The sequence below is a fragment of the Pinus tabuliformis genome, chromosome 9, assembly GCF_031772625.1.
Source record: "Pinus tabuliformis cultivar Carrire ecotype Pingquan chromosome 9, CPIR1, whole genome shotgun sequence".
NCBI lineage: Eukaryota > Viridiplantae > Streptophyta > Pinopsida > Pinales > Pinaceae > Pinus > Pinus tabuliformis.
Window position 1 is genome coordinate 1,711,883,962 of NC_142307.1, and position 72,089 is coordinate 1,711,956,050.

Below are 72,089 nucleotides of genomic sequence, written 5' to 3' on the forward strand. Positions count from 1 at the left end.
CTAACTAATCAAACTAACCTAAACTAAATAGAAATGAGACCATACATATTACAAAAATGAAATCGAACAAATAACTAACACTAACACTTTGATTATCGAATGAGGTGAAATCGAATGAGGTTTGCTATCTATGTGCATGTCTTTGACGGTGGTAGCAAGGAGAAGCTATGCAGGTCGACGGAAGACGGAGGAGGGAGCTGCAACGATGGGCGAGGAGCTGGACGAGAGGAATGGCAGCGCGGATCTGCTGAGAATGGACTGTCAGAAATGGCTGCAGGCAAGTTTAGGAGCGAAGGAGAGCTTGGAGATGTAGGAAGAAACGATTTAATGAGGGTTTAGCAGGTTTGGACAGGAGGCAGATTCGAAGGGATAAGGAGAATGGAGGATGCAGACTGGGCTACGGAGGGATCTGAGGAATAACGCAGATGGATGGAAGGTATGCGGCAAGTGTGAAGGAGCAATACGCAGGAGGGTGAGCTGGAAAGAAAAGAAGGGTTTTTGCAGGTAGGAACTGCGGCCAGAACGCGTGAGAAGGCAAGTTGAATAGCAGCAATCTGGCAGCAGATGAAGAAATCGCAGGAATGGCAACTATGGGCGGCGTATGAAACCCATATTTTTCCAAAAAAACCTCAAAACACAAAGAAAAATTTGAGACTTTGTAGGAAACCCCAAAAAAGGGGCAGCAGAACAAAAATTTCGAAGATTTTTCAGAGAAAAAGAAATTCTGGATCAGCAGATAATAGCTCAAAGAACCCTTAAAAACTTTCCGAGAAACTTCTGATTAGTTGATATATTCTGCTTCAAATTTATTAATAAAACCCTTATGAGATGTTTTCCAGTAAACAAACCAAAAAAAAAAAAAACCTTGAACTGGAAAAACAGTGCTCCTACAAAAATGGTTTTTGAGGAACCCTCTTACCCTCCAGGGCCTAGATCTGGATTCTATACAGTCTTTTTCTTCAGATCTGTAGTTGCAAGACAACAAGAAACACCCAAACGATACATACAATGATAAACTAAAACCCAGAAAAACCCAAGTCAAAAAACCAAAAATAATTTACAGATCTATGTACAATAATAGTAGATCTATTAAATTTGAGGAGTGTGAGTCCAACTCCGCTCCCAGATCTGATGATATAAGGCTCTCAACAGTGAGATTCATCAATTTCACATGTAAAAAAAATAAATAAATTTTTAAAGTTTAAAGGAGGTGTTGAGTTCAAAACCCTTCATGCATCACAAGTAAAAAATATCTTATGATAAACCTGGGATCAACTTAAGTTGGGCTCTCCAAAAAACACGAATCGGGAGTTGGTTGGTCCAACTGAAAACTTTCCCGAATGTCCGATGATCTAAAAATCAATACTTTCCTGCAAAAATCAATTCATCCATCTACATAGAGCAAGAAAACAATAATAACACTCAGACAAATAGAGATATCTACTATTACGTTCAGAATTTAGATTATTATTCAAGCCCCAACAGCTGAGCAAGATACCTGTACTAAAATCGCTCTTCAAAAGCTATTATCAATGGTCAAAAAAAAAATTACACATGAAAAACGACACATCTTACAGTATTTCCACGAAGAGTAACATCGGCAAAAATTAACCCCAAAGTCTTTCTTTATTATCCAAAAAAAAAGTTACATGAGAGCTTTTCACTTAGCACACGATCAAAATATCGGATGAATTGACTGACAAATGACTTCCTATTTAAAGATAAATCCTCCAACGGCTAGTTCGAGTGATCCTCGTCAAAGCAATCTCGACCATTAATGAGGATAAAAAAAAATTAATCTCATCCGTCGAAATTTTAAATTCTTGAAGAAATTCGAATTTTTCAATTAAATTCATTTTAATTAATTCAAAAATTAAATTTTTTAATTAATTTCCTCAAAATTTTAACTTTGACTTAACTCCAAGGATCAAAATCTTAAAATTTAACAAAACAATCAATTTACCTTAGTCCCGAGACCTCTTAAAATTTAATTTTTAGGGACCGACGAATTTTGCCTTCGGAGATCTTAAATTTACTTAGGACCTAAAATTCATTAAATTTCTAGCTTAGGACTTTAATTAATTTTTGGCCAGAAAAATTAATTAATTAATCTATGAGGGGATAAATTATTTTTCCAACCCTCAAAACACTTTACATCATGATTTTCATATTTTTTACATCTCAAAAGAGATAACTCATTTGTGATGGGCCCTCATCGACTACCCATTTTTGCGACACAAAATAATCCAACAGACCGAACAATTTGTTATAAAATAACCTAACCAAATAGTTAGGATTATTCCCAAATCATTTTTACATATACTCGATCTAGAACACTAGGACTCGCCTAAGATCCCAGTGGCAAAATCCATTCCAACTTTGGGGTAAGGCTGCAGGAAAACTCTGCCGACCATCCGAGAATGGATCGGGGAGACAAAAAACCTCCCAGAATGTAGATCGGTACCAGAAAAGTAGGTTTACGTCGGTATTTACATAAACGACACAAATCTGCTGAGACTATTTACATCATATACATGTAGAATGGGTTTACAATATAACATGATGATCAGGCTCATGATGATAGTTGAATGGCACAGACACGTCGATCATGCGCTATCCCTTTTGCGAAAAAATGGGGTGTATTGCTATGGGTCGTCGACATGTGGTCAACAAGGATTTTACCGGGGGCGCGCATCAAGGCAAATTCCTTGATCCCCGACACCATTAGTCTCACTATAGCAAGCAACATAAGAGATGATAATGATCTCTATCATTGCACATATACTTTCCCTCGTAGCCACTGAATGCTTGAAGGGCAAGTGGCGTGACACCCTTGGAACTTCAAGGGAATTTTTTGAAGGGCACGGCCAACTTGGCACCCTTGGCATCACAAATAAACTGTTAGGCGTGACACCCTTGTAACTTCAAGGGAAGTTCTTGAAGGGCACGACTAAACTTGGCACCCTTTGAATCATTACAAATAAATAAATTAATAAATATATTCAAGATATGAAAAACCAGGTAAATTCACATCAAGAGTAAATGATGTTAGAAACCGAGGTAATTAAATCAAGAATAAAACTTGGGTTAAGAGGATCATAGGAAGAAATAAAATATTTTACCTTAAAAACTCTACCCTTTCCATCTTGAAAAATATTAAGTAGATAATGTAATTTAATTAGGTAAAAGGGAAAAAAGGGACATAAATGTAAGGATAAATATCAATCCTAAAATAGCTAAACCTAATTAAGAGAATAGAATGGTGAATTAAAATAAGATTTATAAATTAAATTTTAGAGAAATTTAGAGAACCTCCTTGTGGCAACAACCAACATAAGAATATCCCTCTAAGAGATAACTTGAGTTAAATTAGGGAGTAGATAGGGGATCAAATCTTGACTTATCAATTGACTTTGGTAATGAACATAAATTAAGGAGTAAAAGAGAAGATCAAGAGACAACTAGGAGAAGAAATAGGAATCTTGTTGAGGTGAGGAAAAATATTATTTTTAAATTAAAAATTTAAGTAAATAATTTTGGAGATCCTTGATGAGAGAGTGACACATGGGTGGGTGAATAATGAAAATATTGGATTAACAAAAATAATTAATTATGCATAAAATGCCAAGTGTCACTATGAGGACTCCTATAAAAGAAGGGGCAGGCCATGGGAAAAGGGACTTTTTTTACCCTACTGTTGGATGGATGAGACTATGTCAGAGTAGTGATTATGATCTATAGTGAGTTTGGTGAGATAGAAGACTTTAGAGAGGGGACTCTTGAGCCAAAGAGTGCTCTCTTCTACTAGCTAATACATTCCTCCGTTGTACAACCCCATTGCAGCTCGGGGGTCCGCGAGGAAGGAGAGTACCCAAGAAGTACGCTGGGAGGTCAACCGATGGGTCATCGCATTCAAACTAAGCACGTCGACATTCACACTTGGAGGCGACCAACAACAAAGGAGAGCAAATAGTGGCAAGTCAAGTTTGAATCTTGTCTCTTGGTGAACGGTACCTATGTTGTTATAATATTCTTTTGTATGACTTCATTATGGTTTTAGTTAATAACATGTAAATTAGATTATATGTTCAATAAAGTGAGATTCAAGAAGGTTTTATACAATGCTTAATAATTTTTGAATTCCCAATGCTATTTTCTTATGGTTGTATTTTTACTACTAATATATATATATATATATAGGGTTGGTCCTTACACTTGGTATCAAAGCTATGTTGAACCCTTGAGACCTATGGGCCCATGCATGCATGACTAGTTTTGTTAATATCTACTACATTTTTGAAAAACTCCTTTCACTCTACCTATATGAAGCCCCCAGCACATGATAACTGCTTTCTTCGAAGCAGAAGTTAAAATCACTCACCAATGCCAACAATTCACATGAATTTATTGCCACTAAATGCCAAGAATCCCACCTATGGTCGGTAAGAAACAATCGTAATGCACTTGTTCAGGCTGTAATAGATATAAACCTGATCCCTCAAAATGCAGTTTCCTTACTAAATTCCGAACCCTCGATACAAACAAGGTAAAATATGTTTTTCTAATAGGCTCCATGTTAGCAGTTGGAGGTTGCGTTCCATTCCGTAGCAACCATCCTAGGAGATACATGATGAATGACCAGCCGAAACACTTTCCTTACCCCTGAAGAAACAGCGCATCTCAATAGACTCGGGATTTATCACCTGCAGATAGCTTGGAAGAAACCCTAACTCTCGTGGATCATCAAACACGCAGCTTCAAAGGTCGCCTAGACAGTTGAGCACTACAGAAGCATTATCAAAGGGTTAAAATCAGGGGAGGTAGCCAAAATACTCAATGAGATCGCTATCCAAGAGCACGACATAATGTTCTATGGAAACGAGAAGAGGAGACCAGGGGCTACGTCGGTCTTGGCTTGCAGGGCCATATTAAACATGTAGGCATTAATTGCCATTTTTTTCAGAACACAAATCAAACTGAAACCCTCATTGTTCATTGCAAGAGTCAAGCTGTAGAATTCCATTAAGGCAGCCTTCTAACTCAACTGAAATCGCGCAGAATCATATGTAATTGTGCTTGTACTAACTTTTTCTTTTCAAGCTTATGATGTACAAGAATCACAGTCCCAAAGGCCCCTTTGCCAATCTGCTCCATCGCCTCATAGTGATCCATTTTGGACTCCACAAGCAGTGAATTCTAGAGTCAGTCGAATAATATTCTAGATAGGTATTTCCTTTCAAATCTTCATGATGCAGTGATATTTTTTCAATTTCAGACAGATTTCGTATTTGGGGATTCAATAGCACAGTTGTTACAGAAAAAGTGCCTGACTTGAGTCTTCATTAACGAGACAATGCAACGCCCGCTCTACTTCGTCGGAAGGAACCCAAAACAATTAATAGCCTGTAATGACAAACAGATAATATTGTCGAGTCATACACATGGCTCAGAAATTAGCTAGAGTCCTGTCAAAAGAAGTCAAAACGCAATCCCCTGAAATTTGTATTTAAGCCCAGAAGAATGTCAAAGTCCTTTAAAACACACAATTAAGTCTGATGAAAAACTATGGTTTTGATACATAACCAGATTGCATATTCGAAACAACAAGCACAAATAAATGGTGGGCATGGCAAGGTAACAACGGAGCCAAATCTGACTTTACGAAGAACAATCTCGTTAAAGACTCGGCCAAAATTGAGTTCTGTCAAATTAATCAGGCTAAGTCAGTCCATTGCTGAAAAGGAAAAATGTAAATTTACAAGTAGGACGAAATGCGAAAAAAACGAAGGTTGAGGGATTCAAGCAAGTCTCCGCTAGTGAAAATACAAAATACGCCCCAGTTGAATAGCTTCAAAAAGAATACGATTTCCTTTCACTGTTTGCATACAATGGAAAGCTTCTCGTAATGATTTTACATTAGCAAAACTGCAATCTGAAGGTTGAAAATCCTAAAAGAAAGGGTACTCTTGAGCGACCTCATACCATTAAGCGACCTCTCAACACCACCATCGACTTTCAAAATAGGATGCGAGAGGGCTATTCAGAGTACTTTCTTCACTGAAGAAATTTGAGCAGGATAGTTTTCTTTGGAAATTTGGAAGGAACACTTAGAACTAACTAAATACCACAGATATTGAGAAATAGGGCTACTCTAGAAGAAGATTTGAAGCAAAGAGCTTTCATTTTCAAAAGCCGAAATGCTTCAAAGACGGGACCATGACAAGTAACACTTTAAAGTATTCCGACCAACCAACCTTCATTTTCATCCAGAATAAATGCTTAGAGTATTGCGTCTTTGCGAAGCAAATTTTCTTTTTCATAATTTCAATCAAGAAATCTTTGTTCCTTGGGGAATGCAGCTTTATTTTTGAAAGTTCGAAAAAAATAAATAAATTCCATTCTGAAGACTCTAAATACTATATTGAGGCCAAGCCGAAGACTCCAGTCCCCATAGACTAGATTAAGGTCATTCGTGCGACTCCAAATACTACATTGAGGACATTTGTGTTTAGGTATTTACCTAGATACACTCATTTTTAAACATTTTAGCAAATAAATCTCCGCTACAAAACATCAGATGCTTCACCCATAATTCTCTGTAGAAAATATGCCTTCGTTTTCAGAATTACGACATAAGCATTCTATGACAAAATTTGAACAAGTAATATTTCACTTTCGCGTTTGCGACATCAAAACCTTAGTTTGAAATATTCCATGTTGAAAATGCAACAAGATGATGGATCTTAGTGAAAAGAAGTCGCCTTCACTAAGTGGGCCCGCAGGCTATTTTTGGCGCAAAGTCTATTTTTAGACATATGGATCATGGTCTATGAGTTGCAGGATGTTGTTTATGGATGATTGGTCATGTTGGGAAAAATAGACGGACTTCTATTTTTTGGTTCACAGCGGAGTGATCAGAGTCTATTTTTAGACTGTCGGGCTAAAAATAGAAACAGTGAAATATTATTAACCCTTAGTAATATTTGGACTCTAAACATTATCTTATTCTCTTGGAGCACTTCAGTTTGAGCTACGGATGTGGCACATGCAGCTGACAGAAGGAATCACGTGGTTTCTTATGTGTTAGTTGAGCTATTGCATGGAGGACTTCAGTTAGAACTCATGCATGTGAGTTCTATGGAGTTGGATGTGGAGTTGATGGAGTTGTGTTCAGTTTGACTTAGTTGAACTAGTTGTATTTAGTCTAACTAAAGAATACACTAGTGATGAGTTGTATGAATTAATTATTAATTAATTCACTAATTATTAACTCATAAAGCAACTAAAGAATACATCAGTTAACTCAATGCATGGACAGTTCAACAGAGACAGGTTTTAGAGGTAAGTGAAAGGGTGAGTTGTGACTATCAGTTGTGCATGAGATTTTCACATGCATGGGATTGAGTTATGCCAATGAGGACTGCGCAGTGTGGGCCAATACCAAGGCAATTATAGCTTGTGCTCACGTGATTTTGGATCAGCCAAGGTAAATAGGAGTTTGGATCAGCCATTCATCATTCATTCTCTTGCAGGATTGCGCAGTGGAGGCAGGCAAGCAAGTGGAGGAGATTTGAACCTGTGATTGATTTAGATCTGAGCTAGTTTGTGTGTAACAGGTGGAGATAGTACTAAGTACTTGTGAGGAGTATTGTACTATGTATTGTTACATGTTCTCAATCATTATAATATACAGATAGTGTGGGGTTTTCAGCTGTATGCTTTCCCCGGGTTACATACTGTGTTAATGTGCGCATGCAATTGATGTTTCATTGTTTTTAATGTTGCTAAATTGATGATCAACGTAGAGGAGGTTATGTATTATGCATGTATTCCGCAATAGTGTATAATCGGGTTAATCTCTGTTGAATAAGTGTTTATTATTCAAAATTTCTACATTCCCACCACAAAAGCTCCATGATTTCAAACAGGAAAGAACTCAATGTTAAGGTTTCAAACAAAGCTTCTGAATTCCAATGCTGCATTCACAAAATTCTAAAAGTAGACAGTATCATCGTCAGGTCTTCCGTGAAAAAGACTGTCGTTTCCGACCACAAATACAATATCAAGATGTTCAAATGATTCATCAAACTTTACCTCTATTTCATAATTTTAAGCCAAAAATCACAATCCAAACTTCAATGAGAAGCTAGAAACTCACTGCTACATTCATTAAAGAAGACATCCCTTTCTCGTGTTGCGGTCAATTTCCACCTCAAAAATAGCATATCCGTTAAATTTTACATTCTCCATGAGATATTATATTAGTGAATATTTATGAGTTGGAGAGATAATTAGTGGGAAATGCAAGTAGGAGAGATAATTAGTGAGGAGAAATCAGAGAATGAATATTTTTAATTGAGTTTGTATTTAATTTTTTAAATTGAGGGTATAGGTTATCAAATTCTTAAAAAAATATATTTTGTAAAAATTAAAAAGGATTGGTAACAAAGTTGAAAAGGGAGGATGAGAAGTATTAATCATTTTCATTGATGATTAATTCATATTTAAGAAGAATTTGGTTGTAATTGTGCATTTGTTGCACCATCTTTATAACCTCTATTTAATAAAAAAGATATTTTGTGGTGGGGGTTGAGTCTCAATTTTTGGGACATTTGGTTCTTGTCCTAGGTTGAAGTGGGACACATTGTGTTCATTTTTCACTCTCTCTCTAATTCTCTAATTTTCTCTTACTCTCCTCATGGCGACAAGCATTATTGTATTGCCTAAACTTGTTGGCACAAACTATTTTTATTGGATAAAATGTATGCAACCTATATTCATCACCAAAGATTTATGAGAACTTGTAACTGATGGATACACTATGCCTTCTCCTGATGAATTCAAAGCATTAAGTGATGATGAAAATAAATCTCTTAAGGAACTTATTAAGAAAGATAATGAAGCACTTTCACTTATAGGAAGCACTCTTGAAGAATACATATTCCCAAGAATTAGTGGTGCAATATCATCTAAAGAAGCATGAGATATCTTAAAAACACACACACACACACACACATATGAAGGTGTTGTCGTAGCTAAACTGCAAACATTAAGGAGGAAATTTGAAAATACCCATATGCAAAGTAATGAATCCATTCATGATTACATCACAAAAATTCATGATCTTGTTAATCAAATGAAGTCATTAGGTGAAAATGTTCTAGAAAGAAGGCTAATTGAGAAGATTTTAAGAAGTGTTCTACCTAAGTTTCAGATGGTCACTACCAATATTATGGTCTCCAAAGATTTAAAAACCATGAAAATTGATGAATTAAGTGGATTCTTGTTAACTGTTGAGGCGAATAAACCATCTGAACAAGTAGAACATGCATTTTTTGCAAAGCATAGAGGAAGAGGAAGGAGTAGGGGTCCATATCATAATCAAAATCAAAACAGAAATCAGCAAAATTCAGAAGGAAATGCATCTCCTTCGAGAGGTAGAGGAAGGAATCCTAGTCAATTCAGAGAAAGAGGTGGAGATAGATCTTGTGGAAGAGGACAAGGAAGAAATGGAGGCAGAAATGGAGGAAGAGGTGGAGGACCACAGTGTTATTATTGCCAAAATCTAGCCATCTTGAAAGAGATTGTTATGCAAAAATGTGAGATATAGAACGAAAAGGTGTTAATACAGTTGTTGAAGAAACTAGGAATGAGAAGTTATTTATCTCAAGTTTGATGGCACATAGTGAAGAAAGTGAAGCATGGTATATTGATTCGGGATGGTCATCTCATATGTCATCTCAAGAGGAGTTGTGTTTTGATGCAAGAAGAAAGAGTAATAGCTTATGCATCAAGGAAACTTAGAACCCACGAAGAAAACTACGCAACCCATGATCTAGAAATGGCAGCAGTTGTTTATACACTAAAAATTTGGAGACGCTACCTTCTATGAAGGAAGTTTGATCTTAGGACTGAACATTATGGGCTACAACACATTCACTCAAGACCAAGGAACGATAAATAGGGTGGTTGATGCTTTAAGTAGAAGGCCTCGGATATTTTCAATGATTCCCTTAAAGAAAAATTTGAGGGAGAAACTGCTTGATTTACAATTTAAAGACACCTGGTATCAAGAGGTTAGCAAAAGTTTGATGGGGGATGAAATGAGGGTCCCAAAATATGAAGAATACTCCCTTGATAATGATGGGCTACTACAATTTCGAGGAATGATATATGTACCATTAAATGAAGATATACGCCAGTTAATCTTGAATGAAGCACATCGTGCAGTATACATGGCACACCCTGGTGCTAAGAAGATGAGTGTGGACCTGAAACCACTCTTCTTTTGGAAAGGGATGAAGAAGGACATCGTAAACTTGGTAGCAAGATGTTTAGAGTGTCAATGCGTAAAAGCTGAACACAGACATCCAACAAGATTATTGCAACCCTATGAGATATCAAAATCTAAATGGGAGTTATATCAATGGACTTCATTGTGGGACTACCAATGACCTCAAGAAGACATGATTCCATATTTGTAGTGGTGGACACATTGACCAAGAGCGCCCATTTCATACCAGTTAAGACTACATATAAGGCACCAGAAATAGCCAGAGTTTTTATTGATGAGATTATGAGATTTCATGAAGTGCCTAGGAATATCATATCTGATAGGGGAGCAGTGTTTACAGGAAGGTTTTGGACTAGTTTCCAAGAAGCCTTGGGAACCCAGTTAAACTTCAGCACTTCTTATCACCCTGAGACAGATGGGAAAACAAAGAGGACTAATCAAATCCTCGAAGACATGCTTCAGATGTATGTGATGGACCAACAAAAGATATGGGAGGAGTTTTTACCCCTCATGGAATTTGCTTACAATAATAGTTATCAGTGTTCCATCAAGATAGCGCCATTTGAGTTCTTATATAAAAGACCTTGCAGAACACCTCTCAGTTGGGATCGACTAGAAGACCGAGTATTAATAGGACCAGAAGTGGTGTGAGAGATGGAAGAACAAACGACTATGATTAGAGGAAGGCTAAAAGAAGCACAAGATCAACAAAAGAGCTATGTTGATGCTCATCGGGTAGACCGAAGTTATGAAGTGGGAGATAGGGTGTTCCTAAGAGTAAGGAACAAAAAAAAAAGCTATATAAGATTTGGAAAGGGAGAAAAAATGTCTCCACAATTTGTGGGACCTTTTGAAATCTTAGAAAAGAAAGTGTCGGTGGCATATAGGCTTGCCTTACCTCCATCTTTAGTGCGTATGCATGATGTGTTTCATATTTCTGTTTTGCGTCGTTATATTTTAGATCCTTCTCATGTTATTGACTTTGGTCATTTGCGGGTTTCGAACGAGGGAACAATAATGGCCGAACCAGTTCGCATACTACACCAGCGAACTTTGTAGCTTAGACAATGGTTAGTGGACTAGGTTAAGGTCCAGTGGGACAATTATAGTCCCAGTTCAGCTACTTGGGAGGACGTCGAGGAGATGTGTCACCATTTTCCTTACCTATTCCAAGGACTTCGAGACGAAGTCTATTATTAAGAGGGGGTGTATGTAGTGCCTCGCTCTAGTTGACTGACAGTGATATGACATTAACATTTATTTAGCCCTAAGGCCCACACTTTATTCTTTGAGGACCTCAGGTTGAGGATCCAGACACATGACTCTATTATTAGTGGTTGTGATGTTTATGTATGTTCTCCATTGATATTATGATGAAGATAGCATTAATGGTTATGCATGTTCTCTATTGATATTATGATGATTGTAGCATAAATGGTTATGTTTGGTCTCTATTGAATTTATGATGATGATAGCAGTAAAGGATATGTATGCTCTCTATTGATATCATGATGATAGCTTTGATGGATAGGTATGTTTTCTATTGATGTTACGATGTTGATAGATTTGATGGATATGTATGTTTCTATTGATGTTATGATGATGATAGCCATGATGAATGTGTCCCTTATGTTATCTACTTGCATTAGTTTTGGTTCACAATGAACAATGATGAAAATGACTAGGTCATGTTGATGATGTTATTAGGACAATGACTAACACTGAGAAACCTTGTTACTGATGATTATTGAGTATGGCAGGAAACCACCAGAGGCACTTGCATATGACGAGTTGACAACACCTAGTTTGATGAAAATTATATTTTGTCTTTGAAATTCTAAGTCAATTTTGAAACCTGCTATATATGTTTATCTATATTCTGATAATATGTTATTGATTACAGGCACATATTAGTTGCTTGGCCGAATGACTCACATATGGGTGATGGGGTTGTACAATTGGATGGAACTGCATGAAAGGGGTGGGACAGTGTCCCTGATCTCACCCACTAGCACTCCCGCTGTGACTTGGGTTGGAAAGGCTGAAACACCTTCACCTTGAAGATCACGATGTCATGAGGGCATGTCCCAAAGTTGGGTTGCTCATGAGGATTTTACCGGGGGGCACGCATCAAGGCGGATTCCTTGATCCCCAACACCATTAGTCTCACTATAGCAGACAACATAAGAGATGATAGTGATCTCTGTTGTTGCACCTATATTTTTCCCTCGTAGCCACTGAATGCTTGAAGGGCAAGTGGCATGGCACCCTTGGAACTTCAAGGGAATTTCTTGAAGGGCACGACCAACTTGGCATCACAAATAAACTATTAGGCGTGACACCCTTGGAACTTGAAGGGCATGACAAAACTTGGCAACCTTGGAATCATTATAAATAAATAAATTAATAAATATAGTCAAGATATGAAAAACCAGGTAAATTCACATCAAGGGTAAATGATGTTAGAAACTGAGGTAATTAAATCAAGAGTAAAACTTGGGTTAAGAGGATCATAGGAAGAAATAAAATATTTTACCTTAAAAACTCTACCCTTCCCATTTTTGAATATATTAGGTAGATAATGTAATTTACTTAGGTAAGAATGGGAAAGAGGGTAATAAATGTAAGGATAAATATTAATACTAAAATAGCTAAACCTAATTATGAGAAGAGGATGGTGAATTAAAATAAGATTTATAAATTAAATTTTAGAGAAATTTAGAGAACCTCCATGTGGCAACAACCAACATAAGAATATCCATCTACGAGATAACTTGAGTTAAATTCAGGATTAGATAGGGGATCAAATATTGACTTATCAATTGACTTTAGTAATGAACACAAATTAAGGAGTAAAAAGGGGGATCATGAGACAACTAGGAGAATAAATAGGAATATTGTTGAGGTGAGGAAAAATATTATTTTTGAATTTAAAAATTTAAGTAAACAATTTTGGAGATACTTGATGAGAGAGTGACACATGGGTGGGTGAATAATCAAACTATTGGATTAACAAAAATAATTAACTATACATAAAATGCCAAGTGTCACCTATGAGAACTCCTATAAAAGAAGGGGCAAGCCATGGAAGAGGGGACTTTTTTTACTCTACTGTTGGATGGATGAGACTATGTCAGAGTAGTGACTATGAGCTATAGTGAGTTTGGTGAGGTAGAGGACTTTAGAGAGGGGACTCTTGAGCCAAAGAGTGCTCTCCTCTACTAGCAAATACATTCCTTCGTTGTACAACCCCATTGCAGCTTGGGGGTTCGTGAGGAAGGAGAGTACCCAAGGAGTAGGCTGAGAGGTCAACCTGTGGGTCATTGCATTCGGACTAAGCACGTTGACATTCACACTTGGAGGCGACCAACAACAAAGGAGGGAAAATAGCGGCAAGTCAAGTTTGAATCTTGTCTCCTGGTGAACGATACCTATGTTGTTATAATATTCTTTTGTATGACTTCATTATGGTTTTAGTTAATAACATGTAAATTAGATGATATGTTCAATAAACTGAGATTCATGAAGGTTTTATATAATGCTTAATAATTTTTGAGTTCCCAATGTTATTTTCTTATGGTTGTATTTTTTGTATTTAAAAATAAAAATAAAAAATTATAGGGTTGGTCCTTACAGAGGGCTTGATCGCAGGTTTGACTCTGTGTTGACCAAGTTTGACTGATTTTTTTAGGACTGTTTTGGGTTGATTCAGATAAATGTTGGAGGTCAAGTTGATTGGGTTTGACCGAGTTATTTTGGAGGAGAAATTCTGCCCTATTTACCAACGCCGACTTTCTGGTTAGTGTTTCCTATGGCTATTGTTTGACTGGACATATTTGACTTTGATTGGGCAAGTGAATTTTTCATATTGTACTCTCTCTGCTGAACTTTTGAGGAATAATAAGAAGAATTGATCAAAGGGTTTCCCCACATTGGGGTTTGTCCCTGGCACGTGCCACATCTTGTGTCCTCTTGTCTTGGCTTGTCTTCCACTGTTTTTTTTTATGTTCTATCTGCATTTATTGTCATGTTAATGTAATTGCTAATTTGGAAATTGATATTGGGCTAATAAGAAAATTGAAGTAAATTTATCTTAAGCATATGATATACCATTGTTATCTAAAATTAACATGGTATCAGAGCTAAGGTGAAGACAAATCCCAAGCACGAGTGAAAAGAACAATCACTGAGATTTGTTGGACAAGGACAAGAGTCAATGGCCTCCACATCCTACTTCAAATCAGAGGACAAGCTTCATGATAAGTCTGATTATCATGCATGGAAGATGTCTCTGGATTTGACTTTAGAAGAGCAAGATGTTATGAACTATGTGTAAAGAAAGATTATTGAACCTCCTTCAAATGCATCGGTTGCTGCTAAGACAAAGTATAAGAAAGGTGAATTCAAAGCCAAAAAGATCATCTCGATTCTATTCATAAGCATTTAGTTGCTTACGTCTCTGATTTGAACACATCAAAGGAGATATATGACAGGTTGTTAAATTATGGTATGTTTTATGCTTAGAGCAATTTACTTCAATTTCTTCTCATTAGCCCAATGTCAATTCTCAATATAGAAATCACATTAACATATAAGTAAAACGCTGATAGAACATAAATAAAATCAATAGAAGACAAGCCAAGAAAAGAGACACAAGATGTGGGGGCTAGCCAGGGACAAACCCCAATGCGGGGAAACCCTTTGATCAATTCTTCTATATTCTTCAATAATTCAGAAGAGAGAGAGACAGATAGTACAATATCACAAATCTGTGATTTTATATCAGCAGCAAATACAACACTAATCAGCAAGGTCAAAGCTGGTCAAACAGCTCCCAATTTGACCGCAGGTCAACCTTGAAGAACTTGGTCTTCAATAGCAAGCATAGGCAGCCCAAAACAACCCTCAGTCAACAGTCAAATAGCAGTCAACAAAAGTCACACCCTGTTGTCAGCCCTAACCAGTCAACGTTGGTCAATGTTTGGTTAACGTACCACCCAAAACAAAAATGTGCAATCAAGATCTAGTCAACGCACTACCCAGCAGCTCGATCAACTGCCAGCGGTCCTGCAGCTCAGTCAACGCAGTCCTAAAACAGAAATTCGTCCTCTTCTTTGCACGTGTGAGAGATCAGCTGCTCCTACACTTGCCCAATTAGATTAGAAGAGAGAAGATGATGAGCTGATTGTTGGTGAAATGAGACACAATGTCTCCTTTTATATGCAATGTTGAGGTTTAGCTGGGGGTGTGCCACACACTTTAACTTGCTGGCCAACCTTGACAAATTGTCAAGAAATACAAATAAATTCATATCTCCATGAATACATGTCGGAATTGGATGATTGTTAGATCAATCCTACACCTCTCGACGAGAGGAATCCAAAAAAAATATCAGTTGCCATAAATAAGATGACCCGCATGGAGTTTGGCCCTAGTTGCCAATTTTAACACTCCCTTTCAACTAGGGAGAACTCCATCTTCTAATCCATCTATCTGTCGGTACTATCTTTGCCATCAAATGCACTGCCCTGCACTGCTCGGCTCTGCTCTACTGAACTATGAAGAAGAAGAAATGATCGAGAATGTATCATACCATCCTCTACTGACCCGAAGTCAGTCCCAGATAAAAGAGAGTGCCCAATAGTGCTCTTACTGACCTGAAGTCAGTCCCAATAAAGAGAGTGTGTCATACCACTCTTATTGATCCTAGATCAGTTCCAAAAGAGAGTGAGTTATATCACTCTTACTGACCCAAAGTCAGTTCCAATTGATCCCAGATCAATGTCATCCTAGCATAGGGAGTACGGTAGATACACAATGCGTTCATCGGCACTACTATGGTCCCTATCCTCATTTCCCTACTCATTGGTCAAATGAGAGGTACTTCCCATGAGTCCCAAACTGCATGGGTAGGATGTCTCGGCAGGAGAAGGATGAACCCCCAATCCTGTCTACATGTCGCCATGGGGTATCATAGGGGAAAGATGAACCATTCACCCTATACACATCGCACCACTAGGGAAGGGTGAGTCACCCTACGGTTGCTCATCACTCCAAGAAGTACCCCAAGCCCCTCAGAGCTCCTAGAGGTCAATGTATGCATCATACAAGACCCTCATAAGAGGGTCTCTCAACGACTCCTAGTCGTTCTCGGAAAGTCAAGGATTTGACCTTTCCCAGGGGCTTCGTCAGAATGTCGGTGACCTGCTCATCTATCCCAATATGATGGAGCCTTACAGCTCCTCATTGTACCGTATCCCGGATAAAGTGGTACCTGATATCGATGTGCTTGGAGCGACCATGAAATACAGGATTCTCGTATAAACGAGTCCCACTCTGGTTGTCGCAAACGATCATGGTAGCATCCAATGTATGTCCAAAGAGCTCACTGAAGAGCTTCCTCGACCAGACAGCCTCACAGGAGACCATACTCGCAGCAATGTACTCTACCTCTATGGTGCTCAAAGCCACCGACTTCTGCTTCCTGCTCATCCAGGAGATCGAGGCAGAACCCAAAGAGAAACAGTACCCATAAGTGCTCTTTCGGTCCACCACACTGCCTGCCCAATCAGCATCGGAATATCCATGTAGCCTCATATCTTCAGTAGTGTATCTCAACCCATGAGTGATTGTGCCCCGAAGATATCTCAGAAGATTCTTGGCACTAATCCAATGTGAGTGATGAGGCTCAACCATATATTGGCTTAACGTGTTGCCTGCAAAAAATCTAGCTGGACGGGAGTTCACCAAGAACATCAATGCTCCTATGAGTTGATGATACTCAGTAGCATTTCCCAAAGCAGGTCCGGCAGCACTACCGCATAACTTCTTGAAGTTAAGCTCCATCGAGGTAGTCACGAGCTTGCAATCCACCATACCGAATCTTTCCAATATCTTCACCACATATTTTCCTTGAGATAGGAAAATCTCTCCTGGCTTCTGCCAAACCTCCAGCCCTAGGAAATCTTGCATCAGTCCTAGGTCCTTCATCTCAAATTCGGAAGCCAACTCCCTATTACATTTGTGAATAAGAGGGTCTAGACCTGTCAGGAAGAGGTCATCAACATACAAAACCAGTATCAAAGGCTTGTCATCCTTAACCTTAAAATAAAGGTTTCGATCGACTTCAGTCCTAGTGAATCCCAGCTTCATCAAGTAGTTATCTATCCTCTCATACCAAGCGCGGGGTGCTTGCTTCAGCCCATAGAGAGCTTTCTTCAACCTGCATACATGAGATTCCCGATTATGAATCTCAAACCCCTCTGGTTGTTCCACAGACTTCCTCTTTAATCGAACCATGCAAGAACGTGGTCTTGACATCCATTTGATGTAGGTTCCATCCTTGCGAAGCAGCAAGGGCTATGATCGAGCGGATGGTGGTGTATCGGGCAACAGGTGCAAATATCTCGTCATAATCTACACCTTCCTTTTGAGAGAAGCCTCGAGCAACAAAGCGAGCCTTATATTTTTCAGCACTCCCATCAGCTCCATGCTTTATTTTGTAAAGCCATTTCGAGGTGACAATTGTTTTGTCCTGGGGTCTGGGGACCACATCCCAGACATTGTTCTTCATGATGGACTCGTATTCCTCATTCATAGCATCCTTCCATACTTGATGCTTCACGGCTTCTTCGAACGATGAAGGCTCATTTTGAATGATGGTGCTCATAATGGTCAAGTATCCCTAATACCTGGTCAGCTTCTTACTTTCATATAAAGTCCCTCTAGGTGCAATATGTCCTCCGGCATCATCAAGTGTCCCCCTAAGCCATGAAGGCCTCTTCTTAGAAGAGGAAGGATCTTGCAGAGGGGGATCAATAGGATTCATAGGTTCTTCCACATCAGGCATCGTCTCATCTTCCTTTTCATCCGACTTCCTGGTGTTAGCTTCTTTACTTTTCCTTAGAACATGAAGATTGTCAACCTTGTTAAGAGCCATATCTTCGTCAAAGGTGACATCATGACTAATCTCGACTTCCCTTTGACCAGCCACATAGATTCTATAGCCCTTAGAATTTTCGTTATAGCCCACGAAGATTCCCTTCTTTCCAAATGCACCCAATTTTCTCCTTTTCTCTTTCGGCACATGAAAATATACGGGACTTCCAAAAATTCTAAAATGAGAGACATCAGATTTTTTACCAGTGAGCATCTCTACGGGAGTCTTGGAATCCAATGCTTGATGAGGACATCAATTTTGAACATATACGGCGATATTCGCAGCTTCGGCCCATAGAAACTTCGAAAGCCTTTGATCATGGACCATGGCACGAACAACTTCCATAATCGTATGATTCTTCCTTTCCACCACACCATTCTGCTCAGGAATGTATGGTGTTGTGGTCTCCCTCTTAATGCCAGCCTATTTGCAAAATTCATGGAACGCATTAGATTCATACTCGGTCCCATTATCAGTCCTTAAGACCTTGATCCTCTTTTCGATTTGATTCTCGATCAAGGCTTTGAAGTGACTGAACCAGGAGAACACTTCATCCTTATTTTTCAAGAAGTATATCCAAGTCTTGCAAGAATAGTCATATGTAAAGGTGAGATAATATAAATATCCTCCCAAAGAGTTCACGGGCATCATACCAGATATGTCGGAGTGAACCAACTACAAAATGTCAAAGGTCTTGCTATGACTTGAGGGGAATGGTCCCCTTTTGAGCTTTCCTTCGGCACATCCTGGACATACACCTTCATGCTCTATTTTGAACTCGGGCATCCCTGTCACCATTTGTCTCACATAGGGTAGAGCCTTATAATGAAGGTGGGCAAACCTCTGGTGCCATAGTTCATACTACAGAGATGTGTCACAAGACATGGCTCCCAACAGACGTCCTCCAACTTGATATAAAGAGTCAACTCGAAACCCAAGAGTAAAAGCATCTTTAAAATAATTTTTTCACACACGTACCTTGCCATCGATGAAGGCCACCTTGTAGCCTTTGTCTTCCATTGCCGAAATCAACACCAGGTTCTTCTTGAGATCAGGTACATATAGGACTTCTTGCAAATGAATTGTATTACCCTAATTTAATTGAAGAGTAACATTCCATGCACCCTTTACGGGATAAGTGGAATTGTCTCCAAGAATAATCTCCAAGTTTGTCTCCTTCTCTATCATATTAGAAAGAGCTTCCTTGTAACTAGTGAACTGCCTTGAGGCACCACTATCAATAAGTCAATTGCTCAACGAGTCCGGAGGAGAGGTAGTGGAGAGGGTCGATATCAGATAATATTCATCTTGCTTATTGTTCACAACATTTGATTCATAACTGGAGTTCCTTGCTTTCTTGGAGGGTTGACCATTTCCTTGATTTCTGGCATTCCTCTTTCCTTTTCTATTGAACCTGCCATTCCTTTGGTTGTGGTTGGAGTGGCCCCGAGAGTGATTTTGATCATCATCATGAGATGTGTCCTTCCTATTTGGACACTCCCTCGCATAGTGACCAAATTTATTGCAAGCAAAGCATCTTCCCTTTCTTCCACCCTTTGATCCGACCTCTCCTTTGAATTTAGACCTAGAATTATTTCTCCTTTTAGCTTGAGAGGAGAAAGCAGTGGGGTTGCCTTTGCTTGAAGGCATTTCTTGCTCCACCATCCTTGTCTCTTCTTGAATGCATCTTGCCATCAATTCTTTAAATCTCGGAATTAGATCGTTGTTGAAAAGAGTGGTTATAAATACATACCATTCGGATGGGAGCCCTCCAAGGGTAGTGATAGTTAGTTCCCTATCAGCAATGACTTCTCCAATCGATAAGAGATCATTTTTTATCTCAGTGATCCTTAAGAAATGGGATTGAATATCCTCATCCTTGCCCTTCTTAATATCCTTTAGCTTATTTTTTAGGAACAAAACTTGATTTGCATCACTAACTTTAAACAAGCTTACCAGTCTATCGTAGATCTCCTTGGAGGTGTTCAACTCGAAAATGTAGGCCACTAGACGCTTGTCAATAGAGTCCCGAATGATCTTCTTCACTTTGACTTCACCCTTAGTGTACTTGTTCCTTGTAGCAGCCGGTGCATTTGATGGAGGTTCCGTAATTCTGCCTCTCACATAATCCAACACTTCATGCTCCCCCAATGTCAGATCAAGAGACATCTTCCATCCGTGATAGTCAAACTTCTCACGGAGCTTGTCTTCGGCACAGAAGTGTGATGAGGAACCCATGAAGCTTTTTGACTTTTTCCAACTGTCTTCGATGATTGCTCTTGCTCTTGCTTGGGCTTTTTCTTCACCTCTGCTATGATACCATGTTAAATTATGGTATGTTCTATGCTTAGAGCAATTTACTTCAATTTCTTCTTATTAGCCCAATGTCAATTCTCAGTATAGCAATCACATTAACATATAAGTAAAATGTTGATAGAACATAAATAAAATCGACAGAAGACAAGCCAAGACAAGAGACACAAGATGTGGCGGCTAGCCAGGGACAAACCCCAATGCGGGGAAACCCTTTGATCAATTCTTCTATATTCTTCAATAATTCAACAGAGAGAGAGATAGTACAATATCACAAATCTGTGATTTTATATCAGCAACAATACAACACTAATCAACAAGGTCAAAGTTGGTCAAACAACTCCCAATTTGACCTCAAGTCAACCTTGAAGAACTCGGTCTTCAACAGCAAGCATAGGCAGCCCAAAACAACCCTCGGTCAATAGTCAAACAATAGTCAACGAAAGTCACAGCGTGCGGTCAGCCCTAACTAGTCAATGTTTGGTCAACGTTTTTCAACGTACCACCCAAAACAGAAATGCGTAGTCAAGATCTGGTCAATGCAGGATCGACGCACTACCCAGCAGCTCGGTCAACGATCAACAGTCATGCAACTCAGTCAACGCAATCAACACAACCCTAAAACAGAAATTTGTCCTCTTCTTTGCACGTGTGAGAGATCAGCTGCTCCTACGCTTGCCCAATCAGATTAGGAGAGAGAAGATGATGAGATGAGTGATGGTGAAATGAGACACAATGTCTCCTTTTATATGCAATGTTGAGGTTTAGCTAGGGGTGTGCCACACACTTTAACTTGCTAGCCGACCTTGACAAATTGTCAAGAAATACAAATAAATTCATATCTCCATGAATACATGTCGGAATCGGATGATCGTTAGATCAATCCTACACCTCTCGACGAGAGGAATCCAAGAAAAATATCAGCTACCATAAATAAGATGACCCACATGGAGTTTGACCCTAGTTTCCAATTTTAACACAGGTTGGTTGGCATGTTCAAGGCTAGTAATGCAAACCAAGTTCTCTTTCTCAAGCACAAATTGAAGGACATAAAGAAGGGAAGAGGTGAATATATTCAATCCTACTTCATGAGGATTTCCAAGATCAAAAATGATCTTCTTTCGATTGGAGAAGCTATCACTCATAGGGAGCTCACTCTCATTTCCCTTGGAGGACTCCCTCATGAATGGCATGTGTTCAACACTACTATTCTCAACAATGAGAGGATTCCAGGTTTTGAAGAATTGTTGACTAGATGTTCTCAAGAAGAGACAAGGATGATGGAAATGGATATGCCTTCAAATAAGAATGATCCCATTGCATTATCTGCTCATGCTAAAAAGAAGAACAATGCAGGTTCAAAGAAGCAATGTCAAGGAAGGTCGGGATTCAAAAATGGAATGAAGGGAAGATGCTTCATTTGCAACAAGTTTGGCCACTATGCTAGGGAGTGTCCTAATAGAAGGGATACACCTTATGATGATGACAACCACAACAAAAACAATTTGAGGGGCAAAAACAATCAAAGGAATGGAAGATTCAACAACAAAGGAAAAATGAATGCTCCCACTACTCAACCTGGAAATGGTTGACCTCCCAAAAGATCAAGAAACTCCAGGGATGATGAAACTAATGTTGTTGATAACAATAAAAAATAATTTTATCTTATATCTGCCCTCTCCACTGCCTCTCCTTCAGATACTTTGGGAAATTGGTTGATTGATAGTGGTGCCTCAAGGCACTTCACTGGGTATAAGGAAGCTCTTTCAAATCTGATAGAAAAGGATACAAATTTGGAAATCATTCTTGGGGACAATGCCACTGATCCCGTGAAGGGAGTTGGGAATGTTACTCTTCAATTGAATCAAAGTAACACCATTCATCTACAAGAAGTACTATATGTACCTGATCTAAAGAAGAACTTGGTATCTATCTCGGCGATGGAGGACAAAGGATTCAAGGTGGCATTCATCAATGAAAAGGTACATGTTTGGAAAAGAAATTTCAAAGAAGCATTTACTCTTGGATTCAGGGTTGACAGCCTATATCAAGTTGGAGGAATTCCCCTAGGAGCTATATCTTGCGACACATCTCTTCAATCAGAATTATGGCACAGGAGGTTTACTCATCTACATTATAAAGCTCTACCTGATGCCATGAAGATGGTGATAGGTATGCCCGAATTTAAAGTAGAACATGAAGGTGTTTTCCAGGGATGTGTTGAAGGAAAACATACAAGGGGACCATTCCCCTCAAGTGATAGAAAGACTACCGACATATTGCAATTGGTTCATTCTGATCTATCTGGTATGATGCCCATGAACTTTTTGGAAGGATATTTATATTATGCTATATTTGTGGATGATTTCTCTTGCAAAACTTGGATATATTTCTTAAAGAAGAAGGACGAAGTATTCTCATGGTTTCGTTCTTTCAAAGCCTTGGTCGAAAATCAAATTGGGAAGAAGATCAAAATCTTGAGGACCGATAATGGAACTGAATATGAATCAAATGAGTTCAATGACTATTGTAGAGAAGCTGGCATTAAGAGGGAGACTACTACCGCATATACTCCTGAGAAAAATGGTGTTGTTGAAAGGAAGAATCGTTCTATTATAGAAGCCACTTGTGCCATGCTTCATGATCAAAGCCTTCCAAAGTTCTTATGGGTCGAAGCTACCAACACTACTATGTACGTTCAAAATAGATGCCCTCATCAAACATTGGACTCCAAAACTCCTGAAAAAGTTTTCACCGATAAGAACCCTGATGTTTCTCACTTTAGAATTTTTGGTAACCCCGTATATTTTCATGTGCCGAAAGAAAAGAGAAGCAAATTGGATGCATCTGGGAAGAAAGGAACATTTGTGGGCTACAGTGAAACTTCTAAGGCATATAGAATCTATGTGCATGGTCAAAGAGAAGTCGAGATAAGTCATGACGTCACCTTCGATGAATATGTTGCCCTTGGGAAGATTAGTAACCTTCCCATTTCGAGGAAGGACCAAGAAGCTAATTTAAGAAAGCCAGGAGAACTGCAGGATGAGTCGATGCCTGGTGTTGAAGGACCAATGGATCCCATTGATCCACCTCCTCATGAGCCCTCCTCCTTGAAAATGCGAGCCTCATGGATTAGGGAAACTCTCGAAGATGTCGAGAGACATGTTGCATCAAGGGGGACATTTCATGAAAATAAGAAGTGTAGGTACGAAGTGTACTTAACTGCCATGAGCACCATTGTTCAATCTGAGCCTTACACATTCGAAGAAGCTGTGATGCACCAAGTTTGGAAGGATGCTATGAACGAAGAGTATGAGTCGATTATGAAGAATGATGTCTGGGATGTGGTCCCTAGACCCAAGGACAAATCCGTTGTCACTTCGAAATGGCTCTACAAGATCAAGCATGGAGCTGATGGAAGTGATGAAAAGTTCAAGGCCAAATTTGTTGCTCGAGGCTTCTCTCAAAATAAAGGTGTGACCTACAATGAGATATTTGCACCTGTTTCCCGATATACCACCATCGGTTCGATTATAGCCCTTGCTACCTCACAAGGATGGAATCTACACCAGATGGATGCCAAGACTGCCTTCTTGCATGGTTCAATTAAGGAGGAAGTATATGTAGAACAACTAGAGGGGTTCAAAGTTTAAGATCGTCAGACACATGTATGCAGGTTGAAGAAAGCCCTCTATGGTTGAAGCAAGCTCCCCGCACTTGGTATGAGAGGATCAACAGTTATCTGATGAAGCTGGGATTTACAATAAGTGAAGTTGATCCAAACCTTTACTTTAAGGTTGAGAATAATAGACCTCCCATCTTGGTATTTTATGTAGACGATCTCTTTCTGACAGGTGCAGACCCTCTTATTCATCAATATAAGAGGGAGTTGGCTTCAGAATTCGAGATGAAGGACCTAGGACTAATGCATTATTTCCTAGGGTTGGAGGTCTGGCAAAAGCCAGGTGAGATTTTCCTTTCTCAAGGAAAATACATTGTGAAGCTACTTGAAAGATTTGGGATGGTGGACTGCAAGTCTGTGACTACTCTGATGGAACTTAACTTCAAGAAGTTATGCAGAATTGTTGCTGGGCCCGATTTGGGAAATCCTTCTGAGTATCGTCAACTCATGGGGGCCCTGATGTTCTTGGTGAGCTCCCGTTCGGACATATGTTTTGCAGTGAATACATTGAGTCAGTTTATGGTCGAGCCTCATCACATAAATTGGATTGCTGCCAAGAATCTCTCGAGATATCCCTGGGGCATAATCACCTATGGACTAAGATACACTGTCAAGAATGTGAGGCTCCATGGTTATTCTGACGCTGACTGGGCTTGAAGTATGGTGGATCGTAAAAGAAAATTTGGATGTTGCTTCTCTCTAGGTTCTGCTTTGATATCCTGGATGAGCAGGAAGTAGAATTTTGTTGCTTTGAGCACCACTGAGGCCAAATATATTGCTGCTAGTATGGCCTCCTGTTAAGTTGTTTGGTTGAGGAAGCTCTTTAGTGAGTTGTTTGGACGTGTTGGATACCACCGTGATCTATTGCGACAACCAAAGTGGGATTCGGCTTTCTGAGAATCCCGTGTTTCATGACCACTCCAAGCATGTTGATATCAAGTACCACTTTATCCGAGATATGGTACAACTGGGAGCAATAAAACTCCATCATATTGGGACTAATGATCAATTCGCAGATATTCATACGAAACCCCTTGGGAAGGTCAAATTCTTAACCTTCCGTGAATGACTTGGAGTCATGGAGAGACCCTCTTATGAGGGTCCCGTTTGATTTGGATATTGAGCTCTCTGAGCTCTGGGGGTACTTCTTGGAGCGATGAACGACCATAGGGTGAGTGGTTCACCTTCCCCTAGTGGTGCACGATGTACAGGGTGAGTGGTTCACCTTCCCCTGTGATACCCCATGCTGATATATGCATAGGATGAGTGGTTCACCTTCTCCTATGGCATATGAGCAAGATGAGTGGTTCACCTTCTCTTGTCGATACATCCTACCCATGAAGTGTGGGATCATGGGAAGTACCCCTCATCTGGCCAATGAGTAGGGAAATGAGGATAGGGACCATAGTATTATCGATGGATGCATCGTGTACTACCATACACCCTATGCTAGGATGTTTGATATTGATCTAGAATCAATGGAGATTGACTTCGGGTCAGTGGAGAGTAGTATGATACACTCTCGATTATTGGAGACTGACTTTGGGTCAGTGGAGAATGGTATGATACATTCTCGGCCATTCTTTCTTCATTATTCAATAGAGCAGAGCAGAGCAAGGATGACAGGGATAGTACAGAGTATCAGATGGTTTGGCATGTGAAGTTCTTCCTAGTTGAGAGGGAGTGTTAAATTTGGCAACTAGGGCCAAACTCCACCTTGGACAGCTCATGTGATGCAGTAGATATTTTTATTGGATTCCTCTTTCCAAGAGGTGTAGGATTGATCTAAAGATCATCTCATTCTAACATGTACAAATGGAATTATGAATTTATTTATATTATGAACAAATTGTCAAGGTTAACGTAGGCTCACAAGCCCACAAGACATGTCTTTTCATCCTCAACGTTGCATATAAATAGGAGCCTCTTACTCATTTGCTCACTCATCTTCACACACATCTCTCTCTCCTCATTTGATTGGGTACGCATTTCAGGGTAACCTCTCTCTCCACATGTGCGAAGAAGAAGACTGTAATTTTCTGTTTGGGCGTTGACCGAATTGCAGGAGGGTTTGACCAACATTAACCGGGCAGCTATTGACTTAATTTGACTACATTTTTCTTAAGGATATTTCTGTTTGGGTAGGCCGCATTTCTAGGCACAGAAATCGAGGCAATCCAAGTTGTTTGACCAACGTTGACTACAGGAGGGTTTGACCGCAAGTTTGACTCTGCGTTGAAGTTTGACTGAGTTTTTCGGGAGTGTTTTGGGCTGATTCGAATGACTGTTGGAGGTCGAGTTGACTAGGTTTGATCAAGTTGTTTTGGAGGAGAAATTCTACCCTGTTGACTAGCATTGACTTTCTAGTTAGGGCTTCCTGTGGCTGTTGTTTGACTAGATAGATTTGACTTTGATTGGGCAAGTGAATTTTGCATATTGTACTCTTTCTCTCTGCTAAACTTTTGAAGAATAATAAGAAGAATTGATCAAAGGGTTTCCCCACATTGGGGTTTGTCCCGAGCATGTGCCACATCTTGTGTCCTCTTGTCTTGGCTTGTCTTCTACTGTTTTTATTTATGTTATATCTGCATTTACTATCATGTTAATGTGACTACTAATATGGAAATTGATATTGGGCTAGTAAGAAAATTGAAGTGAATTGCTCTTAATCATAGAACATATCATTGTTATTTAAAATTAACAGAAGAAGATACCAAAATCCTATCGGATGATAGGCAAGAGGTGAATGATAGTTGGGTACAGAATAGAAAAGACAAAGGAGAAGAGGAAAAACATTTTGGAGGGCAAGGAGCATCTAAGCTAGTTTGGGTTAAAGATGAGAAGGAGAAGTTTGAAGAGACAGAGGAGGAGGTGCACAGACTCGATGATCGACATGAGTTAGAGGAGCAAAATGTAAGTAAGGAGATAAAGGAGAATGCAATGGAAGGCTTTAAAACAAGTGACAAGTTGCTATAATTAGGGTTTTTATCACTTGAAGGTTTTGGAGATCAAGAAGATAAATTTGAACATGCAGAAGAGATCTGATCAAAGGATGATCATCCATTGGGAGGTGAGTTGGGGATATTTGATAAGATTGTTGGGGATGAAAGTAGAAATTGCATGTTAGAAATGCTTAAATACATTGCAAATCATGGTGAGGGAGATGCCCTGACATTGCATCAATTAAATTCGGTACAACCATTGGAAAATATGCATGAGTGAGAATGTAGAACAGGATGGGATGGAGAATGGAGACGAAAATGCATATAAAATTCATAAAGAAGTTTCTCTAAAAGAGAGAAATTGACTCAGGTGACTTGCAATCCAAGTGGACAAATCATTTCTTGCACAAACATTCCATTATGGATGTTAACGCTGATATGGATAAAGATCGGAAGCACAAGCTTAGCAGGAGCAATCCTTAGTGGCAAAAAACACAGGGGGAGCAACTAATGGGTCATATGAGAAGATGTAGTCAAGGGGAGTAACCTTTTGCCTTTGATGTCAAAGGGGGAGGGAGAGAAAGATCAAGAAACATGAAGACGGGGAGAGCATGATCATAGGGGAGTATGATGGTTTTCATCAATGACAAAGGGAGAGATTGTTGAAAGAAGTTGTCATTGATGTCAACACCAAGCAAATGAGAAGCCTCCTTGATCTTGGTTGAAGCATTGAAGAATAGCACTTCCTAATCAACCTTGGGAAGTTCCAAAGAATGAGCACCAATCATCAAGTACTTGTAACATGGGAGGCCTAGCAATGAGAAATCAGACAAGTTTGTGGTGGTTTCACAAGACAAAAGAGATTGTACCAAATGTTGTTGTATCATCGCCTGATCCTAATATAACGATTCCAAGAATTGCATTGTTTTCCCAATTGAATTTGTTGTCAAAGGTTTTGTGACCGGAACTACTAGTATGTCACTATGAACTGTTTATAGCAAAGATGTGACCCACGAAAGCTAAAAAAAGATGGTGATGGCAATAGGAGGAATATTCGTTGTATCAGAGAATTCAATGGCTTTAAGCACAAATTTATTAACATGTTTACCTTCTAAACCCTTTGCTGCTCAAATAAGTTTACACAAATGAAAGAAGAATAAGTGTTCAATTATTTGAGCAAGAGCAGACATTACATTAGATGTCAAAACTCGTCGATCGGATGTTGATCGTGCTATAGAAGAATCTCTAAACAACTTTCGCTGCCTATCCAAAACTTATCTCGACAAAAAATTTCCAGGCATGGGATCAAAGATCAGGGGTAACGTTAGAGATATTTACAGTTATGGAGATTATTTGATATTGGTCACAACTGATCGACCCTCCCGGCAAGACAATAAACACATGTATAAAGTTTATAAGTAGGCTCCTCAAGAACATTATGATTCCAATTGTCGGCCACAAAACAAAATTTACAAGTTGACTTCAATTAAATTTATAGGTCGGCTCGAAAATATACGCTTAGACTTGTATAAATACGAGCTTGGACTCACCATTTCAACTCAACTCAAATCACAAGTCTTATAATGAAACCGCGAAGGATTCTGAGGCAAGTTGAAAGGTTTTGCATAGTCTAAGAAATATTTTGACGAAGTTTTTGAGTTCTTTATGTAGCAAAAGATTCTGCTTCTTTGTCTGTTTTGGGCTCCTGGAGCTTATAGCTTCTGCCCGTCGCTTTTTTATTTTCAAACTACTTGGTACAGGGTCCGTTCTTCAATTATGCAAGTTTTGGAGATGGTTGGTTCAAAGAGATGAATTTGAACTTACAAAGAAATAAATTGAAAGTTGTGTGGTGATTTTTGATGCAGAAACCAAACACTGCACTCTGTTACGAGGTTTAATTATGGAACCTTGTTTAGTTTTTTTTTAATTTGCCTCTAATTTTCTCAAATAAAGGAGTTTCTAGAAAGTTAAAGCTGAGGAGGTGATTTTCAAGGGTTCTGGTGCAAACCCTAGAGAATTTATGAAGTCACTATAGCGAAGGTTCTGTTAGAGTCAGTGTTTGCATACTACCACCAATGATCAAAATCTCTCTTTTATATCATATTAGAGTCCCGTTTGAAATTTTTTGCATTCCACTTAGGTCATCATGAAAAAATTTGTTCACTGATGGTAGCCCAAAATCCAAAATCACTTTCCCCTCTCAAAAGTTTGTATTTGTTGGCCCTCCTTCATGTGTCTTTTGGGTTTCCATTGAACATGAAGGCTCATTTCATCATATTTTATATCAGTCAAATCCACCTGAAATTCAGTCATTTGAGGTTCCATTAGGTCACCTAGGTTTTATTTTCCCAAGGTCCAATAAATCACCATCTCATTGCATAAGGTCAGCAAAATATTAGAGTCAAGCAAATAATATCTTTTTCAGTTAAATAAAGCTCTCCAAAGCATGTAACCATGGTTACTGAAAGCCCTAAATTTGATTTCAAGAAGGGATTTTATTCCAAGTTTGTAAATTAAAACTTCAAACAGATGTAATAATTTTATTTTTGTTTATGTAATTTTATGTCTATTATATGTAATAAGTTACTTTTTAGCTGCATACTCAAGTCCATTGCCAAAAGCATCCCAAGCAAAATTCAAAATCAGGATTGTCAAAGCATCATCCACCTGTCAAGAGCAAAAAGGTCAGAAAGTCAAAAAGCATTAATATGAAAATTTGGAAATGACAAGAAACATTAGAAAGTGGGTGTGCAACTCATAAATTATATTTCATCCAAGTATAAAGGCTCTCAAACACACCCATGAAGCTTCATTTGCACTCTAGCACTCTCAAAACTCCTCAGCAAAAGAAATTTGTCAATTTTAAGGCGAAATTAGGCAAAACAAAGCAAGAGGGCGCGTTTAGCAGGGTCACTGCACATTTAGCCGGGCCGATGCGCGTTTCACTGGGTCGTTGCGAGTTTGCCAGAGATTCCAGTGTTATTTACAACGGCGCTGCCCTCCTGTAGCTGACGAGCGCATTTGCCTGGTCGCTACGCGTTCGCCTAGAAGGAGCCAAAACGTGCTAGAAACCATCCATCGCCACCAAGTTTCCAAGTTGGTCATCATATACTTCAGCAAATCAGGTTGGTGGCAAATTTACTCACTCCTTCCCTCCATTATTCACCTACATAGGGTTTAAGTTGTTTGTTGTTATTCCTAAGATCAAACCCTAGTAATACATTCCCACCATCTCAAAACACATTTCCTAGCTTTCATTATCATTCCCCCTCACTTAACAACTATCCTCTATCACCTCCCCCATTCCACACACCCCCATCTCCTCCTCATCATCTCTCCTCACATCATTCCACATTTCCCATACCCACAGTCCATTCTACCATTTCCCAAGGGTTTTGACAACAACAAATCATGGCAGAAGAAGAACACAAAAGTCAGAGTGAGGAAGAAAAAACAAAGGAGAAATATAAGAAAGGAGGGAGAATCATCAGATATGAGCCAACCAACACTAGAGAGCTCATGGCATCTCCCATCACTGTCACAAGCTTCAAACCTATGTTGCAGGAAACGTGGGGTAGGGGTACATTTCTGTACAGAAACTGGTACGAAACGGTGAAACGTGTTTGGTACGGCCGTGAAACGCATTTCCAGCCATATTGCCACGTTTCACGAAACTAAAACGTGGCCAGTACGGCCGGAAACATGTTTCACGGCCGTACGACCCACGTTTCATCATTTACTTGTGTTTTTTTTTAATTTATTTTTAGGGTATGCTAGTGACTTCTAGATGCTTGTTTAAAGTTATAAAAGTGAACTTTTACCCTAGTGTTGATATGCAGTTCATCAGGAAGTTTGAGGCATATGCAGTTCATGGTAATGTTAAATTCTTAAAGTAAAAGTGATATTCTCCTTTATTTTTCATTTTCAACCTTTTACTTAAATTTTTAACATTACCATGAAATGACTCAGGATGTTTGAGAATGGTTTCGTCCTCATTGGATTTCATATGGAGAAAGTAGAATTTTAGATCTCACTCAAAATCCAGCAGACTTATTTGTTTTTCAGGATTGGGGGGACTACAATGTTTCCATTGGATTTTATCATGTACTAAGGTATGGAACTTGTATTTAATCAAGAGAACCAAGCCCTCTATGCAGGGGAGACTCCCAATAATCAAGAGCATGTAGGGTACTAGGGTATGAAACTTGTATTTAATCAAGAGCACTAAGGTTGTTCGACTATGTAGGAGGAGACTCCCAATCAAGCACGAGACAAGAAATTAGAAATTTCTCGTGGCTGATTTGGATATTTCTATTTTCATTATGTGATCATTCATGAGTAAATGTGATGTAAATTTAGAGACTTACAGATTATGCATTGATAATTGACAATTTTATCATAATGTAATAAATTAGAATGTATCATATATGCTTTATGATTGCACATGTTTCTTAAATGTCCTAATATATATATATATATATATATATATATATATATATATATATATATATATTCGTGTTTCCCCGATTCCAAAATTTGGGGAGGTCGTGTTTCGTATCGCTTCCCGTTTCGGAAACTCGTACCCATTTCCCCGTTTTGTGCAACCTAGCTTCAAACATATGGGTTGTTTCAAGTTTTGTGAGACAGTGGAAAGAATCCAGCATCATTCTGAATTGACCAGACAATTCATCATCAACCTTCATGACAACCAAGCAACCCTTGCCGATGTCACCTTTACCATATCTTTTGCTATCATATCAGCTGCTACTGGGATCCCAAGTGTTGGGGAAAAATGGTTTAAACAGGCAGAATTGGATTATTGCTACTATAAGCCATATCTTAAACCCAGCCACAAGAATGAAAGGAGGATTTTCCTTTTCTCTTACCTCCTAGACAGACATGTTCCTATGATGAAAATCATCATGAAATACTTCACATGTGAGGGCAACTTTTCTAGGCTCCATTCCTATCATATTCGGTTACTCATGCATTTTACAAGAGTCAGAATGCTCAATCTGCCCTACTACCTTTACTGGGATATCGACAAGATGTCATACATTGCCCGAAGGAAAGATCATGATCATCAAGTGCATAGAATATTTCACCATTCTCTCATCAAGATGATAGTCCTACACCGCCTTGATCAGCTTAACATGCATGCGACACTTTCATATCCAATGAGATTTTCACACTCCCACCTATTTAGCATGGCCAAGAGGCACCTTCATCCTCTCGTCCATCCACCTCCATTCCTCCACCTTAATCCATACATCATTCATCTTCATCTGATGAGTCAACCACACCATCACCTCCATCATCACCATTTCATGAGCCTATTCATTCACCTGGCAAATATGAAGGCACTGGGAAAGAGCATATTGAGCATGGTGAGAGCAACAAGCCCAAAAGGGTTGGTTTAGGTACCTTGGCACATATCTATCAGAGAGGGCATAGGCAAGTGTTTGCCCCACTGATTGTGGGAGGGTCCTTACCTTCTTCATCGACAAAGCAAGTACAGAAGGGTAAGGAAAAAGTTGTAGAGGCAGAGATCCAGCAGCAGGAGGAAGACCTCCATGAGATAGAGCATGATTTTCAGTTAGTTGACTCAGATGAGCATGATGACAGTGAAAGCACAGCTATTGTCATCAAGGAGAAGAATGCACTCATAGGTGAGCTCAAGGTCAACTTGCAAAGGGCCAAATGGATCATTTCCTACTATAAGCAGGAAAACAGGCAGTTTGAGGTCAAACATGAGCTCATGGAGATTCAGCTTAGAAAGGCAAAGAGAGAGGTTGAAAAGGCAAAGGCCTTACTTGATGAGGCATATGGGCAGTATGGTGAGCCACTTGATGAACAGGTGCCAAGAAGAAGGCCAAGGACTAGAGGCCTAAAGAGAGCTTTGGAGCAAGAAAGAAAAAGGGAGGCAGAACTAGCCAATGAGCTCACCTTGAATGAGCAATTTGCCAAGATGGTAAATGAAAACCGAGAACATTGGCTTGAGAGGGTGAATGGTCATCTGGAGAACCTCCTAGACAAGGCCAAGAAGGACAATGATATTCAAAGAAGGATGGTGAAGCACTATGCCATGAGAGACAAAATTGCAAGGGCCAAGCTCAAAAGAGCTCATGCAAAAATTGAGGCCTTGACCAAGCAAGAGGAGAAAAAGAGGTTGGATATCCTTGCCGAGGCATCACTCCATGCCTCAAAGATATAGTCAGCTATCAACCCGCTTATTTTGACCATTGTTGAACAATTTTGGCAAGATATGTTTTGTTGTGTTTTTTGAGAAATATTGGCACATTCAGCATGGTCAAACGCGCAGCACCTTGGATGTTGTGCTCTTTTTTGGAGCATCCAATGAGCAAATGGTCAGCATTTTTGGATTCATAATGATGAGGACATGCACCCTGTACTTTTGCTAAGTGTTTAGAGCAAAATTGGTCAGCCAAAAGGGTCAAAAACTACCAAAAAATCACATTTTTGCCTCTTTTTTGGCCTGGTCGTTGCGCATTTGAGTAGTCTTGGGAGATTGCAATTTTGGAGGGGCAAATCAAGCCCATTTTGAAAACCAAGGGCAGTTTTGGAAACTAGATAGGATAAGCTTTCCAATAAGCTATCCTGGGCTAAATTTGGACACCGGGAAGGCCTCCAAAAGGAGCCCTAAAGATGGCGTTGCGCATTTGACACCAAAAGGGCACGTTTGACCAGGTCGCTACGTGTTTGACAGTCTTATGCTATTTTCACTGTTTCACTCCAAGTTGACTTTTACCTATGGGAAATTCAAGTTTTACTCATGTAATTGATCTAGATGATGTAATTATTATGTTTTTACTTTTATCTAGGGTAGATACATCAGTTAAATGGCCTATGTGGCATGTAATGAATCAGTTTGCTAGAGTGAGGGATGAGTCACTTTGACCACCCTACACTCCAGCTATTAGTTCAGCCTTTCTTGCAATTGCTCCTCCTCTCATGGATTCGACCCCTAAGCCTAGGATGAGTTGGTTTTAGGCCTATATTATGTATTTTCTTAGTCATTTTACAGGTTGGATTCAGTGGGATGTTGTACTAGTGATCAGAGACTATTGTATCAGATTTTGGCCAGTTTCAATAGATGAGTTGCAGCTATTTTTCTGGGATACATGTGGTATGAATGTTTAGCATTGTTTCTTCTTTGTGATCATTTGTATGAATTTTTTATCAGTTCATAAACCATTTCATGTATGTTATATGGTAATTTTCAAGTTGATAGGCAGAATACATGTTTGTTCATGCTTTGTTTGGGGAAATTTATCGTACTTTGTCCATTTTTCTTCAATTTAGGATGAATACATCTCTTATAAACCATCTCATCAAATCACCTTTTAAGTGTTAAGCTTCATACCTACCTTGCCCCTTTGAATGTCTGCAATCATATCTCATTTGCCCTGACCTAGTCCCTCTGACCTAAATCACTCATCCTTGCGACTACCCAACCAAATCAAATCAAACAACCCTCTGCACTATACATCTAGCCTAAAACCCTAAACTATCCAGCCCTCCTAGCTGTGACCCTTTGGAGAGAGCCCTCTCCGGCTTGGTAGGGCTAGCTACCAAGCTAAAAGATTGGTTTGTGGTTACCTCAGCTGGACTCTTCCTCAGCCTTGGAGATCCGGAGGAGTGATAACAGGTTCTAAGGTTGGTGTAGAGGGTTGAAGCAGTCTTTTGGAGGGAGCCCAAAATTGATATTAGAAGTGTTTGTGACATAACAATATTGATTCTTGTGCAAAGGCTGAGAATTTTTTGGAGAGAATATTTATGCTTCACACCTCTAACAAGGAATTTCCAAAAGCTAAGGATAACAAAGAAGTTTGTGCAAGGGGTATTGGTAATTGTGTGACAGAAAGCATAGTGCAACAAAGAAGACTTATGCTTGTATAGATCAAAATGAGCCAAGGAGTCAAGCTAATGAGCTAAGACAAGTTGAAGAGCAGAAAGTTAAAGTTCACAGGTCATGTGGTTGTTATCAAGGTTGAAGATGCAAATCTAAAGATAGCATGGGAGGGTGATAACCCCTATTGAAGAAGGGCAGTTTGTATAAACCAAGAGTTGTTGTTTACAGGTTCAAGGATCTACAAATTGTTGAGTTGGTGCTCAGCGGAGGAGATTGGAGCCTCTTGTATGTTGGTGCCTATGAAGTTGTTGAGTTGGAGCTTAGCTAGGGGATTGGAATTTCCTATAGGTTGGTGCCTACGAAAGTTGAAAGTCGGTGATCAATGAGGATTTGTGTCATCATCTTCTTGATATGTTGGAGCCTGCAATTGTTGTAAGTTTGTGCTAACAAAGGATTGATGTCCTCGTGAATGGTTGTAATAAATTGAAGATTGTTTATAAGTGTTTCTTCTTCAAGTTTTAACTTGCACTTTGATCTTTGTGTTCATACAATGTGAATAATTGTTTATGTGATGTGAATTTGGTTTCAATATTAAGTGAAAAATTGAAAATGAATGAAATATTGATTCACCCCCCTCAATATTTCCAACACCTGTCACAATATCCCATGCACCATTATGGATCCCAATGTAGTGACAAATATACCAATGAATGTAAATATATCCCATGCAGATACACATATGTCATATACCAATGTAGTGTCAGGAATTCCAAGAAAATTTCATAGATCCTAATGAATATATATAGGTCCATATGTTGGTACATGGATTCCAAGGTAATGTCACAAATCCCAATGTGGTAACACAAATACTAACGAATGTACACATATTTCATTGCATAGTACACATATCCTAAGGCAAAGATGCAACTCCCAATGTCGATACATTGATCCTAAGGCAAGGAACCCACTCATAGTGGTGAATTAAGCCCCATTATACAAGTCATTAAGCAACGTGCACCAAGTGATACATTTTAGCAACATCATAACATTAGCTTAATTTTAAAATTTGCCTAAGTTTTACCAGGGGGGAAGCCTTAACCCTTATTGCATGTGACAAATCCTAAAACAAAGATGTATTTCCTAGATCACTAAGTTAGAAATAGATGATATGATGGATGAAATGCGAAAGGGGAAAGGAAAACTTCATATGTTGACCCTCATAGTCATGTATGATGATCTAAAGGTTTTTTTTATCATTTTTGACTAGCTTTTAAGAGCTAGGAATCTTCATTAATTCTTCGTGATACCCTTTAAGAGACAATGTTTAGCTTTGAGTTACCATTTACTTGAAATCATTTCTTACTATCCCTTTTCTGTCTTTCTCTTTGTTTCTGTTTCTTTCATTTAAGTTCGTTTCTTTGGATATGCATTTTTAAGCATGGGACTAAGGGCATTGGCCTCAAAGTGAGGTGGCATAGCTCACACTTTATTAATATTTTTTCTTTTTTTTAATTCTCTCTTCACCTTTGGCCAATGGGGTTGTAGCAGCCAATACTCATTCCTAAGTGGAAATAGGAAATTGTTTCCATGGATTTCCTTATAAATCTGCCTAGAACAATGCAGCAACATGATTCCATCATAGTGGTGGTGCATAAACTCGCCAAGGCTTCCCACTTCATTCCAATCAAGTCAACACACAAGACAACCAATGTTGTTAACATTTACATGAGAAAAATTACCACGCTGCATGGTGTGGCCAAGGAAATTAATTTCAAACAAATATCCCAAGTTTACATCTAATTTTTGGACATGCTTATTTAAGAGATTTGGGACTAATTTGAATTTTAGTACAGCCTACCATCCAAAATTAGATGGTCAAACGAAAAGAGTTAATTAGGTCATTGAAGACATGTTGAGGATGTATGTGATGGACAAACCATCAAAATGGGAAGAATATTTGCACTTGGTGGAGTTTGCTTATAATAATGGGTATCAATCATCTTTGAAGATGAGCCCATTTGAAGCCTTGTATGGCAGGAAATGCAACACTCTAGTGAGTTGGGACAGTCCAATTGATAAGGCCATTGTTGGTCCATATTTGCTCAAAGAAATGGAAGAGCAAATAACAAAGATTAAACAGAGTTTGAAGGTTGCCCAAAATAGAAAGAAAAGTTATGCAAATAAGAACAGCTCAATCAAAGAATTCAGAATTGGCAACCATGTCTTCTTGAGGGTGAAGGCAAGGAAAATCTCCTTGAAATCGCACGGTTTTGCAAAGTTGACAACGAGACATTGTGGACCATTTGAGTTCCTAGAAAGGATCGGTTCAATTGCATATAGGATTGCATCACTAGTATCGATGTACATTCACAGTGTTTTTCATGTTTCATTGCTTAAAAAGTATGTTCCTAATGCTAACCATGTGATTGATTGGAACATGATTCAGGTGGAGCCCGAGGGAGACTTTCAGGTCCAACCAGTGCAGATTTTGGACGAGAAAGTCAAGGTGCTCTAGAATCGAGTTGTCGCCTTGGTAAAGGTGCAGTGGACCCATTTTGGTCCTAAAGATGCTACATGGGAGCATGAGAATGTGATGAGGGAGGAATACCCTCATCTTTTTTAATAAATGTTGTATATATGTGTATATATATTACTGAGAACAGTGCCTAAACAAGGGGGAGGGGACTGTAACACCCCTATCCAACCCTGGAATGTAAATAACATGTATAAGCAGAAATAGATTGGTGATCCGAGACACACTAAATAGGCTAATGAGTCGAGGACAACTTTTTGAGTGTCGTTGTGCCCAGGTGCATGTGTGTAAATGTGTTATGGGGGTCGTTATGCCCATGTGCGTGAGTGTTATGTGCTTTGGGGACGGTATGCCCATGTACACGCGTTTTATATTTTGAGGCCAAAAGGCTTGGTAATGTAATCATGTAACATTGCACATTAATAAAATATAATGGTTGCAGACCGCAATGATAGAACAAGTATGGGGAGGTTAAGCCTCAATGGATAAGTAAAATGGGGCTCATATGATTTAAATTTTAAATAATCATTAAAAAGGAGCCCATGCCTATAACAAAGGCCCGTGAAGCGGCTTGGGGGATTGCCAAGTGGTGAAAAAGAGGCATGCATACAAAAAAGGCATGTTTGGCACTATGAGGGATTACGTGGCAGATTAGTACGGACGATTCTTGTGGAGATGCTAGCAGACAGCCATGGAAGGATGGAGACCGTTATGGAAATAGAAGACTGTAAGAGTACTTGGAAGACCCGCGAGGGAAATCTAACTCTTGGAAGCCATAGGATTGCTGGTTGGAAGCTACCAGGCTTGGTACCTTGGTTGTGTGAAGGCCTAGAAGGGTAGTGGAACTCCTGGAAGCCATAGGACTGCTGGTTGGAAGTTGTCGGGCTTGTTACCTTGGTTGTGTGAGGCCCAGAAGGGTACCTGGAAACCCTGTGAAGGCAGTGGAACTCCTGGAAGCCGTAGAAATGCTGGTTCGAGGCTGTCGTGCTTGGTACCTTGGTTAGTAGCTGTTGGTACTGGGTGTGTACCAGTTTTTTGGCAAGTTGACATTTTTTGCCCATGGAGTCAAAGCCCCAGCTCAGGGGTGACCCACTGTTGAAAGATAATGAACAACGTGGTCTATGGCTAGGTGGAATGTCGAAGGCCTGCAGCCAATTGCACATATTAAAAGATAAGAGTTCATCTGTTATGTTTATATTTCCACTGCAATGTTTATGAAAATTTCTTTGAGTTGAATTTGTTTTGGGAGATGGTGTCTCGCTTGGAATTCCTTCTCTGTTGCAGGTTTATATGAAGACACATGTGAAACTATATATGTGCCATGGAGTTCCTAGCATCTGTAGCAGTGAGATTAATCCTTGATTTTCACTAAGATCATCTCTATAACATTATTTTTGGGCTCATTCAGATAGGCTGATCTGAAGTAATCTCAGCAGATTGTTATTGGCATGTCTTCGGCCCTGTAATAGGGCACTGTTTGTTACACAGAGAAGTGTGTAAGGCTACAAAGGTGAAGTCAATAAATTCTCCTTGGCCCTTGTAGCGAAGTGTTGCATCAAACGTGAGGGTTTGAGAAGGATCAGTGTTCAGGGTTTTGCTGTATTTTTTGAGTTTTGTTTCGGTTTGGGGATTCGTTGGGCAGGTGCTCATTGCAGGTAGAAGATCAACCTATGTGACATATCTGGAACAATTTTTTATTCATCATGAGTTGCGTTTTGGGTTGCTGCTATCTCTGAGATTCGACCCTTATCTAGGGCACAATATTATCTCTGAGACAAAGAAATTGTTTGGTTCTTCCTTCTGAAGCAGCGAAATTTGATAGGCTATTGTTCTAGCCTCAAATTTCTGCAGTAGTTCCAGACATGCATTAAAGCTACTGTGATGATGTATCATTATGATTATATACGATGACATATATTTATATCTACAGCCTGCAGCTAGCTTTGAAAGTTCTCCAAAAGTGATTCATTGTAGCTGACCGCATTGCTTGAATCTCCGGAATATCTTGAGGCTTGATCCAAATTGGAGGCAATTTCTCTCCATAACACGGTTCAGACATTTGTATTAAATCAATTGAAGAAGGTATTCTGGAACAACAACATGAAGTTTTGACATTACATTACAAATTTCTGAAGCAGATCTCTAAGTCTCAGACCTGGCATTGTGCCCAGAAATAAAATGTATACACCTTAATATATGCATCACCATCCCCATCAAATCTAAGCCGACTGTCTTGGAATTATGTTGTGAGAATCGGTTGCACTGTTGGAATACGTTTCATAAAGTTAAGGATTTTCGGTCCAGCTCAATTTGTAATCCTATGCAATTGGCAATTTTGTGATCAATCTGAAAATCTCCTGAAGCATCACAGTAATATCATTTCTTTGCATTGTTCACTAAAGCATTGATCTATACTCTGGCTCTGAAGCCTGAAGTGTCCTCTACAAGAAGATTTGAAGTCAATGATAAGCAGTATGTATCTCATCTGAAGTATCTTGACACTACATAAAGGAGTATTCTGACATATGTACTTTTTACCAGAACTTGCAATCTGAGTTGCTGTTAAGGTCAATAATATCATAAGATATTGAAGCCCTAGGCAAAGGACTCTACACTGTTTCTTTGGCAAATTTACTTAGTAAAGGTTACTGCAGTGTTGTTTCCCTTGTTTATCGTTAATGCCATAAACAAGGAAGGTTTTGGTCGAACAAGAGGTGTAGCAGATACATGGGCAGTCACCAAGATTGATCTGGCAGTCGGTACTACAGTTGGCATCCACAGGCAATACTATTAGCATTTCGACAAAATCAAACAAATCTTCTACAGTGAGGGTTTCAGTTGAAGCAGGCTTTCAGCAGTTAAGGTTTTGAAGGGTTACAGTATTGGAACTGTAATATCATATCCCTGCAGAAGTTTTGTACAACAGTAAGAAGATCTTCATCAAGTCTGGGCTTTATCTAGCAGCAGTCCCATCATTTTCAGAGTTGCTCCATTGTTGCAGTAGTCTGGTGGAAGGATGACTTGATTCAAGTCTGGTAATAAGGGTAGTTGTAAGGGTCTTTACCAATGAGAGTATCAGCACCTTGAGTGCAGAAGTCAGCCTTTTATCAACAGTTTAAAGTACATTGTTTACTTACCACAATCTTCTGCTACAACACTGAATCTTTGAAGAAATCTAGTACATCAGCAGTTATACATATCCTTATGAATCTAGTCTATGATAACATATTCTGAAGTTTAAACTCTGTTGCTGAGAAGTAACTTAACATAACTTGATTTGATCTATGATATGCATTGTTTGGGTTCTCTTTGGTCCATCTAGAATATGGCAGGAGATGTTTGGAACCGTGCTAATAAGGGCTAGACACCTTGGTATAATCAGACTTGAAGCAGACAGTTAAAAAGGGACAGAGCAGATCATTCCAAGGCAAAACTCAGAGCAAGTCTCCTGGAATCTTCATGCAGTCAAAAGTACCTGTAATATTGAGGTACTACCAATGCAGCATGTTAATATCTCATCTTAAAGATTAGGAGCAAAGGCTGGATGACCAACTGAAGTAAGAGTTCAGAGGGAGCTATAGAATCCCTGGCAGAATGGATGACTTTGGCACATGGTCCAAAGGAACAACTACAGGAAAAGTAGCAAAATTGCAGACAAACTCGATGACTATGCTTCGAGCAAGATCATTTTCCCCGATATTTAGAGGAAGCCATGATCAAAGATACAGAAGATGATCCTCTCAAGAGAGAGTTTACTTTTAAAGTAAAAATGAAAGACAGGTCTGATGAAATGGAGAAGCTGCTGATCCGGATTTAAATAACTTGTGGAGACCCTGGTGTTCCTGATAAACACCTGATCAGACATACGCCTTGCTACAATGTCTCTGGGACAATGTATGGTTAAGCCTCTCATATTGATTAGCTTCTTATTTAACTACGATCTGATGTACACCTCTAGGAATTTAAGATTCCATGGATCTTTAATATTGGCTGGGCTGGCAGTATGATAAATGGAAAGAGCACATCCAAGTGCTACACTTCTTGGTATCCTCCTTTATTTTGTAGACTGAAGTCTGGAAGCACAGTTGAGGCTGTTTGAGGAAGATCTTCAGTGAGCCATTTAAGCACGTGCTGGAAACCTCCATTATATATTGCAATAATCCAGTGGAACTCGCTTTTCAGAAAATTCATGTTCCACGACCATTTCAAACATATCGGCATCAAGTACCACTTCATTTGGGAGGGATATGGTACAACTGGGAGAAATCAAGTTCCATCATTTCAAGACGGATGTGCAGGTTACAGTCATCCTCTGAAAGCCCCTTGGTAAGGTCAAGTTTAACTTCCTTAAGAGAGGGGTTGGGAGTCGTGGATAGACCCTATTATGAGGGTCCCAGTTGAACATTGAGCTCTGGGAGCTCCTGGGGGCCTGGGGTACTTTTTGGAGCTATATACGACCATAGGATGCAGTTCACTCCTTTTCCTATGAGTTCGCTATGTACATGATGTGGTTCATCCTTTCCCTGTACGTGTTTACCCCACAATGAGAGGCATCTGTCAGTTGTCACATGTGGACATGTCGGTGGGATGTGGTTCATCCTCTCCCCACATGTAGGATGCTCATTCCCTAGGATCGGTGGTTGACATGTCGGTGAGATGTGGTTCATCATTTCCCCACGTGTAGGATCATTCCTACAATTGTTGGTTGGCATGCATGTAGGATGTGGTTCATCCTTTCCCTACTATCAATGGTTTGCATGTGCTTAGGATGTGGTTTATCCTTTCCTTACAATGGTTGTGACATGTGATTGTAGGGTGAGTGGTTCACCTTCCCCTACGATTGATGACATATGCATAGGATGAGTGGTTCACCCTCTCCTATGGCATATAAACAGGATGAGTGGTTCACCTTCTCCATCGGATGCCCCAGCATACATCCTACCCATGTAGTCTGAGACTCATGGGAAGTACCTCTCATCTGGCCAATGAGTTGGGAAAAGTGGATAGGGACCATAGCACTACAAATGGACGCATCATGTACTACCGTACTCCCTATGTCTAGGATGCATGGTGTTCAAACAACTTGATTTAGGATCAAGTATGATTGGGGTTCTACCCCTCAGCTGACTTCAGTCAGTGGAGAGTGGCAAGGTCTTGTGACTCACTCTCGATTGATTCTTCTTCATTATTACATCAGTGTTCAGCAGAGTTGAGATGAGATGCAGAGATGGTACATGATGACAGAATGACATGATCATGGATGGATTGGCAGGTGGAATTCTGCCTAGTTGAGAGGGAGTGTTAAGATTGGCAACTAGGGTCAAATTCCACTTTGGACAGCTCATTTGATGAAGATAATCATCGCATTAAATTCCTCTTTTCAAGAGGACCAAAATCAACCTAAAGATCACTAAATTTGGAGAAGGAAAAATATATTTTTGAAAGCAAGCCCTCTCATGTGTAAATCATCAAGGTCGGCTTGGGGTTAATTAGTCAAGTTAAAGCCCTCTCCATTTCCTATAAGAGGAAGTGTTCTCATTCCTCATTAGACACATCCTCATCACATATTCTTCTCCCTGAAATGGCCACAGAGGGAAGGTTGGCTCCAGCGAAGGAGAAAGATCTTGGTTGATGTCATGGCAAGGCTGCTTGATGGGCCAAGTCCCTTAGGCAGAAGGCCGGGCATCTTAAAGGCAAGTCTAGGCTTATTTGTGAACTGTTCTGGGCACATTTTCCTTCTATTGCAGGTCCAAGTTAGCTCTGAGGTTGACCACAGGCATAAGGGAAGACCTGAAATGGTTGGGTGTATCTTTATGGTGTAAAAACCCTGTTCTAGGTGGGCCTTACCTTTAAGAAGCATTTCTCAAGCAAGCCACAGGCCTTATCTTGCAGATCAATGGGCCGAAAGTGTAACCATCTGCCCAGGTGAGCCGCAGACCCATTTTGATGAAGGTTGGTTGGTATGGAAGCTTGTTTGAGGGCTGGGTTAAGCCCTGATTTGTAACAGAAAGAGGACAGATTGTCCTGGAGGGAGGCTGCAGCTATAGAAGGCACTTTTTAGTAGATTTGTGAGGACTGTAACAGTGTGCCTCATACCCTAACCAGGAGCCATAAGCAACAGCAAAAAAACTTCAGCTCTTGTGATTCAATATATTCGTGGAGCCTGGAATGCTAATTGGATGGTTGATCAGTTTGGACAGATTATAGCAGCTCCTTGATGGACTGGAGGTAGCCCTAACCAGATCAAGCTTCTTCTGCACTATGTCTCCAGCTTAAGAGGGTGCATCTTGTCAGCTCCATAATTGCAATTGCGATTGAAGGCAGTGATAGTGGATCTCCTTATTGGCAAGTCAATCTTGACCTTGAGTTGTTGTACTCTCTCTCTGCTGAGCATTTGATCTTAATAATAAGAAGAATTGATCAAGGGTTTTCCCCTTCATGGAGTTTTTCCCTGGCTTGAGCCATTTCCTGTGTTCTCTAGTCTTGGCTTGTCTCCTGCTTAAGTTATTTATGTTCTTTCTTCAGTTACTATCAATGTGATTATGATTTATGTGATTGCTAATGAAAGAAATGGAAATGAAAATTGGGCTAATATGGATCATTGAAGTAATTGACCTAAGCAAAGAACATGTTAACAAAAATTAACAAGAATCCTTCTACATAGTCCTGATCATATACAAGCTAGTGGATAACATACCCCTTGAAATGTTCAGACACAATGGTGGATAACACAACCCTCGCAAGCAAATAAACTATCTATATAACAGCTTTTCTTTATCTAAAATCATCAAAATGGTGTAAACCTGAGCACCTTCTCCAAATCGTATGTGTCACTCAACTAGCGAACTTCCATTCTATGGTTTCATTTTCTTCTGGGGAACATCTTGAGACAGAGCCAGATCCAACCTGTTTCCAGAATATTTAACTGATTTACTACCTCTTGAAATTAAAGAATTAAGTTGTTGAATTCCAAGTCTAGCCAAACAGAATAAAGTTTGAAACCGTATCCAATTTATTGGTTATTCTAATAATTTCCAAATAAAAGATGTGAAACCATTGATAAATTTATATTTGTAGTGAAACCTCCTGATAATTTGAATACCTTTACAGAAATATTATTCAATGGATTTATCTTTAAAGATAACCAAAAATCGACAGGCCAAAAAAGAACTGAATTCATTACCTCTCAACAAGTAGAACTGAATACATTTCTGACCAGTCATTCTGTATACTGTGCCAATCATGAAATCCAGATATTCGCTAATCAAAGATAAGAAAGTATCTTTAATACTTCGATTGACAGATTACTATCTTCCTTTGCACCAATAATGGCCACCGTTGTGCCATTTAGCAGATAGTTTATTTAATCCCACCTTGACTTTCATTTAGACGTGTCTTTCTTCATTATATTGATTTTGATTAACTGCTACAGATAGCACACACATTTTCAGATCTCCTAACCACCCATTTCTGCAATGCTCCAATCTGTTGGTAACAGCTATCTAATTCCAGTAGAGCAACGTTGATTTCTATATGGTATGTCCAAATCCATTAAGCTGTGGCAACTTTCAAGATTCCAGCTTTCCAACAAGTCAATTTCCTTTTTGATCCATATCTAAGGCACGGAAATGCTTAGACATCAAGGAAAAACTTTTTCCAAACATAACAAGTGTTTGCGTTGTTTCTCCGGTGTTTTAAATATGTGCTTAAAGATCAACTAGATGGGTAATCATTACAAGGACCTTGACATTTCCTACATTTTGCATGTCAAAGTCTCCTCTTTTCTTCTTAGTGCATATGCAACATACCGACAATAATGTCCATCTGGCATTAATTTTTCCCAAACTAGTCAAACTGATGTTGGTGCATCCAGATAAGATAAGATAATTTATTGATGTCCAATGAATGACCAGAGAAAAGTATGAAGTACACAAGATTTCTTTGAGGACAGTTCAGCAGCAACACTTTGGAACCACAGGGTTTTGCAGGGCCAGTTGTTGGTTCAAGCCCTGTGGATGTATATGATATCCATCTATTGTAGAGCTCAGGGAAAAGAGGCACCGAAGCCTATATTTAAAACGAAAGTGGCCGAGCAATTTTTCAAAATGTTTGCTTCCTATTTTTCAGTGCACATCTTGACCTGAAATGCATTTTGTAATGCATTTTTAGGTGAGAATGCCATAGGCAAAGACCATCGAAATGTTTGCTTCCTATTTTGCAGTGCACATCTTGACCTGTAATGCATTTTTAGGTGAGAATTCCATAGGCAACAACCATCAAAATGTTTGCTTCCTATTTTCAGTGCACATCTTGACCTGTAATGCATTTTTAAGGTGACAATGCCATAGGCAATGACCATCAAAAGCCAATGTTACTTTATACCACTGCCAAAGGCAAAATGATATTACGATTCTCCTATTGTTATCTTGCATGTGCACTGGCAAAATATGCATCTGCAGAAGAATATTGGCTGCTATCTTGATAATCTTTTGACCCCATCTCCACAGTTACTAATTTTCCAGCAGCATTACGAATTTCACCCTTGCCAAACAGCTCATCATGAAGCTTGTAAACCTGCTCCATATTGTCCTCTTTCATATATCCATGAATCAAAGTAATGTATGTGACATAATTTGGGGACAACCCCATTTTAAGCATATCATCAAAAAGTTCCCTGGCTGCTTCCATACTCCCTAATTTACACAGACCATTAATTAATGTAGAATAGGTGATGACAGATGGCATGATACCTTTCCTGATCATTTTATCTCGCAATTTGAAGGCCTTTTCCATATCGCCAGTCTTGCAGTACCCGTCAATCAATGTGTTATATGTAATTTCATTGTGAGTCACCCCTTTCCGTGGCAATTTGTTAAAAAGTTTAGTTGCCCTTTCAATTTTTCCTGATTTACAGAGTCCATTAATGAGTGCATTGTAAATAGCAATGTTGGGAACAATGCCCTTCTCCAGCATTTCATCCCGTAGCTTGAAAGCCTCATCCATATTACCAGATACACAATAACAATTAATCAGAGTTCCATAAGTAAAATTATCTGGAAGAAACCCCCTCTTTAATAATTCTGGCAAGAACTTTTTTGCTTCCACTATACTCCCCAATTTGCAAAGTCCATTAAGAATTGTATTATATGTAACCACGTTTGGCAGAACACCTGCATTATCCATTTTTCCATCCAACATCAAAAGCTTCTCCATATTGCCTTCTATGTTGATTTCTTCAATCAGTGAGGAACAAGTCTTATTGTCAGGAGAAAAACCGCTATCAACCATTTTTGCTAAAAGCTTTTTCGCCCCTTTTATCTTTCGAGTCTTACAAAGTCCATTGATTAGTGCACTGAAAGTAACGACATTGGGCAAGAAACCCTTGTCAAGCATTTCAAAATGTATTATAAGAGCCTCCTCCATGTAGCCTTCCCTGCAGTAACCATCAATTAGAGTGTTGTATGTAACATCATCTGGGATTAAAGCCCTCTCAACCATGTCAACCAAAAGTTTTTTTGCTGCAGCACTCTTTCCCGACTTGCACAGCCCTTTCATCAGTGTGTTGTAAGTTTCGACCCTCAGTGAAAAACCTTTTCTGACCATTTCATTTTTCAATCTAAAAGCTTGTTCAATATTTCCTTTTCTGCAATATCCGTCAATAAGAGTCCCGTAAGTGATATCATCAGGAATGCAACCCTTCTCTGCCATCTCAGTCAAAATCCTATCTGCCTCTTCCATCTTACCCAGTTTACACAAACCGTTGATTACTGAATTGTAACAAACTCGATTGGGCATTAAATCACCTGCCGACATATCATTCCACAACTTAAAAGCTTCCTCAACCTTCCCTGTCTTGAAGTATCCATCCATCAGTGTGCCGTACGTTACCACATTGGGAGTAACACCGAACTCCTTCATTTCATGCAAGAGCTTCTCCGCCTCTTCCATGTTTTCTAGTCTGCAAAGCCCATTTATTAGGGAGTTATAGGTAACAACACCAGGTTGAATGCCATTCTGCAACATCATATTACAAAACTTGTAAGCTTCATCCATGTTCCGTTCCCTGCAATATGCATCTACAAAAATACTGTAAGTCACTTTATCCGGCGCAAGCCCTCGATCTGCCATGTCCAAGAAAAGCCTGTTTGCCTCTTTCACCCTTCCAGACTTGCATAATCCATTAATCAAAGTATTGCAAGTAACAACATTCAGTTTCAAGCCAGTACCCACCATATCATCTTTTACTCTCAAAGCATTTTCCATACCACCCACCTTGCAATAACCATCGATAAGTATTGCATAGGTCACACTATCGGGAACCAAATTCCGCTTCTTCATTTCCGTAAACAGTAACTCCACTTTTTCCATCCTACCTTCTTTGCAGTAACCCCTAATCATCACGCTGAAAGTAATGACATTGGGATCAATTCTCTTCTCCGACATTGTTTTCACAAGGTCCGACGCTGCTGCCATGTCCCCTTGCCGACAATAACCATCAATAAGCGCATTATAGGTCACGATATTAGGTGAACAACCCCTCCTCTCCATTTTCCAAACCAACTCATTGGCCTGCTCCATTTTACCAGTTTTACAAAATGCACTAATCAACATAGTAAACGTACCAACGTTCGGCAGAATCCGCCTGCAAACCATTTGCTCATACACATCCCATGCCTCCCTCAATCTCTCTATTTTAATCAGGCCACTCAAAACACTATTGCAGGAGTGCACTGTGCACATAAAGCCAAATTGAAAAGCACAACCAAAGGCATTCAAAGCCTCATCAGCCATCCCAGCTTGTGCATACACCTTTACAAGCATATCAAACACCAAGGGCGAAAAACCCAATTTCCTGTAGGCCTGAATGAGCTCTTCAAAGAGAGACATATTTGAATCCCTTGAGGGCTTGAAATCAAGCACAACTTCTCTTAAATAATATCGGGCCTGATCATACATTCTTGCCCGGGTTAAAATATGAACAAGTTTGCAATAAGATTTTGTTGAATGGTAAAAAAATGGCTGTTTTTGGGCCCACTGGAAAAAATTCAAAGTGAGTTCTGCCTCTTCTTTAAGCCTCACAAGAATAATTTCAACATGAATGGGAGTTACTTTGGAGGGCAATTGATCAAGGGCTTCCCATCGTTTTAGGGTCAAAATTCTGCAAATTCTGTCTGCCAGTTCTCGATTTCCAAGGTTCTGTTCGTCTCTGAGCTTCCATTGGAGAATTCTGGTCGTTTTTATTGATCTTAAGATGAATAAGGAAGGAGGATCATGAACGGGAGAAGGGTTGGAAAGGTACCTGATGCCAATTTGGCCGATAAAATGTACTGCTGGTGTGTTTTTGTTGAGCATCTCATTTATGAATGTAGAGAGTTTGAATCTAAGGATGGTTGTGGACTCCATTAGTAATCAGATCAGAGACATCCCCTTCATTTTGATATATACAATCAACTTGCCTGCGTTTATGGATAATCCCGGAAACCCTATAGTCAAATGGCTATCCGTTTTGTTCGTAAATCTGGTATACCTTTTCCTTGCTCCCACGCTGCTCCTTTCATGTTTTTTCATCTCATCATTTTTCATTCAAGGAGTGGTGAAAGTTTCGTGTATCTGTTTAAGTTAATTTGTTAAATTTTCACTAGTTAGATTTTCCATTAGTATGAAATTTTCGCAAATCGATCTTCAATCGCATGGGAACGGTCCAATATAAATTTATCTCATATAAATAGGTTTGAATTGGGTATAATTGAATATTGATTTGGGTAATTGAATATATTGAATTGGATATAATTGAATGTATTCATTTGAATTGGATAATTGAATATATTCCAAGTTGTTAGGGGAATTTAATGAAATCTTCCTATTAGGGTATAAGTTTCATTGAATAAGCCATTTTTTATTGGTTATTTTGATTATATTGTTCTGTAATTTTTCTTTGATTCTTGCAAATCGCACTATTATGATTCTAGCAAAGAATAGTATTATGTTGATTATATAATTTTTTATTTATTTTTGCAAATAGTATTTAAAAGTTTATTGGATAATTATTTTTTTTAATTTTTGCAAATAGTAATTAAAACCAGTGAACAGCTGAACTGGACAAATACTGCAGTAAAAGGCTTAGAAATGAATGTTGCAAAATCAGCAGAAGTCAAGGAACAAATTGATATTGTCCAAGTATCAATACATGATGTAAATAGATGTTTAAATAATGTACAGTTTGAATCCAGTATGATTCGCTCTTATGCTAGAGATTCTTTATCAAAGATAGAAGGAGTCGAAGAAAAATTAGTTGATCATTTAGATGCAACTAAACATATCATAACTGGTCTAACAGATAAAGTTGAGAAGTTGAATCTCTCCAAAATTGAGAAACCAGTTCCAAACTCCTTTCTTGTGAAAAGAAGTATAAAAATTCAAAATCCTGTGAAATCTGTGGACAGATTTCCAGCATTATTTCCTAAAGAGGTAGCCACATCTTCAAAATCTGAGGCTACACCAAAGATCACTATTGCATCCTTATTTAAGGATGAAGAAACAGACACAGAGAAAGAACACAAAAATCAGGATACTCAGATCCTTCCTATATATGAACCTCTTGAACATAGGTTCACCAGATATCCAGCACCTGACATAGAAGGAAAAGGAAAACTTCCTGAAGCACATACATTTTTCCCAGATTCCCACAGAGAGTGGAATATAGATAACATGAGTGTCGGCCAAATAAGACAAATGATTGACATGATGTACACAGAATATAAACTCATGTGTCTTAGAGGGAAAACTGAAATTGATGCTTGCAGGACTATTATTCAGTGTTTTACAGGGACACTCCTCAGGTGGTGGGAGACAGAATCATCTCCAAAGCTCATAGAAACAATGGAAGCAGAAGTGCTTAAGGATGAAAAAGGAGATGTGATACATAATTCTGATGGCACAGTTATCAGCAACATGATCGGGGCATTAACATCAATGATTCTGGAACATTGGTGTGGAAGTGAAACAGAAATTGCTGATAAAAATGAGGTTATTTTGATGAATCTAAAGTGCCATAAAATGTCCCAATATGAAGACTTCCACAGAGACTGGATGCAGAGGATTTACGAAGTTAAAGACTCAAAGAACCTGTTATGGAAACAGGTATATCTTGCAGCCCTGCCGTCTAGATTTGTTGATTACATTAGATTACAAGAAGTCTTCCAATTACCTTTTGAGTCATATACATGGGGAGAGATATATGCTCTCATCACAAAGACATTGGTCAGTCTTTGTACTAGCTCGAAGGTAAATAAATCTCTGGAAAAACTTTCCAGATTGCCTGACAAAAAATCCATATGTAGCAAATATGGATTAACATTGGATGATCCTTTGGTAAAACGAAGGAAGGCTAAGAAAAGAGCCAAAAGAGAGTTTAAAGAAACTTTCTACAAAAACCGAAGAAATTATCCAAAGAACAAAAGAAGATATTCAAAGCCGAGGCAAGGCCAAGCCTCCAGAACAAAGAAAGGGTATTATAAGTATGTTCCCAGAACACACTATTATAATCCCTCAGATATTCACCTGCACACCACTAAGCAGGAGAAATGGAATAAAATTACTTGCTGGTTATGTGGAAAAATTGGACACACTTCCTCCAGATGTCTAGAAGGTGAAGAGTCAAAGCTAAACAAAGGCAAGAAATCCCAAGCCTTTGCCCAAAGAAACAAGCAAGTAAAGCAAGAAGGAAGAAGACCAATAGTGTGCATGAAATGCGGCTCTCATGCTCACAGTACAGAACGCTGCCCCAATGTCACAATCAGAGAAATAGCTCAGCAGCACCAAATAGATGAGTCTTCTTATGATTCTTTTAGTTCTTCGTCAGCAGAAGAACTCCATGCTCACATAGAGCAATATTCAGATTCTAGTTCTTCAGAATGTTTATGTTCTGACTCTGAAGAATGTGCCTGTCAAGCTCAATATATTTCTGATTCTGAATATTTCAGCGAATCAAGTGAAGAAGAAGGAGAAAAGCCTAAGCCCCAGAAAGAAAAAGTCCTTATGGCTGCAACAGAAGAAGAAGAATTGAAGATTCTGTCACAAATCTGAGCCATGGAGGATGGAGAGATGAAAAATCGCCTGACAGAAGCTTTTATGGATCAGCTCAAAGCAAAAGCTTCAAATAGTTCAGGTAAGAAATCTTTGTTTGTTGATGCTTCATTTGAACGTAACACAAAATCATTTCAAAGGCATCAGCAGAAACCTGATAGAGTAAGATCACTTACTCTAGGAGAAGTCAGTCGAGAGATTCATAATCTCAAGACAGAAATTTCTGCAATAAAAACTCAAATTGCAGAAATGAGAAGAGAAAAACATGTGGCAAAAGAAGAAGAAAATGATCAGCCATGGAATACTGCTTCATACAGCAGTAATCAAGAAGTTCAAGTTGCTGAAGGTATAAAGGATCCAAATTTTGGATTCAGGGATATGAGATTGTTAACTATCTCCTATCAGCAACACCATGTACTGGTTAATATCTGCATACAAGGGCAAATGTTTGAAATGATTGCTCTTTTAGACTCAGGAGCAGATGTTAATATTTTAAATATGAAAAATGTTCCAGCAAAATATTGGGTAGCTGCAGAAAGGAAAGTAGTAGGTTTGGGTAACAAGAAGCTCCTATATGAAGTGCCCAAAGCCTCCCTTTGTTTTGATACTCACTGTGTTTATCTAAAATTTGCAGTAGCTGACATTCCAGTAGACTGCATCCTCGGTAATGTCTTTCTTGCAGCAGTTGAACCCCATGGGTCAATCAGACTCAAAGGTGGAAGAGCTGGATATTTCATATCCATCCCGACATCCAAAGGAAAAAGAAAAAGAATTGAACTTCCATATATCTCCAATCCGAGAATTTCTACAATGGTACAAACTGTACAAGATCTGGACAGAGCTGAAGCCAAACTATCAGATCTGAAAAATACTCTGAGAATTGAAGAACAGCTCAAGTTGCCCCAGATTAAAAGCAAAATTGGAGATTTGAAGAAACAAATAGAAGAAGAATGCTGCTCGGAGGAACCTAATGCTTTTTGGCATAGGAAGCAGCACACAGTAGAGCTCCCTTACAAGGAAGGATATGCTGGTAAGCCTTGTAAGAGCAGAGCTATTCCAATGAGCAAAGAATACAGAGATCTTTGCGAAGAAGAAATTCAGCAGCTCCTCAGCAGAAGATTAATCAGAGAATCCGACAGTCCCTGGAACTGTTATGGGTTCTATGTGAACAAGAGAGCTGAACAAATCAGAGGCATCCCAAGGTTAGTCATCAATTACAAGCCTCTAAATTCAGTATTAGCTGATGATACCTATCCAATACCCCATAAAGGAGATTTAATCAGGAGGATAGCTGGAGCTAAGATTTTCTCTAAGTTTGACCTGAAAGCAGGCTTCTGGCAAGTGGCCATTGCTGAAAAAGATAAATTCAAGACTGCCTTCAGCATCCCAGCAGGACATTATGAATGGAATGTCATGCCTTTTGGGTTAAAGAATGCTCCATCAAAGTTCCAAAAGGTAATGGACAATATTTTCAAGCCATATTTTGATTGGCTAATTGTATATATAGATGATGTATTAATTTTCTCCAAAACCATTCATGAACATTTTAAACATGTGAATATATTCAAGAATTTGGTCAAGCACAATGGGTTGGTGCTCAGCAAAAAGAAGATAGAGGTATTTCAAACCACTATCAAATTTTTGGGTCATACAATTTGCAATGGGCAAATTTCTCTGCAGAAACATGCTTTAGAGTTTGCAGATAAGTTTCCAGATGTCATAACAGACAAGAACCAACTGCAAAGGTTCTTAGGTTGCCTTAACTATGTCAGCAATTTCTATCAAGATTGTGCCAGTGACAGAAGGATATTGAACAAAAGACTGAAGAAGAATCCTCCAGAATGGACAGAGGTCCATACAAAAGCAGTCCAGAACATTAAGGCCAAGGTAAAATCTTTGCCTATTTTGTACGTAGCTGATGATCTTGCGTATAAAATTGTTGAATCAGATGCAAGTAATGTTGGATGGGGTGGAGTTTTAAAACAAAAGGTTGGAAAAGAAGAACAAGTTGTTCAGTTTGCTTCTGGAGTATGGAATCCAGCCGAATTGAACTACTCCACAATCGAAAAAGAGGTCAAGGCAGCATGGAACTGCATCAGTAAGTTTGAAGTTTATCTCATTAATAAATCTTTTTTTCTTAGAACTGATGCATCTGCTTTACAGAAGGTTTTAACAAAAGACATCAAGAAGGCTGGAGAAGCCAAGTTTGCCAGATGGCAAGCTCTTTTTGCAAACTTTGATTTTCAGGTAGAACATATCAAAGGAAAAGACAACAATCTCCCTGATTTTCTTAGCAGAGAATACATTGAATCAAAAGATCATGTCATGATGATCATCACTGAGTGGGACCAGCACCAGAAACAAGAAGTCTTAAGGACTATCCCAGATGACCAAGACTGGGAGACTTATAAGAAAAACTGGAGACCCACTTGGCAGCTGAGAAACACAAAGGTCTTGGATGCCAACTTGCAGCCTCATACAGATATTCAACACTTTGTCCCAGAAAGAAAAGTGTACCCTAAAGGAGGCAAGTGGATTCATGATATGATATATGACAAAGCAAGACGAGATGCTGACATTGCACAGCGAGCATTGGAGAAAAATTTTCATGACATTGCCACTATTTGGTACCATGGTGGACCCAGCACAGGAATACATGAAAGGTATGTCTGCATATACAGAACAAGAGATCTTTGGAACGAGCCGGGACATGTCAGAACACAACCTGCTGCCAGATGGCCAAGAAATGATCCCAAGATCATTTTTCCAGATACAGTGTACAATTTTGCAGACTACAAGCAGCTCTGGTGGGACTTCCTGAACGTTGATGATAAGGTAGGAACCCACTACACCAAATTAAAATTCAGCACCATTGGCCATTATCAAGGGTATCAACAATGTAAGTGGTTTAGAGACTGGTGGACTGATTATGGTGTAAGTAGGACCGCAATGGACCCAATATGGCATGAAAGATATTGTAAGACTCATTGTAATATATGTAATCAGCAAAATACAGAATGTATTCATCCCATTTATAACACTGTCAAAGAAATGACAGAAGGAGAATGGACGACCTACAGGTCATCTCCCTATAATAATTCCCTGGAAGAATATATGAGAGAACACATGGAGTGGCTTGTATTAACCAAAGTCCAGTATCAGATTGTACTAGGGAAACCGATGATAGTCCGCAGGATCTACACAAAAGCCTGGGACGAAATGTTATATAAAAGAGGTAGATTCCCTGAATTGACAGTATTTTGACGGTTCTCATGGGCTTTCCGTAAAAAGCATCCATATTGTAGACAATAAAGTACCAGTCACAAGGGCTTAATTGTGGCCAGATTTCTCGTGGACTTTGTTGTACTAAAGTTTCCACTGTGTAAATAGTCTTTCCCGTGGGCTTTCAGAAAAAGCATCCACTTTGTTTTGTCGATTTCATAATCTTCTCATGTGCTTTGTACCGAGAAGAATATTTTCCGTAAGATTTACTTTTCCAGACAAGGATCTGCTGAACGGATTGACGCCCTGGCATTACCCGAAAGCAATAATTCCATCCACCTGGATCGGAATCTTTGTGCGGACGTTGCCCTGGCAGCACCGAAAGGCAATGATTCCGTCTTTAGGTCAGGTCACGGATGATCCACAGTGATGTTTGTCCCCCCTCTCTTCCTATATAAGGAGGGTAAGGCTCATTGCCAAGGCATTCGCATTTTGAGTCAGTTAGAGTCTTTGTGTGTTCGAGTCGAGTCGAGTACCTCTCCTGCTCTGCATCTGCGGACGTTCAGTCTGATCTGCTTGCAACACGAGAAGAACTCAAGTCCTTAGGTGATTTGGGAGCCTGCGCATCAGTGTGCTCGGCACTGGTGAGAACCTAAAGTGGCCGAATCATTTAGAGAGTCGTCCAGTCTGTAAATGTTGTGTTGTGTCATATTCTGAGGCAGAGCCTATCTATCGCCAGGTAGCCTTCGGTATTGCTTGTTCCTTGTGAACGGCATAAAGCCCGATAAATGCGAAGATAGTCAATCTCTGTAAAGAATCTCTTTGTAATCAGTTCATCCATTCTGAAATAAAATGAGTACACCATTCTGCAACTGAATACTTTGTCTGCGCTTTAATATTGTCTGTTGCGGTAGTAGTTGTCTTTGTGCTTTCATCCGAAGTTCGCAGGAAGTTCACAGGAAGTTCGCCAAAGGAACGAAGGGACGCCAAGGCCATTGTTAGGCGAGGAAGTCGTTGTTGAGGTCATGAGAGCATGAAAGTTCTGAGTAGGTTCACCACTGGTTCATCAGGAGTTGGCTATCAGAGTCAAACGAAGAGACGCAGCAAGTAGCAAGCTCGTGACAGGAGCCCCTGCTTATTTTTGAGATATATTCAAAAATAAGATAAATTAAATCGATACTAATTATATTAATTTTTAATAATATTATTTATATTTATATAAATTTTATATTTCTTGAATCTATATTAATTTTTAATAATATTATTTATATTTATATAAATTTCACATTTTTATATCAATTTTTGCAAATAACAGTTAAGTTCTATTGAGAGCTACATGTAGCTCTTCTTCTTTGATTCTCAAAGTTAAATGAATATATACTAATTCTTAATAATATTATTTATATTTATATAAATTTCACATCTCTATATAAAAATATTTTTATTATTGAGAGCTACATGTAGCTCTTCTTCTTTGATTCTCGCAAATAAGAGTTAATATATCCAGACTTAAATGAATCTATACAGATTTTTAATAATATTATTTATTGTGGTTCATCGTCAGGACAAGTTGAAGAACCAGATCATGGCTACAAGTTAAATAGGGAGAGAAGATCTTCCAACGGCTATATTTGACTAGGAAACAACGATATTGGACCGGGCAATTTGACTGAGAAACAGCTAAATTTGACTGGTCAACTCGACTGGACCGAGGGAGAGGAAAAGTTATTAATGTTATTGTTATATTCATTACCAACATTTGAATAAAAGTAACGTTTGTAAAATAGTTGTTACTATTATAGTTGTAAAAGGTTAGTAAATTAACATGGAGGTTGTTTTTTTTTCTTTTTACACCACCAAACATCACATATGGAATACTAATCAAAAACATTACATCAATAACATGTAAATATATGTAAATAAATGCATTGCATTCTGAATTTAGTGTAAATATATAAATAAATAGTTAGTAAGTTATTATGCAAAATAGTTTCTTTTATTATTAATATCATAGACATAAATTGTACGAAATAGACCTATAAAAAACAAAATCAAGGATATATATATATACACTAATATGGAGTACTAAATCAAAACCTAAAATCATTAATATAATATGGAATAAAATGTAAATACATACTTTCCGATTACAATGTGATTTTCGCCGAAATATTTCTCATTAAACTTGATATGGATCACAAAAGCTTAAATTCAGCAATATTATTTATATTTATATAAATTTCACATCTCTATATAGAAATATTTTTAATTTTAATTTTATTTCACTTAATTGATGGTTTTTCTTCTTCAATTTAGAGTGTTGTGGAATAATGTCTTGCATAATGAAGCCTTGACCAATGGACCTTTTTGTATTTATTTAGTATGATCTCGTTCCCAATCTTGGAGACCACAACAAAAGGATTTGATATTATGTAATTTGGTACAAATTTATTAAAAAGAAACTTATTTACAAACAAAAATAAAAATTATATGATGGTTACCATTATGAATCATTATTATTTAAAAAAAATCAATGTGATATGTATATTATGATCTTTTCTAAGAAAATTGTTTGTAATTTTATTAATAAAAATAAAATTATAATTCCCCAATCGGGTTGGAAGCACATTTGGAAAATGAGATTGGGGGGCACCCGCCACCCCACCAACTCTCAAGGTCATTAAAGAAGAAGGAGGCATGGCCTACATGCCCATACATGAAGTGTGTGATGGTTACTTTCTTGTAATTGATGGATTGCTACATTATGGACTATTCCATTATAGTTTCACTGCCGTGAGGCGGCCTTTTGAGCCTTGAGAGTAGAACTCCCCAACTACAGGTGGGATTGCCTTACCCCCTTTAGAGTTTGGCTTTATGGAGACACATTGTTAGGAAGCTAAAGGAACGAGCAGTGAATTGGGAATTTCTAGAATGGGATTGGCATGTAGGATTCATGCTAAGTCTAAACTTCTCAATGGCTTTAATTCCATGTTTCTTTGGGTGCAAGGATACAGTGGTTATCCCACTAGAGAGGATGGGGATGACACGATTATTGGTTAGAATATTATACTTGGAAATTTGGTGGATTTTTTGGATGACTAGTAGAGCTCTATCACGAAGAAATCGAGCCCTAGGTTTTTGATTTGGTCGTCTTTAGTCCCTCCTCACGGTTTTAACAAGGTAATATTGATACATTGGCTTCACGTGCTTAGTTTCTCAGTTCATGGTTGCTACTAGTGTGGTTTAGGTTTTATTATTAAGTATATGTTAGGGAATGTGGTTATGTATCATTTGAGCCTAAGGACCTTATTATTTTGGGAGTTGGCATCTCTCCCTAATATGGTTGGTGCTTAGCAAAGCAGCCTGATTGCTTAGAAAAATCGATACAGTCTATTGTGCTTCCATCCTTATGTGCCCCTGTGCAGTGTAGTTGTCTATATAAATCGAGGGATAGTGGATCTCTAGTATGGGGAAGGCATTGCGGGAGTATACTTTCCTAGTCCTCTGATTATTTTATATGTTTCATAGGTGACCTGTTTGGTGTCCATGGGGGTGGTGTATTTTTCACTTCTGATATTGTGTCGCTTTATTATTAGTTGGGGTTAGTATGCCACGTCAACGCATGTGTGGTCGCCATGGGGCTAGGGGACATGGCTAACAAAGTTGATCATGTGTTGAGATGCATGCTAAGAAGGCGGCAACTCCATATCATTATGTTATCTCTCCTAGTATGTGGAAGGAGATCCAATGGCTAGAGAGACATGTTCGTGAAGAAATATAGGCATATTGAGATTCAAAACTCTTAGAAGAGGTTGCTCACTGGCTTCTGGACCCTAGCCACACCAGGGGAAGGAGAAATTAGTATGTGCATGTTATTACTTTCCACTATTAGCTAAAGACTCTGCTCGGACAAGTCTTAAAGGAGAAACACGAGGATAGGAATGACATCATTTCTTTTCCAAACGACATTCAATGGAACCAATGGAAAATGTAGGCTTGTTTGGATAAGTTGGAAGCTCGCTTAACTCACATGGAGAAACACATTCAATGTGAATTTAAACTTCTAGTGCCTCCTAGTATGAGTGCGAAAGACCCAGTTCCTATGCCATCTTTGGACTCTTGATATGGTTATCTTGTTGTGGATTTCTTTCAACTATCTATTTTTTGGTTATATTGTATCTTATGCACTGCTACTACTTTAGGTCTTTGTAGAAACTTAGGGATATCTCATACTAGCTAATAAATTTGGTTTCCAGTGTGGTAAGTCAGGCTCATATATTTTGCTAAATGGTTGTCAGTGATGTAATTTGATTTTCGAAGGAAATACAATTAACTTACCAAAAAATATTACAATATAAGAAATTAGGTATGAATAGATTTATTATTTTTATTACTTGTTTAACTAAGCTAACATTATGTTTTTCATTACAACATTTCTCCCATATTGAGTTGACATTTAAATAATTGCACTCATTTACAACCACTACAACATCTCCTACATATTAGACTATAAAGCACCTCTCAACCCAATAAGCGAAATTTGGGTCTTATGCTTTTGAATACATGTACTTTTTAGGTCTACATCTCATTTTATGGAGCGATAACTTTCCAACTATGGGGTGTTTTATTAAATTGATATCATAGGTGAAAGTTATGCTCCCAATAAAGCCACAGTCCAATTATTCCATATAGGTCCAAGTTGCAATCACTTTAGCTTACCATAATGTACACATGTGGGACTAGTAATGTATGGAATTCCACTAGAGACTTCTAAAAGCATCATGGATATTCCAAAAAGGTAACGAACCTTAAACCTAACCCTAACTATACGAGGTGTCCCAAAACGCAATCCTTGGCCATCCAACACTACCCACGAATTCGCTTTACTTAAATTAAAACATTTGCAAGGTCAAGTTTAGCCTCAAATAGTAATAAATTACATAATTCATATAAAAGTATAACGTAATTGTAGAAATAATAATGCATATTCTATGCTCTTTCATTACCCATTTAATTTAATGCAATAGCACAATAAAGAAAACATTTCACAAGAACACAACCACGAATACTTATTTGCAAACTAAGTTATGTCCACCAAACTAGTATGCTAAAGAGTGATTTCCCACCTAGCTGTAAGAATCGCTCAACCCAGCCAATTGCTCCCGTGACAAATCGTTTGCTCACTGTTACACAGTAATTTGTCACTGTCTCCCTGTCAGTCACCCTACTGTGTCAAGAATTCACAATAATCAAGTTCATGCCTTCTGAACTGGCCCAAAACCCATTTTTCCAAAGTTTTCCTCATCAGCGCGTCTGTTTCTAAAATATCCGCGATGACTGGTGGCTCGTAGTGTGTTCAGTGCGCTGCCAGCGCGGAAGCACATCACTTTTCCGCGCTGGTCGCATTTCATGAGCCAGCGCACCTCTCCTTTGTATTTGGTCGCGCTGACATGACTTTCCCCGTTATTGAGGTGCGACATCAACGCGTCAATTACCTTATAATCCGCGCTGATCCTGTTTGGGCGAATTTGTTCCAACAACCAGCCTTCCAGATTACTCTAGGCTTGGTTGTTGGCTTTGTGAGTATCGACTCCCTTCTATGGCATGTCTGTTCGACCCTTTGCAACCACTTCTCTTGAAGATAAGCTCATCCTTCCACCCTTTTAGGAGGCTCCTTCTCCTATATAAACTTCCACCATTACCATGAGCAGCTAGTTTTGGGAATAGCTTGGATTGTATAGAGCTTATAGTGCTCAGATTGCTGCTACTATAGGTATTTGGTGTGCTAGGCGTGGAAGTGATTGATTGCTTAGGGAAGGTTGTTTTGTGTTGCTTGTGAGAGAGAGAGAGTTGCTTGTTTTGGGAGAATCATTTCCAAAGGTGAATGCTTGGGACACTTGCTGACTGGCCCCTTCTGAGAAGGTTACCGACGTCAGAACATTTGGTTGTACTCTTCTCTGTTTGATTAATAATAGATGACTGCTATTATTGTTCCATTCTCATTTGTCTATGCAATGGTTAAATGTGAATTACATCTTTTCTGACTGATGTATGGTTGCTTTTATTAGATTTCACGCTTGTGTTTGTTTCCTCTTCGTGTGTGCAGGTATCTATTCGCGGAGATCGCGGAGGATCGTGACCAGCCAAAGCGAAGGAGCGAAGGCGGCATCTCTTCGTCAAACAACAGCGCTGGAATCCAAGTAGGTGCTCTTTACCTCTTGTTTAATTGTAATTAGGAACATGCATAGCAGCATTGTTTGATTGTTGCTAGACCCTTGCTGGGCTAGTAGGGATCGCCTCTATCCGTAGAGGGGATTTACCTCTCCAACAATTTGGCGACTCCACTGGGGATCAGCCTTTTTGTCTCTTGTGTCCACTCTTTGTGCTTGGATTTGATTTTTCTCTCTTTTCGAGTTTTGGGGATTGTTTTTCTGCTTGTAGCCTTCCTGGGTCCATCTGGGAGGTGTCTTGACTGTTAAAAGACTTTCTACCTTTGGTTTGGGAGTTTTCTGCCTTGATTCTACTCGTTTTCACCTTCGTCGCGGTTTAATTCAGAATAGACGCGCTGACGTCGCACCCCTGTTTCTTTGTTATCCTTGTCATCGCGCCTGTACAATTAATAGTCGCGCTGACCTCGTTTTTTGAGACAGCGCGCTTTATCCGTGTGCTTCCGCGCTGACGTCGCACACCTGCTTCTTTGTTCTCTCTGTCATCGCGCCTGTGTGATTAATAGTCGCGCTGACCTCGTTTTTCTGAGACAACGCGCTTTATCCGTGTATTTCCGCGCTGACGTCGCAAAGTTGCTACAGGCCTCCTCCTGTCAGCGCCGAGTTGCTGAAGGCTACCCGCGCTGATCCTGTAGAATTCATTTTTGTCCAGATTATCCTCCTGAACCTGTTGCTTTAGCTTTCCCCTCTTCTCTCCACTTGGTTTGTGACTTGTTTTTCATTACCTGAACTCTGAGCTGCTTGCTTGCGAAGTCTTGTCCCACAGGGTTTCGTTTTGCTCATTTTTCGGTTTTGCAAATACCTTCCTCTTTGCTTTCGCTGCTTGGTTTGTATTTCCGCCATCACTTTTACAGCTGCTGGATTGTGTTGAATCTCTATTTGACTGGTTGGGACTCTTATCCTCCGGGTGTTTGCCTTTCTCCATTGATTTCGCACTCTAGCCCTAGGGCATCTAGTGGCCGTGTGTGTGTCAAGCCTTCCGTAAGGATCTTGTTTTCTTGTTTTGACCAGCCAACTTCAGATTTGTTTTTGCACTTGTTCAGTGATTGTTGAAGTGTTTTTGGTTGTGTTTCCGAGTGGTTTTCGCTTCCTCCTTGTTTGAATCCTTGCTTGCCTTGCCGAGCTTAGATCACATAGCTCGTGCGAACTTGGTTTTCTTTTTGATTTGGAAATCTTTGTTGGATGTTTTGGGAACTTTGTGTGCTTTCATTAAGTGATTTGCTTGGTGTTCTGGTTCCTCCAAATTCATTTAGATGCTTTGTGCCATTGAAAGAAAATCAAACTAGTAGCTTTGCTTTTGAGAATTGAAAAGGAAAAGAACGTTTCGTTGATTTGCATTTTCAAAAGAAAAAGTTTCCTTTCCTTGCTTTTAGCTGCATTAGGTTGCTTGTTTGTTTGTATTCGTTTTGTTTGATCTTACCTTCTCATAGCTAGAATTCATCGAACAAAATGAAATTCTTTGGCATGTAGTTTGCATCTAGGTAATTGTGAGAGAACATACGATAGGACCTGAAATCGAAACTTAATTTCAAGATCAACTATAAAATGAACCGAATGAATCTAAAAACGCATTGGAACTAAACGCAAACATCTAGAGGTCTAGGTTAGAGATGTGTTCCGGCGTCTTTAAACATAGTCACTGTTGTTTCACATTATGGTTCGGTGATTCCTCCTTCTGTGACTCGATAGTGGTCTAACACGGACTGTGCTCCCACGTACCGTCGCGTATATAGGGAGACCCCACTAGGCTTTTATCCTTTATCCATAGGAAGCCGAGTCTGCTGCCTTGTGAACCGTAACGCACCGAACACAGCATTCGGGAAGATTGACTGCAGTACGGAAAGTCCTTGGCTCTCATACGATTGCTGAGGTGTATAAGCAGTTTTACGGGTCGCTTGGTAAACCTTATACCTAGAGTCTCCAGAGCAGTCACTTTTGATCCTTTTCGGACTCCCTAAATGAAAAGGTGCCTGTGAGCGTCTTGTCACTTCGTGCTCATTAAATATTCGAAGGAGACTGGAGTCATCTTTTCGTCCTTTTCTCGACTCTTGAAACATGAAAAGGTCAAGTTTGGTCCTTGTGTCTTAAAATTAATTCGGCCACGATAACATCACCTGATTAGATCTTGTGTGCGCTAGTTTTGAGTAGGGTCTTAATCGTTAGTTTGCTTTAGGTTTTCTAAGGGGTCTGGTCATCCTGGCTGACCCGTCAACTCCCGGTCCAAGTGATCAAGGTTCTCCATCTTCTGTTGCTCCAGAGGTACCAGTTGTAAGCGGTACTCTTCCCATTGTTCCGAGTATCCAGCCTATCAACGTACGTGCCCCAGGCGACGAAGATTACATAGAAGATTGGAATCCTATCTGGGAGCCTGACAGCGATTATACCCCTCGTACCCCTCGTACTCCTCTCAGTATGTCGTCTCCAATGACTACTTCCCCCATGGATGAGACAGCTTCCAGCACAGGTGAGACGCCCGTGGTGACGGACATTGAGACTCCGATCCCGGCTTCCTCTCCCCTCCCTCCACGATATCAATCAATGAGGGATAGGATAGCCGCTAGAACTACTTCTACGACTATATGGGATCCCAGTCTTATTGCCACCACCGGACCCTTTGTTTCGCGACCTCTTAGTACACCTCTTACTTCAGGGCTTAACACGCCCGTTACCTCAGTTCCCACCAATCCAACCGTTTGTGTAGCACGCTCGACTCCGGTCATCAGTGTTGTACCAGCATCCTCATCTGTAAACCCTGAAGCTGGGCCCTTTCCTGGTGGCATTCCAGGAGCAGGGCCGTATGATGCCCACGGGCAGCCCATTGTGGACCCAGATTACGATGGTCCACTCTTTTATTATGATGCGAACGACGAGTACCTCGAGAGCATCTCGGTCCTTCCTCATCGTCCTTTCGAGGAGAATCAGGAGCCGTTGAACGTTACATATGATCCCGTTACTCATGTTTTCCATGGGAGCCGGGATCCTCCCGGACAGCCTCAAGGACCACCCAATCAAGGCCAGCCGCCTTATGTGCAAACCCCTCAGGGGCAACCACTTTATGGCCCGCCTTACCTAGGACAATCTGGGGGCCCATAGGGACAACCCTACCAGGGACAACCCTCGGCCATTGGAGGTCCGTCGTATTCATATCAAGGTCAACCTACTGGATATCCAGGGCAACTTGGTACCCAGCAAGGTTACCCAACTGGACAACCCGGGCAGCCTTACGTTCAGCAAGGCCAACCCGGTTTCCAGCAAGGGTACCCATCTGGACAAACTGGGTCAGTTTATAATCCTCAGAATCAACCAGCAGTCCAGCAGGGATATCCTCTTGGGCAGGGGGGGCAACCCTACTTACAGCAGGGCCAACCTACTGCCCAGTCCGGTCATCTTTCTGGGCAGGGTGGGCAACCCTATGTTCAGCAGGGTCAACCCACTGCTCAATCCATGCATCCTTCTGGGCAAGGGGGGAAACCTGCTATACAACAAGGCCAACCCTCTGCTTAGCCTATGCACCAAGGAGGGCAGCCCGCTATACAGCAAGCCCAGCCCTCTGCTCAGTCTGTTCACCCTGGGGGGCAGACGGGCCGACCTTCTATGCAGCAAGGTTGACCCGCTGTCCGCCCTAATCGTCCATCTGGACAAGCTGGCCAACCTCAGCGTCAACCAGCTATCCAGCCAGCTCAGTCATCCGTTCCGCAAGGACAACCCTTGGTGGCGCACGGACAACCTGGTACCCAGCAAGTCCATCCTGCGGGCCAACCAGGTCCATCTCAAATCCAACCAAGTCAACCTTCGGGACAGATGGTCCAACCCCAGCCGGTTCAAGGACATTACTCTGGGCCTCAAACTCAAACGGGTTATCAACCTTCTTACCAGACGCAGCCTCCCTATCAGGCTCAGTATGGGGCCCAGCAACCGTATGGCTACCAGCAACCCCAGGGGCAAAATCAATTTGCTCCTTATCAAAATTATCAACAACCACAGGTCACTCCTTATCAAAACTATCAGTATAGTGCACCTGTGGGACAAGCTGCTAATACATGGGGAGCTGTGGGGCAGACACAGGGACAGCCGTCCGCATATGGCCAGAATCCGTACGGACAGAACCCCTACGGACAAACTCCCTATGCGCCAGGCCCTTTTGGGCCAGGTCCATCGGGACAAAGTTCTTACGCACCAGGCCCTTTTGGGCCAGGTCCGTCCGGACAAAGTTCATGGGGGAAACCACCATCTGGTTGGAACCCTAATGTCGCCTCGAATCCGCAGCCACAGATGTCCTTTAACCCGCAGTTACCATTCTTAGCAACGTTGGAACTGCCTGATGTGTCCAAGTTAACAAATGATCCTATTTTGCATAATCCATATTGGCCACCAGTTCCGACCAAAATACCAGGTGATTGCCCAAAGTTTGATGGCAAAGCTGGCGAAGACCCTCAGGCCCATGTAATGACTTATCACCTTTGGTGTTCATCCAACTCATGGCTTGATGATTCTATCCGGCTTCGCCTCTTTCAGAGGACTCTCACTGGTTCAGCTGCTAAGTGGTACATCGAACTCAATCGCGACATGTTTCAAGATTTCAACTTGTTGGCTATGGCCTTTTTGACTCATTTTCAGTTACCCATTCGGTACGAGACTGGGACCCATCTTCTCACGTCTCTCAAACAGGATACGGCTACGCACATCTCTGATCATATACATGAATGGAGAAGGCGTCGGCGCTTGATTAAATTTTGGATTCCTGATCAACTCCTGACCGACTGGTTCACGACTTCCTTTGTCCCTAAGATTGCAAAAGACATCGCAATGGGAGCGTGTGTAACTGAAGAGCAAGCGATCGCGCGAGCTCAGTACCTCGACTTAGTGTACTCTCAGTCGGGTACTTTGTATGAGTATTTGCCGGATGCCCCGAGGCCTGGACAGCCCAAGGCTCCACCAAAGCCTTCTGTTGATGGAGTCATTGGTTCTGTAAATTCGTCATCTAAGAAATCGGCCGCGAACCCTGGGAAGCAGAAACAAAACGCCTCTAACGAAAATGCTCCTCAGGGCCAATCTATTTCTGGGACTACCTCCGAGGTAAACGCCGTCCAGTCCACCGCGGCGGATAAATCCTCGAAAGGCAAAAAGAAAGGGAAGGCTAAAGATAAATCTGGACAGCCCAGGCAGAACCCTCCTAAACCTCCCTCCGAGGAAGGAGCTAAACGAAAGCCTAAGTATCCTTGTCTCATCTGTGAGGAGGGTCACTACACCAAGGATTGCCCTAGGCGGTCCGAGGTTAGTCGACTTTTGAAAGGTGCTCTGGGGCCTCCTGCTGTGCTAAAAGAGTCGTTCCCTTCCCAGCAGACGCATCAGGTGGCAGATCCCTCTCAATCTTCTTCCTCGTTTGGTTCTCAAGTGTTCATGGCTGGAACGATCCCCATCCATATTTCAACTCGAGCGAAAGATTATCCATCTCCAGCCGGGAAAGAGCCGAAGGTTCCCTCCAGCGCTCCTCAGTCCAGTTCTGGTCCCCTTCACATCGAACGGCCCAGCACTGAGACGATCCCCCGACCCCCTCCCAAAGGTGTACTCAGGAAGTCATCTTATAACCCCAATGCTCATGCTGCCCAGCACTATAGCATTGTCGAGGACTTAGCTCAGGCTCCATCTGCTATGTCCGCGTTAGAAGTCCTCCAGAGCTGCCCCTCCCAGAGGAAGTCCTTGCTATCAGCGATTGGTGGCATAGACCCGGCAGATTCAGATTTAATTTCTTTTGATCTCGAGGGTTTCACACAGAGACTGCCTCATCAGGTGGCTTTCCTTATACAGGTCCTCATCAACGGCAAAACGATCCATCGTACAGTCATTGATGAAGGTGCCTCAACCTGCATCATGTCAGTTGCTTGCTGGAAGGCTATTGGTTCTCCTGCTCTGAGCCAGTCTCCTACGACCCTGGAAGCTTTCGATGGAAGAGAATCTCGTCCATATGGTATCCTCCCGCGATTGCCTATCTCTTTAGAAGGAAAAACCGTAGAGGTAGAGGTTGAAGTTGTTGACGCGAATCTCACTTACAACCTCCTCCTTGGACGAAGCTGGACATACGCCATGCAAGCCGTGGCTTCCTCCTTGTTCCGTGTCGTTCGCTTCCCCCATCAAGGAAGAATCGTCACGGTGGACCAGCTGTCCTTTTTTGCTTCCTCTTCTGAAGGGAATGTGCCATTCGTGGAGCATACCTCCAAGTCATTAGTGAGTGTGGGTGCTGGATTATTCAAAGATCCCTCCTTAATGGGAGTCTTTCCCCTCCCACCTCCGAATCTCGCCCCTGTTAACATGATTTCAGTACGTTCTGATCCATGGGTTCTTCCTCCCTTGAATCAGGAAGACTCTTGGGGTGATATGATGCCGTTGAGTCCTGCCGAGCTCAACTACATCGAGATTATCGCTGCATCGGCTCCCCCTCCCGAACCTGCTTTTCCAAGCAGCGTTCCCGATTCATATGACCATTTCCCTTGGCTGGGTGATGAGGCCACTTCGGATCCCTTGAAGGAATCATTTCCCTCCGATGAGGCTATCATTGAGACTATGTCTCTCGAAGAGCTCCCTTGGTTAGATCACCACCATCGCTCTTCGTTTCTCCCTCCACATTCGGAAATGGTCGCTTGTCTTGAGCGGTTTGCTTCATGTGTCCCATCTCCGCCTCTCCAAACACCTGTTCAGCTGTATCAAGTGTCTTCAGAAGGCAACATGGGTAACATCACGCAGACCCAGGCTATCGACATCTCTGTCAAACCAGGGATTGTCGAGAATATTTTCATTGGAGTCACATGCACTCCTGAGGAAGTTCAACTTTATACCGCTTTATTTCGTGAATTCCGTGATGTCTTCGCATGGTCTTACGAGGAAATGCCCGGCATCGACCCTAGTATTGTGGTGCACGAAATACCTACTTATCCAGGCGCTAAGCCTGTTCGTCAGCGCTTACGTCCAGTGCACCCTCGAAAGGCTGCAGCCATCAAGGCCGAAGTTGAAAAACTTCTTCGAGCTGGTTTCATCTGCGCCATTCCCCTCACGGAATGGGTATCCAATATAGTCCCTGTGAACAAGAAGTAGGGCACTATCCGGGTCTGTGTTGACTATCGCGATATCAATCGTGCCTGTCCAAAAGATCACTTTCCTACGCCTTTTATTGATCAACTTATTGATGACTGCGCAGGAAGTGAGATTTATTCGTTTATGGACGGCTTCTCTGGTTATAACCAGATCAACATAGCCCCTGCAGACCAGCACAAGACAGCTTTCATTTGTCCTTGGGGCACCTTCGCTTATAAAAAGCTACCTTTCGGTCTTAAAAATGCCGGTGCCACTTTCCAGCGTGCGATGTCGTATGCTTTCCATGATATCCGACACATCGTACAGCCTTACCTGGATGACCTCCCAGCTCATTCAGCTAAACGTCAAGACCATCCATCTCATCTACGCGAAATCTTTCTCCGCTGTCGACACTACCGTATTCGACTCAATCCGCATAAGTGTGTCTTCTGCGTAGAATCTGGCCGACTACTCGGGTTCATCGTCTCCCGGGAAGGCATCCGTCTGGATCCCCTCAAAGTCGAGGCCATTTTGAATCTTCCTCCCCCTGCCTCTTTGCAGCAATTGCAGAGCTTACAGGGAAAAGCTAATTTTCTCAGACGATTCATTCCGAATTATGCCGAGGTGGCTAAGGGTTTCACACGGTTGTTAAAGCGAGACACACCCTTTCGTTGGGATGCTATCGCCCAGGAATCTTTCGAGCGCCTTAAAGACCTTCTTGTCTCAGCTCCGCTCTTAAGACCTCCGAATTACCACCGTGACTACACTCTCTATCTTGCTGCCGCTGACACCACCATCGGCATGGTTCTTGTGCAGGATGATGATGCCGGCACCGAGCATGTTGTCTATTATCTCAGTCGCAACCTTCTGGATACGGAAACTCGCTACGCATATGTCGAGAAGTTGGCATTGGCAGTTGTCTGCGCCGTCCAACGATTCCGGCATTATATCCTGTTGCGCACAACGACCGTGATCTCTGACTGCAACCCCATGACCTACATTTTGTCGCGTTAGCTGTTGGGGGGAAAATACTCGAAGTGGATTGTAATCCTCCAAGAGTTCGACTTGGAATTCACTGCGGCCAAGTCTAAGAAATCTCTGGTCTTTGCTGAACTGCTCTGTTCCTTACCATCTCACTCTGCACCATCCCGTTCGGAGGAGCATATTCCGGATGAAACATTGTTTCTCATCAGCACCCTCGACCCGTGGTACGGGGACATTATCGTATATTTACAGACGTCTTCCTTCCATCCAAATGTATCGAAAGATGCTCGACGACGAATTCGTCACCAAGCTCAACCCTATCGCATTTTGGGCGATACCCTGTACCGCCTCGGCGTTGATTCTGTGCTCCGCGGATGCTTAACTCTCGAGGAGGCTGAGCGGGTGTTGAATGACTGCCACTCCGGCGCTTGTGGCGGCCATATGTCCGGATACGCTACCGCCCAGAAGATCCTCCGTGCTGGTTATTTTTGGCCTTCCATCTTCAAGGATTGCATCCTTGCTGTACGTGTATGTCATGAATGCCAGGTTTACCACCGGAAGATGCGTGCACCTGTTGCACCACTGCACCCTGTTGTCACCATAGGTCCATTTGCCAAATGGGGCATCGATTACACGTCCTGTAACCCTCGTTCGGCCGGGGGGCATGGGTACATCATCGTTGCCGTGGATTATTTCACCAAGTGGGCCGAAGCGATGCCTACATTGAATGAAGACGGTTACACAGCGGCGTAGTTTTTATTCAATCACGTCATTACTCGTTTCGGAGTCCCTCAGGCTATTGTCACAGATCACGGAAAGCATTTCCGTAATCACATGATGATGGAACTAACGACCCAACTAGGCTTGCGTCAAGATAGTTCGACACCGTACTATCCACAATCTAACAGTCAAGTCGAAGCCGTGAACAAAGTTTTGATCACTATGCTTCAACGCACCGTCAATACGCACAAGTCTAATTGGCATCTGATGCTGTTCCCAGCCTTGTGGGCCTACCGGACTTCTGTGAAGGACGCCACCGGTTTCACTCCGTTTCAGTTGGTTTATGGATTGGAGGCCACCCTTCCCGTCGAATGTGAGATTCCTTCGTTGAAATTAGCTGTCGAGTTGCTTCCCAACACCACTCTGGTGGAGGAGCGGCTTCTGTACCTGGAACAGTTAGACGAGACTCGTCGTTTAGCTTCTCTGGCTATTGAAGCGCAAAAGAAGAGAGTCAAAGCTCACTTTGACCAGAACATTCATCCTCGTTCCTTCGTTGAGGGAGATCTAGTACTGCTCTACGATCAAGCTAAAGATAAGCTGGGGGCAGGAAAACTCGAATCCATGTGGCTAGGTCCCTATATCGTGAAAAGAGTTTTACAAAAGGGCGCATATGAGTTGATTGATTACGAAGGAAATCCTCTTGACAAGCCCCGCAACGGGCTGTATCTGAAGAAATATTATGCATGACTTCGTGCACTCACTTTGTACATACGCGTGTTCAGTGTGTTTTGTGTGCATGATTTCATGTTTTTCCTTTGGTGTGAAGACGTGTTTGCCTCTTATTGTGTTTTCTTCTTCTTGTGCAGATGTCTAGTGCACCTTATGTTGGTTTCGCTGATGGTGCCTGCCGTAGTACTTGCAATTTGTCTTCTGCGGCATGGGCGATCTATGATCCTCACGGAGAGTTGCTAGATCTTCAAGGAGTCTGCCTCGGTCGTACCACTAATAATGTTGCTGAATACAGTGCCGTAATTGAGCTACTAGCCGAAGCAGTTGATCTCGGCATTCGTGCAATGATGGTAAACCTGGACTCCCAGCTGGTCGTTCATCAACTTAACGGGCGATATTCCGTCAGAGACCAACGTATCCTAAGGTTGTATCTACGTGTCAGATTGTTAGAAAGGAATTTTGACTATATCACATATCAACATATTCCGAGACGATTAAACACGTTGACTGATGCATTGGCAAATCATGTGTTAGACAGGCATTTGCGAAATAGATAACATCATACAAGAAGACATAGAAAGCATAGTAGAGTAAAACATATGTAAATAAGATATTTTCTCAAGCATAGTTTGCATGCGTGCGTGTGTGCTTTTAAGCTTGCATTAAAAACATGAAAATACATGGGTCATGTGTTGTGCAATTCATACATAAGATCACATTTGTAATGAACATTTGCATAACATAAACAAAGCATCATCATATGTAACAAGATCCATCCAAAAATCGGTATGTATATATATATATATCGTGTGGCGCACCAAGGCGCTCAAAAATAAGTTTATGTGTCAAAAATAAGAGTCACTGTTCTCCATACATCCGAGACACACGTCTCCCAAAACAACAACAGAAATAAACCTAGGCGACTAGTGGGCTGGGTTATGCTCTCTGTAGCATACAGCCGCTCGTGCCACCCGCCTCAAAAGGCGGTGCAGCCTGGGTGCCACCCCCACTGTGTGGATCTGGTGCTCTATGGGGACCTCCTCAACCCCCTGATAGTCCGGCACTCCCTCCAGCAAACCCTCAAGGTTACGGGCCACAGTCTCCGATGTATCTACCCCTGGAGGAACTAAGGCCAAGGCTCCAGCGTCTGGTCCCTCTCTCCGTGCCGTTAGGGCTAGGCCCACAGGTCTCACAGGTCCCACATCTGCATACAGTGACATTTATTTAGATATGTACATGAAAAATCAAAAACATTAAAAAATGTTAAAATGAGATCAAGTGACGTACCTCCATCATCCCAATGCTCTCCTGCGGGCAGTGGCATGTCTGGATCATTGCGGAAGTCCATGCCGGCATACGGCCAGTCCTCCACAATGACAACCTGGCGCTCCAGCCACTCTCTGAAGTACACTCCCCAAGATACTGGGCGACCACCGCCTCCCCGTGGCATGACCTGGGCCCATCGACTGGCCCTCGTC

General features: G+C 40.5%; 1 protein-coding gene across 1 annotated transcript; it reads right to left on the reverse strand.

Moving 5' to 3' along the window:
• Positions 1–44,204: 44,204 nt before the first annotated feature.
• LOC149155547 (uncharacterized) lies at positions 44,205–49,152 on the reverse strand. Its single transcript, XM_089445682.1, has 2 exons — positions 44,760–49,152; positions 44,205–44,482 (listed from the first exon to the last, which is right to left on the reverse strand). Exon 1 carries the CDS (start codon positions 48,977–48,979, stop codon positions 45,998–46,000), a length of 2,982 nt encoding a protein of 993 aa, XP_089301808.1. The 5' UTR covers positions 48,980–49,152; the 3' UTR covers positions 44,205–44,482; positions 44,760–45,997.
• Positions 49,153–72,089: the final 22,937 nt, after the last annotated feature.

Coding starts and splice junctions, on each gene's coding strand:
- LOC149155547 (XM_089445682.1), bottom strand. CDS start 48,979: ATGGAGTCCACAACCATCCTTAGATTCAAACTCTCTACATTCATAAAT.